The following is a 72,089-nucleotide window of genomic DNA, read 5'->3' on the forward strand; positions in this document are numbered from 1 at the left end:
CATTCCATGTTTTGTTTGAGTTTGTTAAATGCAACTCTTCAGTCACAAAGGCAGCAGGCATTCTGTGGCGGGCTTGCTTTGAACATTTCTCAAACAACTGAAATAACTAGGATTCACAAAGCAGACTAAGCCATTTCTCTCATTTTCTTACCAGCTTCGTCCATCTGCATTCCCTACTTCATATCATGTTTTTGTATTTAAAAATAAATAAAAATCACTCAAGTCCTCAGCTCTTTATCCAAAACAAACTTATTTACATGTATGGTGAATACGGATGTTTTCCTTTCAGCATTTCAATAAGGGTTCAAAAAGATCCCAATAACTAATATGAAGGGAATGATTATATAGAACTTTATATTCATTTGCTTTCTGAATTGGCTTCCAAAGATCCTACAGGCACAAAAGCTTTAAAGGTTAACAGATGCTTCCACACATTTTGATTTCCCCCCCCTTTTATACAAGAGACCCACTTTGCTCAATGAATCACCATCATAATTTTTTGTCCAGTATGATTAGGTGAAACTGCATGCCACCCCACTCCTCACCCGAAAAAAGTAAAGAAAATAGAGCCTTTTGCTTCAAATATTTTATGAATGCAAGATTACAAGAATTATATTAGTCAAAATGCAGGGCTATCAAGCACTGAACCAGTGATGTTGGCATCAGTCTGACTACCATTTTGCATGTGGAAAAATGCACTAAATCTAAGGGAAAAGGCATCACTAATGCATCATGAATTACTCTGGTCAATCAACATCAGCTCTGCAGCATGGTGCATGAGAAAATGACTGTCATTGTAAATTTGTTTGAGATGAGACAAGAACAAAACCATTCTAAAACAGAAGTTTTTGTTTTGCTCTTATTGAGGTAACATCAGAAATTAAAACAAGATCTTACAATTTAGCAGCCATTTTAATGCTTTTGTTGAGGCTAGCCTTCACACACTGAGCATGTGTACAGCCACAGTTCACTGTATTTGTGTAAGCTGAGTGCTGGTGATTAATTCAAGTCACTGTTCTCCCACCTCATTCAATAAACCTGGTGAACTGAATGTCCACCATAAGAAAAGGAAAATAAATGACGTTCTAAGTGCAGCAGACAAATATAGGCATTCTGAACACATCAAGAAGCTAACACTCATGAGCTGTCATAATAAGGGGTAATACAAAAGTCTTTTCTGTGCATATTTTTGATTTGAAAGGTCCCAGTGAATCATGATGTGCCTTGTCGTTTCTGTTGCTGATTTCTGATGACCTCTAACTGTTTTTTGCATTGCTGGTAGTAAGTCGAAAGACTTTTGTTTTCGTCTAAAAGCTTTTTATGTTCTTGTACCAGACGGGATGTATTTTGCTGGTCTTTCTCATCCTGGTCCAGTTCTGCTATTAGCTCCTGTCTAAAGATAAAAAAATGTTAACATTAAAATGTTATGGAGAATAAAAATCATAGAATCATAGAATATCAGGGTTGGAAGAGACCTCAGGAGGTCATCTAGTCCAACCCCCTGCTCAAAGCAGGACCAATCCCCAACTAAATCATCCCAGCCAGGGCTTTGTCAAGCCTGACCTTAAAAATCTCTAAGCATGGAGATTCCACCCCCTCCCTAGGTAACCCATTCCAGTGCTTCACCACCCTCCTAGTGAATAGTGTTTCCTAATATCTAACCTAGACCTCCCCCACTGCAACTTGAGACCATTACTCCTTGTTCTGTCATCTGCTACCACTGAGAACAGTCTAGATCCATCCTCTTTGGAACCCCCCTTCAGATAGTTGAACGCTGTTATCAAACCCCCCTCATTCTTCTCTTCTGCAAACTAAATAAGCCCAGTTCCCTCAGACTCTACTCGTAAGTCGTATGCCCAAGCCCCCTAATCATTTTTGTTGCCCTCCGCTGGACTCTCTCCAATTTGTCCACATCCCTTCTGTAGTGGGGGGACCAAAACTGGATGCAATACTCCAGGTGTGGCCTCGCCAATGCCAAATAGAGAGGAATAATCACTTCCCTCGATCTGCTGGCAATGCTCCTACTAATGCAGCCCAATATGCCGTTGGCCTTCTTGGCAGCAAGGGCACACTGCTGACTTGTATCCAGCTTCTCGTCCACTGTAATCCCCAGGTCCTTTTCTGCAGAACTGCTCCGTAGCCAGTTGGTCCCCAGACTGAAGCGGTGCCTGGGATTCTTCCTTCCTAAGTGCAGGACTCTGCACTTGTCCTTGTTGAACCTCATCAGATTTCTTTTGGCCCAATCCTCCAGTTTGTCTAGGTCACTCTGGACCCTATCCCTACCCTCCAGTGTATTTACCTCTCCCCCCAGCTTAGTGTCATCTGCAAACTTGCTGAGAGTGCAATCATTCCCATCATCCAGATCATTAATAAAGATGTTGAACAAAACCAGCCCCAGGACCGACCCCTGGAGCACTCCGCGTGATACTGGCTGCCAACTAAACATCGAGCCGTTGATCACTACCCGTTGAGACTGACACCTGCTTGTTTTTGCGAGTAGTCACTACAATATATTTTTATTTTTAACCAAATTAAACTTTTTATTTCATTTGTCACTGAGTTTATGAAGATCATGTCTCAGGTGTAATATTTAGTACAACAGAAAGGCCTAAGAGTTCACAACAACCGAATTGGTTTTTACATTATTCTCTATACTTCTCAGTACATGAACTCAATACTGAATGCAAACCCAGAACTTTTCTATATATTATTCTAATCTGTAAAATTCTTTTAAAATCTCACTAAGTAAAGGCTCCAAACCTACAATAAAGTTCATGCAACGGGACCTGCATCGTACATACTGTCACTCTAAATCACTAGGACTCCACATGGGTGAAGGAGTCTGATTGCTCAGAGCTCATTGCATAACTGGGGCCTAATGTCTTGCCACAATTTATTCAGACGAATGGCTGGGGTTAAGTCAACCTAAGTTATGCTACTCCAGCTATGTGAATAACGTAGCTGGAGTCGACAAAGCTTAAGTCGACTTACCCCTGTCTCTTCACGGCGCTGAGTCAACGGGAGATGCTCTCCGGTTGACTTCCCTTCCTCTTTTCGGAGAGCTGGAGTACCGGGGTCGACAGGAGAGCGCTCTGCCATTGATTTAGCGGGTCTTCACTAGACCTGCTAAATCAATCCTTGCTGCATCAATTGCAGCAGCCTCGATCTCCCCGTAGTGGAGACCAGCCCTTAGTCCCTGATCCTGCACGTAAGTACATGTGCTTAAGGTTAAGCACATGGAGTAATCTTACAGATGTCGATGCAGGATTGGGACCTTAAAAAGTAAAATCTGTTAAAAGCAGCACTCCTACTTCAGACACTAATAAATATTCGTTGAAAAAATATTCTTAACTGCTATTCTCTGTCACTCAAACCCTTCTTTCTAATAAAGCCATAAAAATGAAAGTCACTGAGACAGAGATATAATACTCCAGTACACAAAGATACACTTCACTTGTCTCATCTCAATATTTCTAAATCTATTTTTTCCTCTTTACAAGCATTGTACTTACTTTCTCTGCAACAGCAATGCAATTTCAGTCTGAACTTTCATATATTCTTGTGCCATTTTACAGTGCTGTTCAAATACAGCCATAGATTCTTTGGAGTTTGGGCATGGTGCTAGAGGCTGAAAATAAATCAGACATGTTAAAATCTAATCAACTGATATCTCAATAATAGTGTGTTAGAATGTGTCTGCAATATATTTATACCAGCTTTCAGAAACTAGTAAGCTTTTAAAAATAAGTGTTAAACCATGCCCTGGAAAAATCTTAGTGCACTGTTGCCAAAGCTGAATCAGACCTAACATCTACATTTATTGCTCTACCACATTCTTTGTTACAAAGGATGATGATCAAAGCACTATTTGATCATCCATAGAACAAATAAAGTTTGGATGAGACCGTAGCAATTTTATTCTATGACCTCGAGCAAATTTCTTATTCATACTTTTAAACTAAGATTTCAATTTGTTTTAAGGATCATATTTCCCAGGGCTTGTTTTTAATAGCTTGATTAAATCTGAGTCAACCAATCTCAGGTTACAGAATAATTTTTTTTAGCCTTGTTCAAAAGTTAGGCAGTACACAAACATCAACGAATACGAAAAACAATTTTTTTTAGCACATATTTATGTCACTCAGGAAAAAAAAGATGAAAATGCTTTTAGACTAGTTTAGACTGAATTAAAAATTCAATTGCTCATAAAATATACAATTATTACCTGCAACTGGTGATCTAGTGTAAGATATGCCATTGGGATGGAGTTATCTGACCCATTGGTATCTGTAACAACAATACCACAGCTATAATATATTTTCAATTGAGTTAATTGTACATTTCCATGTAGGACATCCATAAGACACTATACTTCCTTAGCAAAAAAGGATTATTATTTAAACAAAGCTAAACATCAATATGCAGAATGATATATGGAAATATCAGGTTTTTTTGGTTTGTGTTTTGTAAAGTTAGTTGAGAATGACAACATTATCAGAGTATGATCTATTGTACTGAAAAGAAAAAAAGATTAAATATTACACCTTTATAAATTCCTAGAGGCCATTTTAGTTGAATATAGGTTTTTTGCACAGTTTGCATTCTGGCTGTCTGTTTATAAAGTTATTTGCTATGCCATTCTTGTTTATGAGGGATCAGCCAGTCAGCCTACCCATTAGGGTGACCAGATGTCCCGATTTTATAGGGACAGTCCAGAGATTTGGGGCTTTTTCTTACATAGGTGTCTATTACCCCCCACCCTCTGTTCTGATTTTTCACACTTGCTATCTGGTCACCCTACTACCCATTAACTGAATGTAAATTAAGGCTGGGCAAAACCAGCTCTGAAAAACAAAATGAACACAAACTTTGTTCAGTCATGACATGACTGACTTTACTCAGACATGAAATTAAACCTAGGCAAATACCACCTCTCCCACCTAATATGCCCAAGGACACCTCTCTCTTCAATACTCTTAGGGATAGCAGATGAGTAATGGGGGAACCCTATAACATCTCTGCTGGGCCTCGCTGCTGTTACTCTCTTCCAAAACAGTAACACCATGGGCCTTCCCAGAACTTTCCCTCCGAACTACACTGCATGCTTCTGGAATCCTACATGCTTTGTATCTTTAGAAGCCCAAGATCTGAGTGACACAAGCCTATTGCTAAATCTTAAGATACAGCAGTAGGGTTAAGTGGAGAAACTACTGGGTTCCAGCACTGTGTGACTGCTATCAGGAGAGCAAACGGTAGAGGATAGGTGGGAAAGAAGTGGGCTGCTCAGCCATACCCCAAAAGTATCTGCCATAAAGTAGTGGGGTGGCGGTGGCGAAAATGAAAAGGTGTTGCCTCCCAAAGATTACCTACCATATCTCCAAAAACAACTTCAAAAAGGTAAAGGAAATGGGAGGGCGAGAAAGGAGAAACTGCCTTTCTCCTCCTTAACAAACAGCAAAATGAGAACTAAAGATAATGACTCGCATGTAGACACTGAGTACCAAAAGAGAGGGCTACCCAAGGTCATGCTGTAACCAACCTTGCCTTAAAATGAGAACTTTTTGAAACAGTTTTTCTGATATCTTGTATTTTTTTTTTCCTACTCAGATTTACGCAAACCATGAACTAAAGACTGTCCTTGGAAAGGAACCGAGACTCTGGGCTCCCAGTGCTACATATCATTTCTGAGACAAATATGTCAGAAAGCCTGCCCACTTGTGATCTTAGGATGTCACAGAGAACCGACGGTGTTAGCGTGTTGAAGTTCTGATCCTTTTATAATGGTTTGTAAGCACTGGACTAAGAGTATAAGAATTCTTTAACTAGATTCCACTATTATAAAACATGGTTGAGTGAGTGTAATGTAACAAAAAAGAGTGATACTCTGGTAAACAAATATTTTACACACTTCTGAAATAAAAGTTCATGCTAACTTTTTGTAAAACACCTTGCAATAGCATGTGTGTACATGCCTTCTTCCTCCCCCCACACCTCTCCAGAGATATGGGCCTGAATCTGCCACCCTTACTTATCCTGAGTAGTACTTTATCCAAAAGGGTGGCTCACTGAAATCTAGACATGTGTATTTATAATGTACACATACAAATAAAATGTTGCCTTGTGTTTTAAAAAATGTAGCATCAAAATTCATGTTCAAAACTGTTAAGTAGAATATTCTATTTATAGTAGCATCATAGGAAAATTATATATTTTGCTTTTAATGAACTATAGTTAAGAGTTTATGTAATTTCACTGAGTCTACTTAAAGAATTTGTACAACCAGTGAGCAAATGCAGTAATGGTTTAAATGAGTCAGAAAACTAAAACCAACCAATTACTCTATTATTCAATTTCTTTGTAAAGTTTACACACACATTGATCTTAATCAAAATACATTATAAAATAAACCTTTCAGAATGTTAAGACAAGAACAAACAAAAAAACAAAAACAAAACCAAAACATCACCTGTAGATTCATCAGGTGTCCATGGAAGACTACGAGCTGGCTTTTCAGAGGTTGGTCCTGGGGTAGTGATCATTCTCACACTAGGACTAGATGACCTACTGCTGTTTCTGCTCTCCTGCACAAATAAAACAAGATTTTTAAATAAGACTCTTATTATAGTCTCATGTGACAGTGACAAAACCAAAACAAGGGAAGACTGGTTCAAGAGTTTGTTTTACTAGCCGTTTTGGAGCTGGCTAACTGATATAAAGAAACAAGAGCGTTCATTTCTATCGTTCTTTTTATTCTGAAAGTTCTCAAAATGCTTGATAAACTTTACGAGCATATATAGAAATTATATAGGAATCATTTCACCCTCATCTAAAATTTATCTTTGAATTATAACAGCAGTTCTCAAACTTCATTGCATCGCGACCCCCTTCTGACAACAAAAATTACTACACAACCACAGGACGGGAGACTGAAGCCTGAGCCTACCCGAGCCCTACCGCCCCAGGGGGGGAGGGATGGGGAAAGAAATGGGGACAACAAAGCCCAAGACTTCATCTGTGGGCCGGGGGCCTGTAACCTGAGCCCCACCACCTAGGGCTGAGGCCTGAGCCCCACCTCCCTGGGCGGCTGGGCTCGGCCTTATACAATGTACTCAGGAGGTTGCATTTTGAGCATCCCGTTATGATTCTACATAATTATCACAGTAGAGTCAGAAGCTGCATTCACTAGAACAGGGGTCGGCAACCTTTCAGAAGTGGTGTGCCAAGTCTTCATTTATTCGCGGTAATTTAAGGTTTCACGTGCCAGTAATAAATTTTACATTTACAGGGGCCGGAGGATGGAACCCCAGACTGGCAGTGGGCTGAGCGGACCGGTGGCTGGGACCCCAGGCCAGCAGCGGGCTGAGTTCCGTCTGGGGTTCCGTCTGCCAGCTTCTGCCAGCTGGGTCCTGGCTGCCGGCCCGGGGTTCCATCCATACAGGCCAGCAGCAGGCTGAGCAGGGCCGGTGGCAGGGACCCCAGGCCGGCAGCAGCATGCCACAGAAAATCAGCTCGCGTGCCATAGGTTGCCGACCCCTGCACTAGAACATGTCAGCTTCAGCTTATGAGAAAACTAAGGAACCCAGTTCATTTCCAGTGTTTCCACAATAAGAAATTAAACAAGTGCACACAGCTGGAAGTAGTTCAAAAGTTAAGCGTGTAGTGAGAGGTGAACATATGTACGGACGACTATGTGGCTGCCCTGCAGATATCAGAAACTGACACATGGGCCAAGAAGGCTGCCGATGAGGCTTGTGCTCTAGCTGAGTGGGTGGTCATGATCGCTGGTGGAGGCGCTTTTGCCTGATCAAAGCAGAATTGGATGCAGGCTGTGATCCAAGATGAAATTTTCTGGGTGGATACCCCCAGACCTTTCATCCTATCCGCCACCCCGATGAACAACTGCGTTGACTTACGAAATGGCTTTGTCCTCTCAATGTAGAAGACTAGCGCTCTCCTGACAGGGGCAGTGGCATCGGCGTCGTCACTGACAGATCCACGAGCGTGCCAAACCAGTGCTGGTGAGGCCAAGCTGGGGCTATCAGGATAACCTTGTCCTTGTCCTGCTTGATTTTCATGAGGACTTTGTGAAGCAATGGTACTGGCGGTAAAGCGTACATCAGAGCCCCTGAGCAAGGAAGTAGAAAGGTGTCTGACAGGGAGCCGGTTGACCCCCTGAAATAGCAGAACCGGTAGCACTTCCTGTTCTTGAGAGTCGTGAACAAGTCCACCTGAGGACTTTTGGAAGATCTGGTTGACCACATCGGGGTGGAGAGACCACTTGTGGTGAGACGAGAAGGTTCTGCTGAGGCAATCTGCCAATATGTTCCTGGTTCTGGGGAGGTGCGCTGCTACAAGATGAATGGCATGCTGCACACAGAAGTCCCATAGTCTGAGGGCTGATGACCTGGCTCCACCCTGCTTGTTGATATAAAACATTGTGGTAGTGTTGTCAGTCACAACTTGAACCACTTTGGGACCGAAAAGCCTGGCAGGCCAAGCGAACTGCCCTGAACTTCCTGACATTTATGTGGAGGGTGCAGTCGACTCCTGACCACTGCCCTGTGTGCTGAGCTTTCCCAGGTGGGCTCCCCAGCCTGGTGTCCGACACCAGAGTTAGCGACGGGGACGGGGCCGCCAAGGGGACTCCCTGCAACACTGATGTGGGGTCCATCCACCACGCCAGTGATGCCCAGATGTACCTTGACAACCAGGTCCAGGTTGTGCCTGTTGGGAATGTAGACCGATGCCAACCACACCTGCAGCAGCTGGAGGTGGAGTTGGGCATGATGGACCACGTAAGTACAAGCATCCATGTGGCTTAGCAACCTTCGGCAAGTGTGGGCGGTGGTGAGTGGGTGGTCCCTCACATGGGAGATTACGTCTAACATAGCTCGGAACCGGGTCTCCGGAAAGAATGCCCTGGCCCGCCCCGATAAACTCTATCCGTTGCACTGGTACGAGGGTCAATTTCTTTTCGTTCACTAACAGGCCCAGGTTGCGGCATGTGGACCACAGCAGATCGAGACTGCTCTGCACTTGATACTGTGATCTGCCCTTGATGAGCCAATCGTGGAGATAAGGGTAGACCTGAACTCCCCGATGCCTCAGGTAAGTGGCTACTGGGGCCATACATTTTGTAAAGACCTGTGGGGCCGAGGAGAGGCCAAAAGGGAGCTCCGTGAACTGGAAATGGCACTGGCTCACCATAAAATGGAGGAACACTCTGTGCCCTTGAAAAAGAGAGATATGGAAAGAAGCATCTTTCAAGTCGAGAGCAGCGTACCAGTCTCTTGGATCCAGGGAAGGAATGATGGAGGCCAGGGATATTATGCAAAACTTCAACTTCTTGAGATACTTGTTGAGTCATGTCAGGTCCAGAATGGGACGTAGGCCCCCTTTTGCCTTCGGGATCAGGAAATAGCGGGAGTAGAAACCTTCCCCCCTCATTTCTTGAGGACCTCCTCCACTGCCCTCAGTTGCAGGAGGTTGTTTATCTCCTGAACGAGGAGTTGTTCGTGAGAAGGGTTCCTGAAGAGGGACGGGGAAGAAGGGGGGAGGGGGAAGAGAGGCACAAAAACTGAAGGGTGTAGCCCAGTGACACAATTTCTAGTACCCAACTGTCCGAGGTGAGTCTCAACCAGGTCGAACAATAGGGATGGAGATCGTGATGGTTGAGGAAAAGATAGGGCAGATTCGGGGAGGTAACTGGAGTGTTGCTCTTGAGTTCTCCCTCAAAACGCCTGCTTCAGGCCTCCGTGGTATTTTGCTGGGCCAGGCTGCACAGGTGAACGGAAGGAGGAAGGGCAGCGATGACCGGAATGGCTACATCGCAGACTCAGGCATATGCATCCCCAGGGAGCAGAGGGTGGCCTGAGTGTCCTTCAGACCATGCAGCCTCGTGTCCGTCTAATCGGAAAACAGCCCGACTCCATCGAACAGAAGAAGATCTTCTATGTCTTAAGCCAGGAGTTGCGCCTCATGACCACTGCCGAGGCGACCACCCTGGCTGCCGAGTTGGCCGCATCCCAGACCATCTGGAGGGAGCACCGAGCTGCTGCGGTACTTTCCTCCATAAGAGCCCCTACTCTTGGGCTGCCTCCTGGGGCATGGAGTCCTTAAACTTGTGGAGGGAGTCCCACAGGTTAAAATTATAATGCCCCAAAAGAGCCTGGTGGTTCGCTACCCGGAACTGGAGACTGGCCGTGAAATAAATGTTTCTTCCAAAAAGATCCAGTCTCTTGGCCTCCTTATTTCTTGGGGTGAAACTAGCAGGCCCCTGCTTGTCCTTTTCGTTGACCACTGACACGACCAATGACCCCGGGGGTGGGTGGGTATATAATTATTCAAACCCCTTGCCAGGAACCAAATACTTTTCCTCGGCCCTCTTGGAAATGAGTGGGATGGAGGACAGCATTTGACAATTTGCTTTGGCAATGTTCAGGACCCCTTCGTGCACCGGGAGTGTGACACATGCGGGGGTGGACACCGAGAGTACATTGAACAATGGGTCTGATTGCTCTGCCATCTCTTCTGCCTCAACGCCTATGTTAGTGGCCACCCATTGAAGCAAGGCTTGGTACTCCTTAAAGTTGTCCGGTGGGCTAGCATGGGAGGGCAATGCCACCGCCTCGTCTGGAGAGAACGACGATGAATGAACCACTGGGGGAGGGTCCGGGGGATCATCCCCCGCAGGGGAAGGAGGTCTCTGGGTGGGCACCTGTTCCTCCACCACAGCGACCAAGGACTGGAGACGGGTCATCAGCATAACCGGCATGCCCCAGGTGTTCCAATAAGGCCATTGCGCTGGCTACTGGCCCTGCTGCCAAGTTGGCATCACTGCGGTGGATGCAACCCCCGGAGCCCAGTTGTGACGGTGCTGTCTCAGCAAGGGGCTGAACTCCCTCTCCGTGCCAGAGAAATCTTCCTCCGGTGACCAGGGCGAGGCCATCGACACTTGAGTCTGGTGGCTAACTGTTGCTATGGGTGACTGCTGCCTCGAATTGTTAGACTGGTGCCGGGAGTATGGGGAGTGATGCCGTGTTGGGGAGCATCCCTGAGGTCTTGGTGCCGGTGACCGTCGGTGCGAAGACGACCGGTGCCGACTAAGGCGACCGGCGCCTCCCTCTGGGTGAGGTCCGGAATGAGGGCAGAGACCGGGAGCATGGTGCCGGTGACCTGTAATGGCGATCTGGTGACCTGGGCTGACGCGGAGATCAAGGACATGGCGAAAAAGGGCTCTGCCTTGGCTCCGGACACCGGCAGCGCTCACGTATCTTCTGGGAGACCTTCACGGCTGGCTTGCCCTCATAGGGATCCTTCGCTGGGTCCATCACCACATACGGTGCTGGCTGCGACAGGAGAGTCCGTTGCTCTCTGGGCACTGGGAGGGCGTGGACTATGCCATCAGCCTGGGTCTCCTACCACTCCCCGGAGTTGGTGGTGGAACCCTTAGGGGGCAGAAGGTCCCCTCGGGGGGCGGGTGCCCCCTTGCAGCTCCAGCGTGGGAGAACAGCCCAAGCAGGGTCCTTTGCCCAATGCCCCTTGATCCGACTTGCTCGGTGCCGGGTCCCACTTCTTAGTCTTCTTCCTGGGCACCGGTGAAGTGGATCGGTGCTGGGAAGAGCCCGGTGCCGGGGGCCTGCTACATACCGAGGCCGAAGCGCTGGGTGTTGCGTCCAGGCCGGCTCCGAGGCTGGGCGAAAAGCAGCCTCCATGAGGAGGGTCCTCAAGCGAATGTCTTATTATTTCTGTATCCTGGGACGAAAGTTCTTACAGATGCGACATTCTCTTTAACGTTGGACTCCCCTATGCGGGTCACTTACAGGCATAGAAGGCCTGTTGCAGTCAGAGCATGGCTTAAAACCCAGAGACTGGGCATGCCCCGGCCTGGGGCAAAGTCCCAGCCGGGACCCTGACAGTACTTAACAGCTACTTACTAATGAATCTACTATAAACAAACTATTTACAGCTGGAACCAGAGGTTTGAGTAGGAAAAAAACGCTGACCACTTGTGAAGCAAAGGAAAGAGGCGCTCTGACCAACCACCACAAGCAGTAAGAAGGAACTGAGAGGGCGTAGGGCTGGCAGTGCCTGATATACAGACGCATGAGCATGGCACTCAAGGGGGTGCCATGTTTGGCTCCAGTGAGTTTCTAATAAGAACGAATGCTAGAGCAGGCAATTAGGTATGGAGAATAACTTACTGCAAACTCCTGCCAATTTTTTCCTCGGAATTGTTAGTGAAATAGAGAGCACGACAGAGCAGAGAGGGAGAAGCAATCTCCAATTTAGCAGGCCTAGACCATTTAAGGCTTTATAGATTGTAACCAACATTCTGAAAATCACCTGTCACTTCACTGGCAACCAATGCAGTGTGTGGAGTACAAGGGTTTAAAGGGCGTGGGAATGGAAGCAAACAGTGCCATAACTGATCATTGATGAAGGCTAGGTGAAAGAAGTGGGTTTAAGGAGAGACTACAGAGATGTAGAGAAGAAGGATGTTTGCAATGAAAGCGGTGGGGGAAGGATAATATATTTATATATAATTTGAAATGGTATATGTGGAGAACATAAGTGAACTGATCAGAGCTGTGTGGATTTCTAACCTCTATATAAACTGATTTTTTCTCCTTTATCTAGTAGGTTGTTTATATTGCTGCTAATCATTATTTTGAAGTTTTAAATTAAAAAATTCAAGGATAGCAGGAGCTCAGCTCAGAGTTATGGAAATCCATAAATATAGGCCTTGAACTTTAGGAGCAGTCTCAGGTCCTTCTGTCCATTCACACCTGAAGAAAAACAGGAGGCCATGAATGTGGTTTATTAGACCACAACTTCATTCACTTAAAATATTGGAGTACCTGGCAATGAATTGTACAGTGCAGGAAGGAGGAGGGGAAGGTGGGGCTTGGCTCCCCAATTTTCCAGATGTAGGAGCCCAAAACCCCCTCCTCAGCAAGCTTAAAGGGGGTCTAGGAAAAGGAAGGGGTTGGCTCCCCACTCTATGAAATATGGGTACCCCAAGCCCTCTAGGGCTTCATGGGCAATAAATACCACTGCCCTCCCACAAACTCTTCCGGTCAGCAGGAAGGACAATGCAGTGACCTTCTCCTGATATGGCACCAAATGTTTCTTGCCCTTCTTGTCCATCTCTGTACACTTTTCCGCTTCTCCCAACCTGCTGTAACGGAGCGGATGAAGGCACATAACCACTTTCTTCCAGCTAGTGGACAAAGACCCACTTGTGTGAAGACTGCAGTGGGCATATCTAGGAGACAAACTTGCTTGCTTTCTACACTAATGTGTTGTGTGATTGAAAAGTTCTGGCTTGGTATTACAAGTTCGAGAGCCTTAGTTTTAGACTTTTCCATTGCTTCCCATTCACAGACCTCAAAAACAAGAACACAAAAACCTGTGATTTATTTATACCGATAGTGCAAAACATTATCCACAGTGTACTTATAACTTTTGAGGTATTACTTTATTCTGCTTATCTTGTACGCTACACTATGATTCATAGTTATAACAGGGCACTTCAAAATGCAAAATATAAATTGAATTTCAAAATATAAATTGAATATGAATAGAATTTCAGACTGACAGACCTAACAGAAATGTAAAACAAAAAATATACAGATTTCTAACCCTTAGGCTGGCACAGGTAGGAGGGAAGAAAAGGAAAATTGCTGTTATTCCTGGTCGAAGGAGCAATTATTTGGCAGGAACACAGCTAAAATCTCTAAGAAAGTAGCACAAAGGCAGGATACATGAAAGTTAAAAAGATCCAATACAAATGCTATATGTCTAGCCTACTAGTATTGTAATCTGGTATCTGCAAACATTAATAATTTTTAAAGCTAATAGAAGGAACTGAAAGTTACAAATAAAAACTTACATAAAAATATTTTAATATTGCATAAAATAGTGGCATATAGGTGTGATAGAAGTGCATTGAAACCTTAATCATAAAATAGTTAAACATGTTACAGAATAATAACCAAAATTGTTTCAATTTTCTTTCAAGTCTTTTCTCTAATTACACTGCTTGACTAAGTAAATGTAGAATGATTTATTACTGTGCTCATATTTGTAGAATGCTTTCATTTAAAAAGCCCTATGTTTGGTATGTAATAAAAGTGTTTTGAAATTTTAAAATTGATTCTGATGCTTTCTTCTGATATATGCACATATTCCCAAATAAACCAGACAAATGAGATTTTGGGGGAAGAACAAGGTTTCTGTTGCTACAACACTGCATGAAACTGAAAAGAGATCAAATTTTAATCTCTTTGATGAGTATACACCCCTAAAATTACCACCTATTTTGGATTACTACAGTAGGCTGTTTAATATGGAAACCTGATTAACCTGATTAACACACTGAGCTCCTATTTTTCCATGTTCAAACTACAGCAGGGATCTTAAAATTACAGTAGAACCTTGCTAATTCACACTAATGATTAAAAACCCACTGTGAATTACTGACATCAACAAATTAGCAATTAAATGAACACCACAAAACAAACAAATCTAAAGCACTAACTGTACTTTGGTCATTTGAGACATCTGTTTACTTTTAATATTTCATACTTCAGAGTGTATCACTGTGCTTGTTACCATGGTATCTAGACATCATGATACAAAAAGCAATAGTTACTAGTAAATATCTTGTAAAAGTAATAAAGTCTTAGTAACAAGACCTTGCTATAGTATTTCACTATTACATTTTATTCCAAAAAGTAGAGAGAGACATTATAACTAACCATTTACATTCGAGCGATAATACTATGTTGAGGTTCATTACCAGTACATACAAAATTATGCAGCATGCACAAACAAAATATATTTTTGAATAAATATTATATGTGCTGCTTAGGCAAGTTGTACTCAAGAAACTTGTCGCCTAGACATCTTTCACAAGCTGCCCTTTCACAGATTTTATTTTAGATGGTAAAACAACAGATACTATGTTTTGTAAATTAAATGATCCCTAATCACATAGATGAAGTTTTAAAGACTAGCTCTACACAGTACAAGTTCACAGTTGATTTCACCTAAATGTTCAAGAAAGACAAATAAAGAAGCCATAGGCTGAAAGATTTTACCTGATTGGATTCTGTTCCAGCAATACTAAGGTCTTGAATGGATCTCCGCCTCTGTTGTCCGTTTCCTGCTTGGAAAAAAAGACAAAACAAAACACTAAAATCTGCTCAGAAACAAAATAAGAAGGGTGCGACTGTTGCAGCAGGAGCTTGGAATTTGTACAAATCCACAGAGAGAAAGTGAGAGAGGGAGAGAGAGAGACAGCTGCAGAATTTTAACTCAAAAAATGCTGGCCTGTCAAGAGAAAGTATATCCTAATACAATAACCACTCCTACCATATGAATAGCTTCTGCACTCTACTCCACCATGTTCTGTCACATGTGTTTGAACAGGCTTAGCACTTGGGGACTGGGGCTGATGACGACATCTATTTCAAGTGAGTTACGTTATGGGCATTTCTAGAGCAAGATGCTGCCAGCTCTAACCTGTTGTTCTTTGAAGTAGCACACAGCAAAGCATTCTGTCTGTGTTATGTTCCTCTCACATATATTAAGAAGCTATAAGAAAACTTATTCCACTTTAAGTCAAAATAAAGCTCTTAGTCATCTTTTATGAGCAAAAATATTTCCTATTCTGAAAATCAGGGCAGGAAGTTGTTCTCTAGCTATGTCACATCTTGCTATCAATCTACTGAACACAATGCTGTAATCTTTCCTCTTCTCTTTCCACCCATTAGCAATTATCCATCACTGAAAGCTACAGAAAATAGTTTAAATTTTAACACTGCTAGTCCATCAAGGAAATGTTAATGAAACTAAGTCTTATGTTACATAATCCATTGTATTTTACAACTTCCCTTGGTACTTTGATTTTTATTAATATTGTTTATAGTGTCTCCTGAGATGACAGGTCAGCTGCCCAAAAGGAAACACCAAAACATCATGAGTAACAGCTGACAATGCTCAAAATTTTTGGTCTTCAACCTGCATTATGTAACTTTTCTACCAGTAGGTAGCATTTAGAACATGTACTATAACAGTTACAGCCTCATACTCCCATAGAATTCAACAGTCAGAACTCGATCAATGTTTTGTAACATGCGGCTCATTTTTTAAACTTTTAGATATTTACGCTGGGTCATTTCAAGATGACTTAGCCGCCTTTCTAGATAGAAGTTTTAATTTCCACATCAATTAAAACAAAAACGTGAGAATGGCTATGTAATCTCATCGACACAGTTTAAGATATCACAAATTATGAAGCCCTTTAACCAGTATTTCTGTGCAGCAGTCCTGTCTGTTCTAGAAACACACTACCAGAAAGTGAAAAATTCTCAGTACCATCGTCTCCAGTTTGTCACCTGACATTTAAATTCAAGAAATTCTAAAAGTACCTAAGGGAGAGAACAGTTTATAGGTTAGAGAATGGGACAAGGCTGTCTGAAATTGGGGTTATATTCTCAGCTCTGACACTGATTTGCTGTCTGACCATAAACGAGTTATAACCTCTCAGTAACTTAGTTTTCTACATCAGTAATTTGGGGAAATAAATAAATACTTACCAATGTAAAAGTGATGTGGTGAGGCTTAATGAATGTTTGTAAAGCGACCAGAGAACCCGTAAAGCACCAGGTGAGAATTATTAATCTCTTCCATTTAATATAACTACTTGGCCATTAAAAACAGGATTATTCATAAATGGAAGAATTATGCTGTTGATAGTAGCTGCAACTCATCTTGGAACTCAAGATATAGATGATCCACTCATGACTGATACAACAATTATGTGCACATTTCATTCAACAGCACCATTCTAAAATTAGCCCGTCTGAAATAAGCTTGCAAAAAAATATCTGGAATTCTCATTTCAGATTAGCAACATCTGTGAATTTAAAGAACCCAGCACATGTGTTTCTGAAACATTAGATCATGGTTGCCAAAAAGTTAAAATAATCAGGGTGGGGTGGAAGTAAAAATGAACACTTTTTGAGGGCAGGAAGAGACCAACTGATTGTGTTATAGTGAATGAGAATGCCTTTAAATGAGAGATCTCCAAGTTAGTAGCATGAGGCAAAAGCAAGCTCTATTACGCAATGTCATTTTAATTAGCATAACTACTACAGACATCTGGCAAAACGTTCAGACAAAGCAGAAACAAAGACGGCAAATCAAATACTTGTTGCTCCAGAATCAAGATTAATGTCAATTTAGGAATATGAAGATGGAATACATTTCCTTGACTTTAAATAATTAGTTCTAGTCTTTGTACATTTTTTGAAGTTGTTTTGAACTTGCTCTTACTCTAGTTTTTAAAATAACTGGTTTAAAATTTTCTCTTTACAGAGATGAAAATTGACAAAAAGTCAATACACATCAGTTATGTACAATACCTAAAGGCAGAAAGTGATGCAGGATTGCAACAATTTACTGGATTTTAAGATTACAATTCAACTGTCAACCAATTACTCATTTGGTTTGAAAAAGGCAGCTGTAATGAAAAAGAAACTTCAGGTGCCTGGATCACCAAGTGAGGAAATAAAATGTTCTTTGGAGTGTGTTTGTTCATGAACTAGAAAAGAAGTTTTTTTTTTTTTTTAAATGAAGGATGGGATGCCAATACGAACATGTAACTAAACCAATGGAGCAATATATACCATTTATGGTATGGTAGTTGAGGTAACATAAAAAGTTTAAGAAGATATTTGGGGCAAGGGCCATTTCTAAATTTTTGTGCAGTTACGCATGTGTCAAGAGAGTCTACATAGATGTTGTGGGTCAGAGTTAAGGTTACTGGAATGAGTATGGTGTATTTTCATATATATGTCAATACTGCCATTAAACTGAAAGTATAAACTGTAAGGGTAAAAAGTGAAAACACAAAAAAGTTGATGGAACGAAGAAATTTCTACCTTTCTCCTGCCTCTCTGCCCAAAAAATTCTCTCTCACACTTTCCCTGCGCATCAAAATCCCCAAAACACTTCCTACACGCTTAAAAAAAAAAAAAAAAAAAAAAAAAAAAAAATTATATAGGCTCCCTCTTAGCCTCTAAGGATATGTCCACACTATAGCTGGGAGGTGTGATTCCCAATGTAGACTTGAACTAGCTCGAAAATAGCAGTGTGGATGTTGTGGTATCGGCAATGGCTTGGGCTAGCTGTGCAAGTCCAAACCTGCCTGAACCCTTGGATCTGAGCTTGGGTGGCTAGCCCAAGCCACCGCCAATGCTGCGACGTCCATGCTGCAGTTTTTAGAATGCTAGCTCAAATCTGTCTATCTTCACTGGGAATCGCATCTCCAAGTTGCAGTGCAGACATACCCCAAAAGTCCCCACACACGCAACTCAATTGCCCCTAATAAATATCTGCAGCTTCCCCTGGTTCTCTCTCTGCTCCAGCAACAATTCACACATACGTGCTGCCTCCTCTCCCCCACTGTCTTGCACAGGTAAATCCTCCCTACGCCCACACACTCTCCCCCTCTCTAACCTTCCCAAGGCTCTCTCACCCACCTCCTTCTGTCCTCCACAGAATCTCCCTCGTGTTTTGTCCCCTGCCAAGAGTCTCTTCTTTCTCCAAGCTCTCTCCCTTTTCATTCTCCTTTAGCTTTGTTTTTAATTACACAAACACACACTATTTTTCCTCATTCAGTGCAGCATGGTCAGTGAATGAAGCAGAGGGTTACAAGAGAAAAAATGGTGTGTTCTTTGAATTTTAAAGGCATGAATCTGGAATCCAGGAAAGGCTGGATTCTATTCCTGGATCTGCTACAGACTTCCCGTTATCATAGTTCATATAGACAAGAGGGCAGAAATAAGGTTGCACAGGCAACCTTAAATCTAGCATTTCCTAACTTCTGAATGCTTCTTTTTGCAACCTTAATGTTTTTAAGGTAGTTTTTTCCTGTATGCAATAGGTTATGTTAGCAGATCATTGACAGCCTTTTTAACGCATAGGGTTTGGGGTTTGTTTAAATGGTAATGCGATTATATATTTTGCATAAGGCCAATATTAATTAATCTACACTACAAAGGAAACCACGCCACAAAACTTGGTTAACTTTTACATAAAGAGGAAGTCCTCACTTCACTTGGAGTAAAATCCTGATTTTTGTGGAGCTTGAAGATCCAATGGCCAGGCACTTTCTCCTGAAAATATTCCGACACACATCCCTGACGCCGGTAATATAAAATTATTTTAATTCAGGTGTTCCTCGTGGCACCTTTGCTGGCATGCCTTCTAAGTACAAAGAAGAGGAGTACCTCTCCTACAAACCATAGATCTGTGGTGGTAGGATTCCTTTACTGCATGCTTTTAGAAGGCATGTTCTGTCTCAAGGACCTTATCATATCCATAGAAATGGGTTTTTCCCCTCCTGTCCTGTGCACCTCCTAAGGTGCATCTCACTGCAGAAAATTATGCTTCCAACACGAAGTTTTCCATGTCAGTCTAATTCATGGAGGCTTGAATGTTTACATTTCCTTCTTTAAAAAGGGAATAGTCATGAACATTTTTTAAGGCCGCTGAAAAGAAAATACTACTCTTGCTATTATAAAAGCCCTGATGTAATATTAATGAGGTATCTAATATTTTGGTTTTAACTATTTCTTTTAAAACTAATCTATGCAAAAGATTTTGTTGAAGGTTATACCTCACCTGAAAAACTGTTAAAGCTAAGTCATTTGTAAATGAGAGGTATTGAAGGGGGAAAAAGCTGGACATTCTAATAAAAGGAATGCAAGTTTATAAAAGCATATTCTATGTTTGTATTAATTGTTGACTGTGTAATTTATCTCCAAATCACATTTAGCAGTGAGTGGTCTAATTTTAGTTGTGAACATTTGTTTTTTGGGTGTACCAAAAATTTAAAGCTATTTAAACTGAAAAAACATGGAGGTACTATTGATGACTACATAACAATGCTATCAGCTGATTGGCATAGCAGCCTCTAAAGCATCTATGCCTTTCTACAGTTTTTCTATAGATATTCTGCAAAATATCAACTAACTCCCTTAATCTCCATCCCCAAGTCTCACCTGTGAGATACATAACATCAATGCTATACAGATCAGCAAAGCTCTGTATTTATTCTGTGCTGCAGTTATGTATTGAATTGACTTGGGACTTGACTAACTTCTTTGGGGCAGGGACTTTGTTGTTTGAGACATTATGCTTTACATGGCACTATGTAGAGAATCCACTATTAAAAATTTAAAACTACAGAGTCTAGGTAAAATCAGCCTTATTGCAGTTATTTATGACACTCCTATATTTGGAATATGGAATATAGTATGAAAACAGTGCTACTAATAGAGTGGTGATAATCAAGTTTTTAAACTAAGGACCACAGTACTATAAATACAATAAGCCTCACTTTGGTAGTCCAGCATTTTTAGTTGATGTAACATACAGCCCAAAGCACATAAGGTATATGCATAAACTATCTAATAAATGGAGTTGCCACTGCAAGAATACTGTAATGTAAACAGGATTTATCAGATACTTCCTGACTGACTAGCTTTTTAAAACTGGTTGCCTACTTATCTTGGTTATATTTTGCATTGTTGTTCAATACATACTTTAAAACACCTGGCTATTAATACTTTGGTGGGCCAGGCTTTTTTTCTTTTTTAACATGCTGGTTTGCAGTGTCTATGCTATATCTGCTGGAACTAAAAATAAGAAAGGTGTACTTTTGTATGTTCATATGGATACATACCTATAACAACCCTGGAAGATTAGCTACCAAACTGGAAATGAGTTTCGTAAATCCATTTTACTCTTTTTTTTTTTTTTTTTAAGCTTTGCACCCTAATGGCAAACTCAAGTTTTATCTGTTTTAAATGTCAGGGTCTCAAATGAATAAGCATTATACTCATGCGGGGTATTTCAAAAAGTGTTTAGAAAGGATGGGAGTTTAGAAAATATATATCAAAGCTATTTATCTTGCAAACATACCACTTTGAGTTGTTGCATATTTACATTAAATGGTAATTCAGGAGGTAGCTCTTATACTAAGTCAGTACTCTCCCAGTTCCTTAGGGAGCACATTTGTGATCTTTTGGATAAGATACAAAATGAAGTTCTTAACCACTTGTGGTCATTTAAAATCCTATAACACTTGTAGAAGAGCAGGGGTGTTAGTCCTATTCTAGTTTGGGCAAAATACATTTGGTCTACATCAAATTCCTCTGAAAGCTTTCTTTAAATAGGGTAGTCTTCACTTTGTCCCAAAGCACAGTAAAGTTTTGCTGTTATCTACCCTGAACAAGGCTGTATTTCAGTGGAAGAGATCTGTATATCTAGTTTGCAAAGCTCTTTGGATAAAAAGTTATGATTATATGTAGTATATACAAAATGTCAGTCTATTATTAACGATCTCAGTAAATATCTCAACACTGGGGAAGTCTGAAACAAAATTGATATATTTTTTTAAAAGGTGAAGTTAAATGAGAGGGAAGGCTTTCTGGAAAGGGAAAGTGAGGGGTAAAAACAATAAAAGCATGTTGGGGCTGCCATCTTGAGGGCTTTAGAGGAAAACCTGGCTGCACTGTAACAGTTTGCAACCCAATATACTGCTTATAGATGACAACACTGAGTCTGAACTAGAGCTGGGAAAAATTTTCAGTGAATAGTTTATTTACTGATAAATGCAGTTTTGGGTGACCTGAAACTAATTTGTGTTGAGTTTGTCAAAAATAGTTTTAACTGAAACAAAAATTTGAAATGTTCTGTTCGGTAATATTGAAACTAAATGGTTTGTTTCAACATTACCATAACATTTTTGGGCTGGTGTCATGAAAGTGCCAGAAGTGGTGGTCTCAGCAGGTTCAATTACCCCTCTGCCTGCTGTGGAGAAGGGATCTGAACATGGATCTCCCACATTGCAAGAGAGGTGCCCTGAACATCAGGAAATGGGATATCCTGATGTGGGTTTCAATCTATTTTGCTGAAGCTGTTCCATGATATATAAAGAAAAAAAAAAACAAAAAACAGTCATTGGAGCAGGGTCTTGAACTTGCATCTCCCACATACTAGGTAAATGCCCTAGCCACTGGGCTAGAGAGTTATTCTTGCTCTCTAGCCCAATGACTATTCATTGTCATTCATAGTGGCTATTCAGTCATTGTCTGGCTATACCGAAAAAAGGACGGGAGATATTTGACATAGGTTTAATCAGGCTGCAACTTTATCAACAGATGTCTGGGACTACCCGGCAGATAAAAGTGTACAGTGCAGGTAACCCCATGTTTATTCTGTAATTACCCAGGGGGCTTCTACCAGCTCCCCCTCTTTTTCCATCCGGGTACCTCCAGCAAATCCATTGCCGGGACCATACCATCTACCTCCCGTCGTAGGAGGATTAAGGTGGGCTATAAGAATGGGAGTCCCCAACTGCCTCCCATTCGTTCCTTTAACAAAACACCTCTTTTAAGTTCTTTTCCAAGCCATTTATCTGGTCACTGTATACCTTTCCTATGGAGTACCTGCACTGGACATCCACCCTACACTTAATGAGCTGGGAGATACAGCCTACCGCCCTTTATGCCATGCATGAACAGAGCCCTTCCTGAACCTGCTGTGGGGAAGGTGGGGGGGGAGGGGAGGGGGAAGGGGAAAAATCCCTTCCCAACTCCCCTAAAAAAGGGGCGCTAGCGTAATAACCACAGCAGGTCTTGACCAAACCTGGAATTTAACCACCTAAAATGGAGTGAGGGTGGGTCCTGCCTCAGCCTGTTCCATGTAAAAGGGAGGCTTCAGGCACAGAGCTGCCACTTGTAAACCTTGCATTCCCAGGGGATGAGTCAGTGACTACGCTGACCCTTTTGTAGCAGTTTTCATCCCCCCCATCCTTAAAACACTGTTCCCTTCATTTGGTCAGCCAGCCAAATACACCCCCCACTCCCCGCTTAAAAGTGCAGTGTGGTCATTCATGATGACAGTGAATAGCTATTGGGCCAGAGTGTGACAATGACTCTACAGTGTGGTGGGTAAGGCATTCACCTAGGATGTGGGAGACAAGTTCAAATCCCTGCTCCAATGACTATACATATGTGTGTACATGTATATATAAAATACTGCACATACAGGAAGTTCTCTGCAATTTTGCTTCATATGTGAGATAGTCTTTAGTACCAAGAGATCGGTCCAGCCAAGGGCTCAATCCTATCTATGAGACACAAGGCAAAGAGGACCATTGCTGGCAAGCTTGTTTTAAAAAAGACATCATGAAAAATCTTACTGGATGGTCTCCATCTGCACCCTATGTGAACTGGAGCAAAAAGTATTTTTTTTTTTTTTTTAAATAATGTGATCATTATTCCAGCATCTTAGTCAATAGACCCGCTCACATGGTCTGTGATACCTGGTATGATGATTGCAGGGACATCCAGAATGTTGCCAAATGAAGCAGTTTTACGATGGCCCCGTTTAGGCTTGGAATAGGCTGAAAAAATACACATACACAATACACATGCAAACAGCTACAATGGTAACACAGCAAATTATTAAATACATAACACTGCAATTCTCATATATTGTTAAACTAAAGTACATGCAAAACATGTCACACAGAATAAACTGCACAGCTTTCTATTCATGCTTAAAATAGTAAAGAAATTGTTAAAAGCAAAACAGAACTAGCTGTCAATACAACATAATTAGCTGTCGTTAGCAACACAAAACTCAACAGACAAAGCAGCATGGCAATGAGGAAGGGTAAAGTGCAACCATCAGAATGGAAGACAAATATTGACTTATTCCAGTTCACCTGCATATTACTAATAAATGTATTTCCTTAATTGTTTTAAGTTATATAATACTTCCTCCATAGTTTTATTCTAGTCTCAGGCTAACATTGTTTATAAATAAGTTTACATTTTCATGTTTGGTGCTTTCATTTTCTTTAATTGACATCTCCTGTAAAGTGAAATCCAATCAATGTCCAAGATAAGCTCACTTTAATATTACAAAATTTGAAGAATTGCTTCAAGCACTGGTAAGGTGCCCTCTGATTAAATGCTTGCTGTTTTGTAAAAATGGCCATTGCATACCAACCTAAATACTTTAGAATTAAGCATCCCATTCATGGAACTATTGAAAACAAAACCAACCCTCCATCCCCATATTTGTTAAAGTGGAATTTGTATCTATTCTAAATCACATCAAACAGCATAAAACGAACTTACAAAAGTTCATTTTGCCACATGTGGTAAGAGGAAGCGGTGGTAAAATAAAGGTCTGTAGTTTAAAGATTAAATAACTACGTTCCATTTGAAATAGATTTGTGAATGCAGCTCCCAAAGGAAAACTGCTCTGGCATGTTTACCTGAAAGAACTCTCAGTGACAGACATAAATGTGCACTGCCTGAATTGTTTCTATGGCCAGTCTAATAATAGCTGGAACAAGAGGATTAGGTAATTCTTAAAATACTTTGATTTATTTATTCTTGACAATAGCCTTATCCTCACATAGCAACAAAATTTCTTTAGATCACAGTATGTTGTTCTCTGTAACAGTTAATAAGACTAAGAAACCACCATTGTTTTTGCTGTTTCCAACTTAAGTCACAAAAACCTGCTTAGATTAACGTAGCCTGATTTCTACTAGTTTGCCACTGCCTGAAACGAACTCTGTTCCTTTATACTTGTCCCATTCAAATCAACTAGCTTTAGTTAGAAGAAGGAATAAAAAAAAACAGCTATAGCAAAAACTCAGAACAACGTACTTGGATATAATTACTGGCAATACTTAAAAGAATCTAGTTAAGGAAGGTAGATTGGGCTGATTCCAAACTCTCACTGGGTGGTCAAATGAGTTACATTTGTTCTGTACCAATGAGAGATTTGAATGAGGCCCAGAATATTAAAATAAATCAGAACACCACAGACTATTGTTGGGTAAGGACACAATTGCCTTGTGGTGGCTAGACCCTTGATGAATACATATCTGAACAATATAGGGGTGATGGCTATCAAGAAGTAATTGCAGTCAACTAGTTATAAAAGAGTAATAAAACAAAAACAAAACAGTAATCCATTCTGGATTGATACTATAATGTTCAAATGAGATTGTAAACTCATTAGGACAGGGACTATGTCATCCCACAATAGGCCTTTAGACATTACCAAAGTTAAAAACTCTTATTCAACTCAGAGAAAAAAAAGAAAAGTTTAAAAAAAGACAGTTTAATAGTCATGGTGCACAAGAGAGTCAGAACACCTAGTATATTCCAATATGTGAAAAAGTGATTACTACAAATGTTCAGAGTGATGGAAAAATATTGGCTCGACTAGATAAGGTCTGACTAACAGTGGTAGTTATTGTGTCTGGATTCTGTAAATCTAAGGATGTAGGTCAATAAAAAGGACCATTTAAAATTACAAAACAAGTTAATAAACAGTGAAAATGGGGACTAGAAAGCAGTTTTTGCCTGCCAGATATAATGTTTTGTTAATTTGCTTATTGGGAAAACAAATACTCACTCACTCTGCTTTCACCATAAAATTATGCATTTAATGTGGCTAGTATCCTAAACTTCATCTTACATCAATGATCCACCATGTAAATAAATGAGCAGCTTTTGCAACCTGGCAAAATACGTGTAGCTAAAATTCTTTACAAAGACATCCAAGTTCTGCTTCTCTGGGGAGAAATCGGAGGGTTATATTTATATCTGATCTTTCCAACAACATAACTAAATTACCACTTTGCACCTATTTTCTGTCAAAACTTGTTTTTCAATATATTGGTGGAAATAATACTGCTTTTAAACCCACCTCCTGCATTTTAAAATAGTTTGAATGTAGTTTTGAATGGAATGGAATTCAAATAAAAAAAAATGACAATGGATGGAGAATAACACTCAGAAGCAAAGAGAAACTTGTATTAACGAAACAAGGCTCATACCAAAGAATCACAAATTTACATAATACAAGGAAAATCTAATCTAGCCATTTTAAAGGCAATCAAAAGTAATCTTTTCTGTAATCTCAAACTACACACATTTAAAAAAAAAAATTCCTCTCAGATCGGAGTGCACAAGGGTGAAAGGAGCTGGTCTCTTCATATCTAGACTTGGCAGGATTTGATTTAAATGGATAGAGGTCGGTAAATGTCGATTACAGCTGATACTGATGGATATTTTCCTCAGTTTTAGTGTAACCGTTGGACACAGTACAGCTTCTCCTCCACACTTTGTGCCTACAGGAATTGACCTCAGTGGCGCTACAGCAGCACAGAGAGGTCGCTGCAGCCCTGCTGTCATGGGAGGGAGCAAGTGGGGTCATGACAGTAGAGCTGCAGAGGGCTCCCCTGTAAGGATGTGGTGCCAGTGATACTGGATCCCTGCAGGCTATGGTCCATGTGGGGCAGAGTGGAGACCCCCATGGCCAGGACTGCAAGGAGGAGGAAGAGGACAAGCCCCCGGACAGGGAGGAAGCTACCCTGCTGCTGAATGTCTGTCCTTAGGTAGGAACCATTTGGCAACGGGGTAACCTCCCTCAGGGAACCCTCCTCCCCACAGTCCTGATGAGGCGCTCTCTGCTTTGCCTGGCTAGGACCACAACTTTCCTTGCACCTTGGGCCTGCTGGGATTGGGTGTCACCGGCCCTTCAGCAGTGTAGGGAGCCCTCTGCAGCCCTACTGTCACAGCCACGTTCTTTCACCAGCTGGGAGTGCAAGGGGTCTCTGCTCAGCCTCACCAGGACTGTAGTCTTCCCCGCACCTTATGCCTGCAGAAGCTGGGTGTCACTGGCTCCACAGCCGTGCTGGGAGTCCTCTGCAGCATGACCTTGCTCACTCACCCACCAGCCAGGAGCACAGGGGCCATTGCTGAGCAAGAGCTATTCAGCACCGGTGTGGCCTCCCCGACAGCTTTGTCTTCTTCCTGAGAGCCCTGTCCCATGGAGCAGAGACCCCTGGCCAGGACCACACCCTCATCTGCACCATGTACTACAGTGTCTTGGGCCCCTTGGCCATGGAGGGAGCCCCCTGCAATTCGGTTTTCAGCACTGCCCTAACTCCAACCTACCCTTAAATTCCTGCAACTATAAAACTAAATATAGTTAAAAATAGAATAAAAAATAATTTAAAAAAGTGTACAATTGTCAAAATTACAAAAAAAAAATTCTGCCAAGCCTATTCATATAAATTCTTAAAAAATAACGGACAAGTTAATAATAAAGAATCCATGCCCAGTTAAGAGTTACCTCACAGGGCTCATCTTATTAAAAGTAGCTCCTTTCACTGCCCCCTAACTTTATTATTTATTTTTACCTATGGTAGCGGTAATTCTTGCTTCTATTTCAGACATGTCAGCACTCATCCTCTTGCCTTCTCCTGAAACAAGAGTTGACTGTGGTCGTCCACGAACATCTGATAAGCTTTCCACGCTGCTCCCGCGAGATGGAGGTAAACTCAAACGGCCAGGGTCACCCTGTTAAAAATGTGTTACATTTTCAATAGGGCTGGCAAGTGATTAAAAAAATCGTGTTAATCATGCTGTTAAACAATAGACTACATTTAATTTAAATATTTTTAGATGTTTTCTACATTTTCAATTACAATACAGAATAAAAAGTGTACAGTGCTCACTTTATATTATTTTTATTACAAATATTTGCACTGTAAAAATGATAAAAGAAATAGTATTTTTCAATTCACCTAGTACTGTAGTGCAATCTCTATCATGAAAGTTGAAATTACAAATGTAGAATTATGTACAAAAAATAACTGCATTAAAAAATAAAACCATGTAAAACTTTAGAGCCTACAAGTCCACTCAGTCCTACTACTTGTTCAGCCAATCGCTCAGACAAACAAGTTTATTTACATAAAATGACAAAATTAGAAAGGTCAAGGCACAAAACGAGATCAAACTAGCTAGAAACATACAGGGTAACAAGAAAACATTCTACAAATACATTAGAAACAAGAGGAAGACCAAGGACAAGGTAGGCCCGTTAATCAATGGGGGGGAAAACAACAGGAAATGTGGAAATGGCAGAGGTGCTTAATGACTTCTTTGTTTCAGTTTTCACCAAGAAGGTTGGTGGTGATTGGATGTCTAACATAGTGAATGTCAGTGAAAATGAGGTAAGATCAGAGGCTAAAATAGGAAAAGAGCAAATTAAAAAGTACTTAAACAAGTTTAGATGTCTTCAAGTCACCAGGGCCTGATGAAATGCCTCCTAGAATACTCAAGGAGTTGACTGGGGAGATATCTGAGCTATTATCTTTGAAAAGTCATGGAAGACGGGAGAGATTCCAGAAGACTGGAAAAGAGCAAATATAGTGCCAATCTATAAAAAGGGAAATAAGGACAACCCAGGGAATTACAAACCAGTCAGCTTAACTTCTGTACCCAGAAAGATAATGGAGCAAATAATTAAGCAATTTGCAAACATCTAGAAGATAATAAGGTGATAAGTAACAGTCAGCATGGATTTGTCAAAAACAAATTGTCAAACCAACCTGATAGCTTTCTTTGACAGGGTAACAAGCCTTGTGGATAGAAGGGAAGCGGTAGACGTGGTATATCTTGACTTTAGTAAAGCTTTTGATACTGTCTCGCATGACTGTCTCATAAACAAATTAGGGAAATGTAACCTAGATGGAGCTACAATAAGGTGGGTGCAAAACTGTTTGGAAAACTGTCCCCAGAGAGTATTTATCAGTGGTTCAGAGTCATGCTGGAAGGGTATAACAAGGGGGGTCCTGCAGGGATCAGTTCTGGGTCCGGTTCTGTTCAATATTTAGATAATGGCATAGAGCAGACTTAAAGTTTGCAGACGATAGCAAGCTGGGAGGAGTTGCAAGTGCTTTGGAGAATAGGATTAAATTTCAAAATGATCTGGACAAACTGTAGAAATGGTCTGAAGTAAATAGGATGAAATTCAATAAGGATAAATGCAAAGTACTCCATTTAGGAAGGAACAATCAGTTGCACACATACAAAATGGGAAATGACTGCCTAGGAAGGAGTACTGCGGAAAGAGATCTGGGGGTCATAGTGGATCATAAGCTAAATATGAGTCAACAGTGCAACGCTGTTGCAAAAAAAGCAAACATCATTCTGGGATGTATTAGCAGGAGTGTTGTAAGAAAGACATTAGAAGTAATTCTTCTGCTCTACTCCGCGCTGATTAGGCCTCAACTACAGTATTGTGTCCAGTTCTGGGCGCTATATTTCAGGAAAGATGTAGACAAATTGGAGAGTCCAGAGAAAAGCGACAAAAATGATTAAAGGTCTAGAAAACAAGACCTGTGAGGGAAGATTGAAAAAATTGGGTTTGTTTAGTCTGGAAAAGAGAAGACTGAGAGGGGACATGATAACAGTTTTCAAGTATGTAAAGGGTTGTTACAAAGAGGAGGAAGAAAAAACCTCTGAGGATAGGACAAGAAGCAATGGGCTTAAATTGCAGCAGGGAGGTTTAGGTTGGACATTAGGAAAAACTTCCTGTCAGGGTGGTTAAGCATTGGAATAAATTGCCTAGGGAGGTTGTGGAGTCTCCGTCATTGGAGATTTTTAAGAGCAGGTTAGACAAACACCTGTCAGGAATAATACTTAGTCCTGCCATGAGTGCAGGGGACTGGACTAGATGACCTCTCGAGGTCCCTTCCAGTTCTATGATTCTATTCTATGATTCGCAGGAGATAATGGTGCCCGCTTCTTGTTTACTGAAAGTGAGAACAGGCGTTCGTATGACACTGTTGTAGCCGGCATCGCAAGATATTTATGTACTAGATGCGCTAAAGATTCCTATGTCCCTTTATGCTTCAACCACCATACCAGAGGACATGCGTCCATGCTGATGATGGGTTCTGCTCGATAAAGATCCAAAGCAGTGCAGAACAATGCATGTTCATTTTCATCATCTGAGTCAGATGCCATCAGCATAAGTTTGATATTTTTTTTTTTTTTTTGGTGGTTAGGGCTCTGTAGTTTCCGCATCGGAGTGTTACTCTTTTAAGACTTCTGAAAGCGTGCTCCCTATCTCATCCCTCTCAGATTTTGGAAGGCCCTTCAGATTCTTAAACCTTGGGTTGAGTGCTGTAGCTGTCTTTAGAAATCTCACATTGGTACCTTCTTTGCCTTTTGCAGTGAAAGTGTTCTTAAAACGAACAAACAACGAACTGCTATAATATGAAATATATGGCAGAATGTAGGTAAAACAGAGCAGGAGACATGCAATTCTCTCCCAAGGAATTCAGTCAAAAATTTAAATAAACACATTTTTTCATTAACATGGAAGCATGTCCTCTGGAATGGTGGCTGAAGCACAAAGGGGCATCCGTACGAATGTTTAGTATATCTGGCACATAAATACTTTGCAATCCAGGTTACAAAAGTGCCATGCGAATGCCTGTTCTCACTTTCGGGTGACATTGTTTTAATAAGAAGCAGGCAGCATTATCTCCCGTAAAAGTAAACAAACTTGTTTGTCTTAGGGTACGTCTATACTTACCCGCTGGTTCGGCGGCAAGCAATCGATCTTCTGGGATCGATTTATCGCGTCTTGTCTAGACGTGATAAATCGATCCCGGAAGTGCTCGCCGTCGACGCCGGTAATTCTGCTCCGCGAGAGGAGTAGGCGGAGTCGACGGGGGAGCCTGCCTGCCACGTGTGGACCCGCGGTAAGTACCTTTAAGTTCGAACTAAGATACTTCGACTTCAGCTACGTTATTCACGTAGCTGAAGTTGCGTATCTTAGTTCGAACTGGGGGCTTAGTGTGGACCAGCCCTTAGTGATTGGCTCTGAAGTAGGACTGAGTGGACTTGTAGGTTCTAAAGTTTTACATTGTTTTGTTTTTGAGTGCAGTTATGTAACAAAAAAAGTCTACATTTGTAACTTGCACTTTCACGATAGACTGCACTACAGAACTTGTATGAGATGAACTGAAAAATACAATTTCTTTTATCATTTTTACAGTGCAAATATTTGTAATAAAAATAAAGTGAGCACTGTACACTTTATATTCTGTATTGCAACTGAAAACAATATATTTGAAAATATAGAAAACCATCCAAAATATTTAATAAATTTCAATATTCTATTTTTTAACAGTGCGATTAAAACTAATTGATGATTGATTTTTTTAAATCAAGATTAATTTTTTGAGATACTTGAGTGAGTTAACTGTGATTAATCGACAGCCCTATTTTTAAAATAAGTGTTTCTCCAGAAGACTTAACAAGTGACTTCTGAGCTTACACCTGTATTCAGAAATCAGCAGTTAAGAACAGTGATAAGAGAAATATCCCCAGTATATTTCTGTAGTAAATACTTATACTGTGGTATTTTTAATTAAATTGTATTTTTAAACAAAAATTGTATAACCAATAATTATAGTATACACAGACAGCACCATATATGTTGTGATTTTGAAAAGCACTCAGCATTGGCCTAACTCTGCTCTCACTAAAGTCTTCTGATTGAAGATTTACAGTAGAACCTCAAAGTTACGAAACAGCAGAGTTATGAACTGACCAGTTGACCAGATACTTCATTTGGAACAGGAAATGCACAATCAGGCAGGAGCAGACACAAAAATGCAAATACAGTTCTGTGTTAAACATAAACTACTAAAAAAAAGGGAAAGCAGCATTTTTGTTCTGCATAGTAAATTTTCAAAGCTGTATTAACTCAATGTTCAGTTGTAAAGTTTTGAAAGAGCAACTATAACATTTTGTTCAGTTATGAACATTTCAGGAGTTACAAACAACCTCCATTCCCGAGGTGTTTGTAACTCTGAGGTTGTACTTTAGCTGTATTTTTCCGTTGTAATATAAACTGTGGATATATTTTCATTATTCAAATACATGTCTATTTTTTTTTTGACTCATACCAATCTCTTAGTCTCAATGTCTTCTTGTAGCAATGAGTTCCACATGTCACTTAGATACTGTTTATAAAGCATTTCCTTTCATCAATTTTAAATTTGCTGACTGAAGCTTTCACTGAATGTGTACTATGAGAAAAGATAAATAGGAGCTCCCTGATTTATCTTCTTAGTATCATTTCTGATTTGGTGTACCTCTCATGTTCCCTTATTCCTCTCCTCCCTAAACTAAGAAATCCCAATCTCTCATTGGTTCTGAAAGGAAAAAAGACAGACACTAGTGTGCCTCCATGCTTAGCTATGTATATGATGTATTTTGTCTTCCCCTTCCCCCCCCCGAAGGAACAGTCTCCTTTTGCTCTTAATTTCACCTTGACTTTCTCATCTTCTCTCTTTCTCTGCTCCCCTGCACATGCTGCTTTGCTCCTGTTCCTTCTACTCCTTCCCCGCTACCATGGTCATGCTAGCTAGCTGGCTGGCTGCCATTGTACTCTACTCTCCCACCGCCCGCACTCATATTCCTTCTTGAGGAATCTCTTGGCTCTTCTCTCAGTGGTGGCCAACAACCCTGAAGGGGGTAACTGTTTACATTCCTTTCTACCTCCCCTTTGCACCACTAGGTCCTATGGAGACAACTAGACATGCTCCTTATTTCTATCTGCTTTTACAGATAAGCCTCACCACTAATAAGAATTTTTTTGTAAAAGCAGCTGTAAATGGGGAGTCAGCATCATATGTTCTCCATGGACCATCAGTAAGTGCAGAGTGGACCATAGATTTGGAGAGGCTGATGTACTACATTATCCTTGGGGTTACTTACTTACTGCCCTTTATTGAATAGAAAAGCTTATTGTTATGAAAAAAACTCCTGTATTTTAGAGCAGTGTGGTTTTAATATAGTGATTTTATCCATCTAATGGCAATTTCATCATTAAGGCACAAGATTTTATTCACTTGCTTACCGACTGCTTCGCTGAATTTTTCATTTGCTGTGCCAGTTTTGATTCTAAGCGTTTAATGGTATCATTGGTAGCAGTTCCTTGAAAGTCACTTGGTTCCATGTTAGCATCACTCTTGTTACTGGTGTTTGTAGAAGTCATGTCCATGAACGAGCCTATTTAAAAGCCCGCCCCCCAAAATAAACATTTTTTCTATTTAAATCACTTCTTTGAAAAACATTAAATCAAACTGAAATTCTTTAGCTACCCATTCTTATTTCCCTAATACCAACCTTATAATTTTAAAGTAAATTTTTAAAACATTTGACAAAGGAAACTGCAGCACTGCAGTTTAAAAAACAAAAACAAAAACCAACCTCTTAAGAATATAGCTCAAAAGCAAAAAATTCATAACAAAATATTTTTCCTTGCTTGAACAGCAAGTTTACCTCTGATCTTAAAGTCAAGCTTTAGCTATTAATCTCAAATCATTAACAAAAATCTTGGATTATGAACACGATTGGTAGTTTTTCTCCTAAAATCCATCATGAATCCTACTGTATAATGAAAATATATTTGTAGGATAAGCATACTTAAAACACTGATTTACAAATTGCAAGTAATAGATTTAAAACTTTATTTTCTTAAGTATGTTAAGTATGCTAAACATGTTTCATGTAGTCTGGCTAGAGAAGACCATCAAGTATATAACAGAGTTGATGGGATTTTGCAATAAAATGTACAGGTGAATTCAAAAGTACCTTATGTCCAAAATATTCTGTGTGCGAGAGAGAAATTTAGAGTTTGGGGGCAGAGAGAAGAAGGCGGGTATGGACAACTGTAGTTGTTAAGTTACAAGAACCCAAGGGAATGGGGAAAATAGGGCAAAATTTCAGAAAGGGAGCATTTAAATTTTTTTCCCCATGCAAAATGCTGTGGGTCTGAGTGATCACCAGTTTTGTGCACCAGGAAAGAATTTCTCTTGAGGCAAGATTGGTAGAATGTCTGGTGGGTATTTTTACCTTCCTCATGGCACCCTGAGGGCCCCTTTTTTAGGTTAATAGGAGGTAAAAAAAAGTTGTATGTTTAATCAGTGGAATCTGTAATTTCATCAAAATTTGATGAGGTTGTCCAGTGCAGAAGAGAGGCTCAAAAGGGACCAGCTGACAGAGGCAAACATGAGTAAGATCTGAGAGATGGCTATTGGACCCTAATAACCTGCAGGAAAAAAGGGAGACCCTAAGTCTTTGCAGACTGAGTTATCCTTCATGTTACCACCCTCATTCTCCATTGTGGGAGGAGGGCAAGGGGATTCAGAGATTGGCTGAACCCTAGGGATTAGGCTGAAGGAAGCAAGACTTGAATATTTGTTATGAGGCCCTTTACCACAGCATTGAACCAGGCATTTAGGAAGGGGTTTCAGGCTGCACTTTATAATACATTCCTGGATCTGTTTCATTTCCCTGCTTATCCTGTTTAAAAAGTGTGGGTTTTATTCTTATATTTATACAATCATACCTGTACTAGTGGCAGAGTTGCTCTGGCCTTCATCTGAATACTGACAAGGATACTGCAGAGGTTCATCAGCTCCTGGAAAGTACTGTGTAGAGAGTAAATTGTTATGTATTAACATAATTAATGCTTTCAAAGTACATAAAGCAACAATAGAGGTAGCATACACCTCAACAGATCCTAGTTCTCTGAATAAATGCAGAGGAAAAAAAAGATAATTTGAGAATGCTATGTTGTTTAACTGCAGAACCATCTGCAACAACTCAAGTCTTGCTTTTTCAGTAACACTCCTTCCTCACACCTCCCAAAAACAAAGCACAAACCTATTTTTATTAAGTGCCTTCAGACAGATTTGTTATGTATTTTAAGAAAAATGCAGCATAATGGAAGCCACTTACAATAGCATAAATCAGGCAAGGTACAGTTTAATTCAGCATAAGGATGGGCTGATACACATTCTATTCTAGTGGATATTAGGGAGTTTTGTCAGGGAAAGTAAGTTAGCAGTTAAGAAGAGAGAGGATGGAAAATGGAACCACATATTGAGAATAAACCCTCTATGGCTTAATGGCACAAGCCATTCAAACACTCTTTTTGTTTAGCTTATTTAGACACCTGGTAGTGCTCACTACCTAAAAAATGGCTAAATTTCTGTGAACTTGATCACCAATATGACTAATACAAACAAATCTGTTGAGATAATAATGCAAATAAAAACTATTTTTAAATTTCTAATTATTCTTGTTCGCTTGCATTCAGCATAAAGATATTCAGATTGGCACATGTCTGAGTAATACATGTGCTACCTCTATGAAGAACATTTTGTTTGGTTTAGCTAATGTATTTTGATTTTGATTTGTATTTCTGAAATTTAGCAAAACAAATGAATACTGTTATTCTTCAGGATCAGATTTCTGAAGGAAATTAAGTTGAATTAGCAGTGATACTGATGAAGATAGGTAATACACCCTTAGCTAGATTCTGTTCCTGAAGTTTGCAAAGTTACCATGCAAGTGCCTATTTTTTCCTTAAAGCAGTGATCTCCAAAGTGGGGTGCGGCAGGAAGAGCGCTTTTTTGGGGGGTGGGCGCTTCGGCAGTCCAAGCGGCTTTTTTTTTTTTTTTGCTTCAGCAAAAATGGTAGAGCCGGCGCGGCAGGGGGTGCATGCTCAAAATTTTTTTACTGATAGGGGTGCGTGATCAAAAAAGTTTGGAGACCACTGCCTTAAAGGAGCCAATGAAGGTCCTGAAACTACAGAGCAGCTATCAGCATCTCAATGCTCATAAAAATGGCAGAGAAACTAAAATAGTAAAATACTTGAGTAACTATAACTTTGTAAGGTCAAACCAGAACATCTGTAAAAAACCTCACATGATCCTACAGCCCGTAACAGTTTTTAATAGTCTTTTCAGCAAGTCGTGTGGTATAAGCGTTGAGGAAAAATCTTTAGGGACTGGATACACAACTTAGAACAACAGATACAACACTGGGCTCATGGAAGGCATACCTTCAAAAGCCAATACTACAACATAACCCGTTAAATTATTTACAGATTAAAAAAAAAAAAAAAAAAAAAAAAGCTATACCCGCATCAAATGTGTCATTATTTTGACAATTTCTTCCATGGAAGGTCGTTGTGAAGGATCCTTAGACCAACAACGAGTCATTAAACTCTCAATAGGTTTAGGTAAATTTTTGATCAGCGGTGGCCGAGTACCTATAATTAAAGTTAGACAAATCTTAATTTATATATCAAACTATTCTTGAAAATTCTGTCATTGCCTGAATTTTTTAAACAACTTATTTTGCTATTTAAACAAACTCATTAAAGATGCATGGTAACTATCTATTGTCTGGAGAAAACCAACCTCCATTTAATAAAAAAAAAAAAAGTCACCAATCATTTATTCTATTTTTTCTTATTTGTTTATATTACATACTCATTAGAAAATTACATCTAGGTAAGCATAAGTAAAAAGAGAGTTGTCTTTCAATAATGCTCCGAATGCACTATATGTCTGGTCAGTTTATGAATATATTTAAACGACAAGAGGAAAACAGAAAAAATAGAAACAGCAGCACTTTACATAGTGTTTTCCTCACCTAGCTTCCCCTGCAGACAGAGTGGAAAATTTAACAACAGTGCTTTACATCTTCAAACTAATATTTATATTATCGTTGCACCTAGGAGTCTCAAGTCATGGACTAGGATCCCATTGTGCTAGGTGATGTCCAAACACAGAACAGATAGTCCCTGACCCAAAGAACTTCGTCTAAAACAAGAGACAATAGATCGATACAGAGAGGTGGGAAGATACAGGGAAACAATGAGACAATACTGGTCATCATGATAGCCAGTGATTTCAGTACAACAGTAGTCTAGCTGTTGTCAGGTTTTGTATAGGTCTCACAGAAAAGCAGAGTTTTAAGGAGGAAAATGAGTTAGCTTAGTGGATCTCTACAGGGAATGTCTCCTAGATAAATGGCTGGTTTTTCAGAAGTGATGAGCAACAAGATCTCCTAGTAACGTAATCAAATAAGCATTTTTGAAAAAACCAACCCAGTTATTTAGCACTTAGGACACGAACTTTGGGTGTCCTGGTTTGAAAATCTTAACTAGCGTTACATTCAACTTCAATTTTGGCCATTTTATTTTTTGAGATAGGTGATCTGTATCTCACTTATTGCTCACTCAGGATGAATGGAATACTTCACTATCACAACAAAAATAAATTGATGGTTGTTCTCCCTATTAATTCATACATCATAATTACATGTAGCACTGTCAGTAAGCACAGTCTAACAGACAAGAAAGAGAACCAAAAATGAACTTGGTCAGAAGCAAGAGTGCTTAAGTATTAATTATTAATGACAACACAATCTACAGTGAGATATCAAACTGCCACCTACTGAATAATGAATAATTTTGCAAATATGAAATAATTAATAGTGTTACATGTCAAATATACAATTTAACTTTAAATGCACCAAAATGAAAAAAAAAATTCAACTCACCATTGTGAACTGCCCACATTATGCGGAAAGCAGGGCCACCAATCTCATCAAAAGGTTTCCTACGGGTGATCACTTCCCAAAGAATAATACCCCAACTGAATACATCACATTTTTCACTGTAATTGCTACCTGGAAAAAAAAATCATCAATATAATTTGTCTTTCCTACATGATATGTGCCTACAAGTTTAGAGAACTAGCTATGTATTCTTCAGTTTTCCTTCAGAGTAGAATAACTTTTTGTTTTTCACAGAGAAAACAGCAGTCATAAGTCCACTCGATACCAATTTTTTTAAAACGTCTAATTTACCCAGAATAAATTTGAAAAAAACATTTATAGAAAACATTTGTTTCAAGGTTTTAAAAACCCTTTTGCTATTATTGCCAATATGTTTAACTACGAGTTCTCTTCTTTGCAAACTAGTTCCTTCATAAAACTTATAAAACACATAATGCTTAGGACAGTCTTGTTCTGAAATATCAAATGTGATTTTATTATGATCATCAATCTCTCAAATTTAGCATTATTTCATTGTCATTTTGACTATCTGTGCCTCCTTTAAATCTTTCTCCTAAATTCACTTCTTCCATAATGGCCACAGTAAATCAGTCATCATTCACCATCATCTATCATTTTTATATTTAAAAACAAGATGTCCTTAAAAGAACCAGCAAGATGTGCCCATGCCTATACTAAGTAACCATGTGATCATGTCACTGTATCTCTGTTTTCATCACCCCAATGCCTCCCTGTTTATTATCCTCACTCATTTTGTCGTGCCTAAAGTTTAGTTTCAAGTTCTTTGGGGCTGGGATTGAGCCTTTCTAGGTGTCTCATGAAGCATACAGCAGACGTTGGGTGATATAAAATAATGAATAATAATAAAGCTCAGAGAGGGAGACGAGAGACTACAAAAGGATAAATACTTTGTTAATTAGAGAAAGCCATGAATGTCTTAAATAGACATGAATGATAAACAAATTCAAGATATAAAGTATGTAAATAACAGTCAGCATTATGAATTTATCCTTTCTGGTCAATATCTGAAACAAGAATGACATTAACTACCTAATAAAGAGTCTGTTCTGTTTTCTCAGGAAACATATGGAAAAACAATCTAATAATTTAAAGAGACACTTCTATAGAGAATTTCTTTATATAGGAAGACACCATGTGACATAGGATAGTGGCATATACATGCTACACTACAGCTTGCTCAACTATTTTACTTCTAGAGACAGTTTTGAGTTTATAGTACTTCCTCCCTCCTTACTTTAGAATGACATTTATTTATTTAAATTTAAATAATAAAAAGGCATGTATATAAAGCTCTAGGAGCCCGGACACACATTTAATATTGCAACAAAACCCCAGCAGCACTGAAGTAATTATTTCACAAGGAATTCTGACAGACTGCCATTTACAAAATAAAAGCTTCTTTCTACTCTTATCATTCTGATAAGAATAGCTTCAGTTTTCTCCAAAGACCTATCAAACAGATATGAGAAAATTTAGAAATTGTTGAGTTAGATGCAGATTGGCTTAGGTTTTGTTCTGATTTTATTGTTGATATCTGAGGTAGTAATTAATGCATATAAATTGTTAAATTAAAAATTTTAACATTGGTTTAATAAAGTTGAATGACCATTGTATTTCAATATATTAATTTGAAATTTTACATTCCACCATTTTCAGACATAAGGTATTCAATCATTTTGTGTAATGTGTTTCAATGGTGCCAATACAAATTTTGGGAAACAAAAACATATAAAAATTGTTGTATAAAAGGCTTGCTGCAGTACTAAAAGCAGGAAATTTAGAACTGAAATTTTACATGTTCCTACTTAGTTGAATTTATGGACTGGAGAGTCACTAAGAAGTGGATGACTTAGCATTTGCACTGGAATTCCTAGTAACAGCGAGGCTTTTAAATGTAGCCCTTAATCCAATTTAAAAATCAGGATTTTCTTTGGGGTTGTTTTTCTTTTTTAAAATCAGCTCTTCAACTTTTTTTTTTTTTTTTAAAGGAAAAGAAACTAACTTCTAGTGGCAAATGAACGCTAAGAATAAGTTTTGGCCAATATCTGAAGTGAACAAGGAGGTATGCCCAGGGCAGTTTCTGGTAAACTGATACTTGTAGCACAGAAACTGACATAAAATTGCCAGTTTTAGGAGAGAGATTAAGGACTGAATAACTATGGTGATTTAACTAGAGGCCTAATCTATACTTAAAATTTAGGTTGACATAGCTACATTGGTCAGGGGTGTTAAACTGATCGCGGACCAATGTAGCTTTGTTGACCTAACCCCAAGTGTAGATACAGATATGTTGATGGAGGACTGCTTCCATTGACCTAAGTACCCGCAGGTGGTGCTTCTGCACCAATGGAAACACCCCTTTCCATCAGTGTAGGTTATGCCTACACTTCAGGGTTATGCTGGCATAGCTATGGTGATGTCAGTATGCCACATTAGTCTCAGCATAGACATACTCTAAAATGTTCATGCTCAGAAGTCCAGAACATCTGACCAGAGCCTACGGATATTGTTGTGGAGAAGCTTTAAAGGCAGGTGGTTGTCTGTGCTTTTTTCAGGTGGCTACCCAGACTTTCTTTTTACAGTATTATCAATCTGATACTTTTCTGGAAAACTTAATTCACTATTAAGACCTCTAGGGAAAAACAAAACATACACAAAAAACCTGCTCTAACCATCCACAATTAAACTTTTAATGAAACTTTTACTCACTCACAGGGGGGCAAAATCAGCACCAGTTAATCACTGGTCTGAATGTGGTCTGATGTTCATAATGACCGAGCTATTCCCCATTTAACCACACAGTAATTACACAAATCCTTGTGATTTTATTGTATACCATCACTGGGTTTCCCCACCATATGCCAACAAATCGCTTTTGATTCCTCTCCCCACTTAAATATTAAATACAAATTAATTTTTTAAAATGAATTATTTATAGGGTGAGAGGAGAAGAAGAGGTGAACTAAACTTCAAGGGATAAGGAAGAGAAGGAAGATATAGAGAAAAATGGGGATAGGTGGAGTTACAAGATAGGGAGGGATCAAAAATGGAGGTGGCTATGCTTGTTCGACAATATACGTGGCGAATTCTGAAGACCATAGCGAATCAGAATATGGGGTGAAAGGAATGACAACATATTTCAGTGCAATAAGAATTTGGGATTATTTTGTAATCTCAGAAACAACAATATCTCAGGATGGTAACGCCAAACAAGATGCATAATTTACTGTTACAGTCTATTTGGTTTTGCCATTTGTGAACTCCTAAGTATCAAACTTTTCCCCATTTGTGTGAATTCCTTTCCTAAAGATACTTGTACAGCAGTCTTTGTCCCTAGTTTTTAAATGTAAATTAAATACTTTTCCCCCCAAGTTATTTTTAATCTTCAAAATTTATTTCTATATTTTATAATGCAATTTAACAGAAACGATGCATGTAAATGATGCTCTCACAACTGATTTCTTATATCAAATCATTCAAAATAATGTCCTTAAGTAGAGGAATACATGTCAAACTGTACATTATTTTGTTACCTTCAAAAACTTCAGGTGCCATCCAGGCAGCACTTCCCTTATTGTTGGTCATGTGTGTTTGAATATCACAGGCTGTACCAAAGTCACAGATTTTTAGAACTGTCCCCCCAGCTACCAACAGCAAGCTGTCAAGAAAATCCCAAAACATTTTTTATAGAATTCAGTAGTCTTGGTACAATAATAAAACATTACTATTTTATTCCAACAACTTTCACTTGAGGCCTTGCTTCACAGTACTGTATAGTAACATGGCAAAACTTGTTCATCTAAGTATAAATATATTCTTAAAAATAACTATAGTATATCAGTAGGCTGTGACTTGCTAATTATGATAAACTGCAGAATTTTAATTTTTAATCTTTATAGCTCTATTTGAAATATGTTTAAATAGAAAACAGTTTCTTTGGAATAATTATTTCAATCCACTAAGCACCCAATGGAGACAAAATTAGCCATTTATATGCTGATTCACAAACATTTTATATAGGCTCTGCAGACAGGAGGCCAGCCATCATGGCTGCTATCTTGCCAGAAGGGAGATGATCAGGACTCCCATTAGGGCCAGCCAATGCTGCTTTTTCTTCAAATGGAAGGATTGCCTATGGATGAGCGTTGGGGAAGGAAAAAGGCATTGGAGCATCAAATGCAGGTTCTCCTGCAAAACAATGCAGGCCACTTGAAGTAGACCTCAACGCCTTTTTAATTTCCCCATTCAGGTAACCAGGTCCCTACTAAAAACCCACTTCCACGATATGGGGCAAGAACAGGCTCTATGTCTGCATAACATGCAGGACTGAAAACACGATTAGTGGTACACAAAACAATCAGCGTGTCTTGATTTTATAACTGAAATTTAAAACCCATATAGATTCAATTACTTTATATCTAATAAATAAAAGTTATCAATTAACGTTTTCCTCCAAATCCACTGGAGGAAACAGGATAAAGAGAAACCCCAAGTTGCAATTTTAAGAAAAAAAGGTTTAACTCTGACTAGAAACCTACTTTGGCGGTTTCAGGTCCCTGTGAATTAGAGCCTTTGGTTTCATGCTGTGGAGATATGCCACTCCTTGGGAACATTGTAAACACCAACTCATTGCATGTGCAGCAGTATAATAAGGCAGAGGCTCAGCACCATGCAGCACTGCAAAACAAAGGCACAAACTAAAAAGAACTTTATTGCATATTACCATAGAAACAATGGAGTTAACAACATACCAGTAACAAGCTCTATGACATTCAACTAGTTATTTACACGCATTCTTTAGTGTTGCTGTTGAAATCTCTTTTTATATTGTTGAACTTTATATATCACCATTAATGGAAGTTACTTGAATAGTGATTTCCAAAGTTTTTAAAATGGTATTTAGTTCATTAGCAAATACTTATACACACAAATTCTGCCACTTCATTGCTAGTTATAAAATAAAGTCAATCATTTTCAGCTGTATCTGGTGTGGTCGGTATTAAATGATCACTCAAGAAATTGACAAGAAGTTGAAGGTGGTCACTTAATAAAGTCAGAGATTTTTACAGGGAAAAATGAAAGGAGTCACAAAATTTAAACCATTTATTTGCTATCAAAAAATTAGATGATTAAAAAGTGTTTTTAAACTATTCTGGTTGTAAAATGCTCTTTAAAATAAACATTAACCCCATTTTATATTTTAAGAAAAGGTTCTCCTAACACTAACACTGCAGGGAGACACCATGTTTAAATGATACTCACCATTGTACAGAGAACCTCCTTCAGCATACTCCATAACAAGACACACCTTTGGGGGAGAGGACAAAAAATAGGGATGTTTTAAAGTGCAGTGTAGGGGCAGATAATAGGTTTTGTAATTTGAAAGGAAAGTTCTTTGAGAGGAACTGCAAAGTGTCCATAATTGATACATTGATCTATCAGATGCAGAATTAAATTGATGCTTAGATCCTATTAAAGGGTAGCAAAGAGGAGAATGCATCACTGTATACCCCCTTAAGGCTAAGATTGCCTTCAGATTAAAAGTTAGAATGGATTTACTATAAGAGTGGATTAGAAAAGATTAACTAAAATTGCCAATTTTTATTAGACCAGAATAAATTATTATTTTAACCAATTTAATATCCCAGGCCACTAATAATATATGTCTACGTTAGCCTACCATGTTGTGAGTTGAAGCTTTCATATTTGTCCTGCTACAGTACTCGCTGCATCACCTGAGGCATTTGTAGTGTTATCAGCTGTTGCAGGGCAAAAACAGAATCCTGACCTTGGCAGGTAAGTGTAAAGGAATTGATTTTCAATCGTGTGTGTCATTTGTAAATAAATCATTTTTTGTAGTGCTGATTTGGAATCAATATGGGGACTGCACACAAGCGAAGTTACATATACATACATACATATACATATATACATACACACACACACACCAGGGCCACCCGCGGGGGATGGGGGGGGGAAGTGGGGCAATTTGCCCCAGGCCCTGGGCCCCGCAGGGGCCCCGCGATCCCTGGTGGCGGTCCGGGTCTTCAGCGGCTGGGGGCCCTTCAGTGCTGCCAAAGACGCAGAGCGACTGAAGGGCCCCCTGCCGCCGAAATGCCCCGCGAGCCCTCGCCCGGCGGCGGTCCGGGTCTTCGGTGGCATTTCAGCGGCGGGGGGTCCCCTTCAGTCGCTCCAGGACTTCGGCGGTGGGGGGCCATTCAGTGCTGTCGAAGACGCGGAGCGACTGAAGGGCCCCCCGCCGCCGAAATGCCGCCAAAGACCCGGATCGCCGCCGGATGAGTACAAACGCCGCAGCTCCCCCGCTTTGCCCCAGGCCCCCTGAATTCTCTGGGCGGCCCTGATATATATCACACTAAATTTCTTTGCAATCAAAAAAAATCAGCATAGGGAGAGCAAATGGACAAGATGAAGTGTGAATAGGTTTTTGGAGGCTACACTTTGGTTCAAGTAAAAAATTAATGTTTAGAAAAATCAACCCATTAATAAGAAAACCAGCAACCATTTTAGAGACACAATACTAAGGTGGGTATATTGGCTGAATGTATTTCTTGCATTATTGCTTGATTATAGTGAGCGTTATTGGGGTGACAAAAGCTGGAGGATTACAACTTACTGGATTCAGACAGGCTCCATATAACTTGACAATATTAGGATGGTTCACACGTGACAACTGTCGAAGCTGCAACACAAAAGTTCACCACTTTTTTTCCCAACCACAAAATACTTCAAGTTACCATTTAGTTTCATATACAGAGTTAACAATTAAATGAACACAAAATTATTTACATAGCATGGTTAGTTAGGGTGAAAAAGTTGATGTCTTAGATAATTAAATTAGGTTGTAAACTAACAAATTTATGTCACATACTGTGCCTGGATTTTAAAACTGGACCATCCTCTAAAAATCCAATGCTTAGGGTACTAGCCTAGAACCTGGGACCCTGGCTCTGCCACAGACTTCGTGCATGACCTTGGAAAGAAATCACAGTTTTCCTGTGCCTCAGGTCCCCATCTGTAAAATGGAGATAATATCACTCCCCTATCTCGTAACATATTAGCCAGGCAGACCTATTAAAATGGGTCAGAAAATGTTATGACAAATCAAATTTTTAATTATGCACGTTAAGAACATAATTAAGTCACATGCTTCAAGGCCAGAGTTTAAGCTGATGAACAAGCAGATCATCCACTTTCCAAGTACAGCATTGCACAACTAAATATGGCATTCTGAGGATTTTGCAATACTTCTGTAGCATTGTTTATTGGCCACAGTTGGAGGCAAGGATACCTGACTTCAGAGACAAATGGTCTGAATCACTACAGAACATCTTATGGGAAAAATACTCCCTTTTGTGTTAAGGAGAACTAATGTCCACAAAAATGAACTATAAAATAAATTCTACAAGTTAACATTTATGCCATCCAGTTATGAGAAAAATTTGCTTGTAGTAATTGATAGTACGCATATGTGGATACACCCACTGAAGAAATTAAGAACCATTTTTTATTTTGCAAGTTGGCAGAAAATCAAACCAAGTGGGAAGTTTTGGCTTTCACAGACTTTTCAGGGAGTTTTTAATAGTACCCTCTGAATTTCACTATCCAATCGATAGGGCACATGACCCTATGTTCCTAGAAATTCTTTATATATAGTCTGAAGTGATATTAGAACAGAACTGAATCTACACAGTGCAAGAACTCAAAATGTAATATCTTGAAACCAATTCAAAATAATTTCTGAGGATTTTCTTTCTTAGATTCTCTCTCACATAAAGCCCAACCAAGACGAATTACCATTCAACCATGTTTAGATTTATGTGAATGTTATTCTGCACTCACATAACATAGCAATGAGCACAGTATAAATATTCTATTCACAGAGAGATGTATTATAAATACATTTTTAGTCACAAAATAGTATGGTTAAAGGAACTGTAACTCTTCAGGGATTTATTCTTATTTTACTCCATATATCCTGGGCATCCTAGATTTTCATCTACTGTGTTTTAAATGCAAACAAACAGAACTACGGCATAATGAAGTTCATTGAAGTTACATAGTATCAACATTCAATCCTAGAATGTTGTCTCTCCTTTAGGAAAAGTACGAATTATGTGAGAGGCTAAATGCCTATATCTTAACCAAAAAAAAAAAAAAAAAAGGAGGTGGAATGGAGAAAATAAGGGATTTGTTCTCAAATAAATAGGTTACATGTATTTTCTAGATTTTTACAATTTTAATTAAAAATAAATTACTACATTAATGGAAACATAAACCAAACTTTTTCATAGCATGACCCCTCCCCCAATGTTAACCGACACTGGATGAGATTCTCACTCCCTCTTTGGTCTCTCTACACGGATTAAAAGGGCTGGAGTGGCATAAAGAAGCTCTAAATACCCCAGATCTGGCAGGGAAGAATTCCTTCAGTGCAGGAACTGGGGAAGACAGCCACAGGCCATTCTCCGAGGACCCTCTTACAAGTTCTGGTGGAGGACGTGTGGCTGGAGGCGGGGTATGTCAGTGGAAAAGCCATACCACATTACTAGTGGGGGGTGGGGGGTGGGTGAGAACATACTAAATCCCATAACTTCTTTTCAAGCAAGCTTACTGTACCTCCACAATGAAGGCCTTTCTTTCAGATTCACTTTCTATTTGTTTAATGGCTACATCTTTTCCTCGCCATTTTGCCTTGCAGACCACACCAAAGGCTCCTCTTCCAACAACCTAGATCAAGATAGCAAGGAATACTGTAGTTAAGGAAACAATTTCAGCTTGCCCGTAGCACTTCACAAATATTTAAACACGTTACACAGTGTCAAAAATTAAGTGTAAAGAAATCAGACATATGAAGTGAAGTCCAAGTTTATAACAGAACTTTAATTTTATGCAGTCATAAAGAACAGCTACAAATTCTAGGGCTATTGTCATAAATGGCATGTGCATAAGGGTTCTCCCATAGATCACCTACAGGGAAAAACAGTAAACTACATGCATTAAATTCTTCACATTTTTTCTGAAATATTTATATTGCATACAAATTTGTAAAGTTACTTATTTCACACAAGATCTACTCAAAAAGAACCTAGGAAAAAGGAAGAATAGTTGCTTCCCCCTTATTCTTTTCTTCATCCTTCCTATGCAAAGTTCACCTTTATAAAACTTGGTCTGGGAAATAGTATCTTATTGCATATATTCCTGCTCATTAGTTATTCAAAGTTTGACGTCTGGAATAAAACTACATAAATGCATGTATTCTAGCACTATGCTGAAGTGTAGTAGAAGACAGAGTAAGGGATACATGTCAAATACGACCAAGGTACCTCTTCCCCCCACCCCCATACTTTCAATACTGAGATTTTCAGACTAATGAGAATTTACACACAGTCATTTCCTTTAACACTCCCCCTCATGAGCAAAATGTGCACTAAAACAAGTTCTCTCCATTTCACTTGTTTGCCTCCAATTAACCCTCTAATGAAGCCATAATACTGAATTTTAACTTTTACTATTATTTCCGTAAGAGTGGGTAGATGATATAATCCTGCACTTTAACTTCACTAAAGGGGGTTAGACAGAGATCCCTACATTTAGATTTCAAAATACTTCCCATTATAAGAGATTCTTGAATCTTTTTCTGGGAGAAGCTCGAACACCTCCATTTTTTGGAGCAGGCCCTTGAAATTCAGCAGGGGGGCCCCATTAGGAATAGAAATGTCTTTTCTTGGACCCATCCAATTCTATTTAGGTTTGGCGGAGATATAAACTGTTGAAAAGTTCAATTTCCCTTTTCTTGCTCGCATTCCTCAGGAAAATCCTGGAAGCATGCCAAAATAATAACCAAACATGAACGCTCTGATTTATGGCCACGCCTGTGCTGTCACCAAAGGAGGGGATGGGAGGTGCCAACGTAGCTTTGTGTGTGGGGATGGCACACGAAGGGCCATCTCTCCCACATGGGGCAGCAGCTCCTTCAATTCATGTGGGGTGCAGGGAGACAAAGAGAAATGGGCTGGGCAACCACCACTCAAACCTAACACCTGGCCCCAGCAATCTATCCCAGCCTCCTGGATCACAGCTTTCTGCTGATGCCAGCTAACACAGTTAATCCTGTAGTTCAAGTCGTAGCAATTTGTGCTGCAGCGATGAAGGCCAAGGCTTCAAATGCTATGCATGACTGGGGTTATTACAATTACATACAATAGAATCTGAGCTCACCATTTGCCTTAAAAAAGAAATTAACATTCATTTTTATTTGTAAGTTGCAAAGAAATCAAACACTTTACAAAATTTTTTTTGAAATTCAAAGTAAGTTTTCTACAGAAAAGTTACTTCTACTACATTGCATAAAGGCAGTACTTTCTATTTCTCATATCTTTATTAAATGCAAGGCCTTATTACTATTAATGTTACATAAAATACACAAATTACTATGTAAAGTTTAATGATTCAGTGGAAACAACTTTTGGAAATTCCTGATTTCTCAGCCTTTCTACGCTGTATACATTGGGTATAAGTATATAACAGCAGTAATAAGACATGTTCAAAGACTTAACCATCTCTAGTATTTTACTTGGTGAGCATGTCTTGGAAAAAGGCCTTTTAAAAGATTTCTCCTTTCTTTATCCTCTTCCACTTCTCTTTTTTGTTGCTTTAATGCTAATTTACACATTTGATGGACACCAACTCGAAAAAAAAATATCACTGTCTGAAAATGTTGTACACAGTATAGTTACAAGTGACCCCTATGATTATTGTAACTTAAGTTCCCTGTAAGCTGCGTGGCTGTGAAGCAACCTATTTAGCACCGTGCAGGTGCTCAGGGAACCCGCCCAGGGACCTGCCGCGGCCGGGGAGGGGCACCCCTTCCCTAGCCCCCAACCGACCATGGGAGGGGTGCCCCTCCCCCGGCCCCCAACTCAGCCTGCGGCACGGCCAGAGCAGCCCAACCCTGGAGTAACCCGGCCCCAGGCGCGGCGCAGCCCGACCCAGGCGCGGCGGTCACAGCAGCCCTCCCCCGGCCCAGACCTGCTGGGGCCGGGGAAGGGCACCTATTCTGCAGCCCCAGAGCTCCCACGGAGCCCAGGTGCTGCTGTGGGGAGAGAGTGCTGGGGGGAGTCCTCTCTCCCCGCCGTAGCCCCAGAGCACCCTCCTGCACCCCAAACCCTTCACCCCTTATTAACTGCAGTGTCTACAAAAGAAAGCCCATAAGACATCAACTTAATTATGATCTTGAGGACTGAGTGGGGTTTTAAGAACACACAAATCCATACTTTCCAATGGAGTTTCCTTTTCAAAGAGTAATTGTATATTAAGGCTTACTTGCTCACATCAAAGAGTCTAGTGAATAGGCAATTAACATCTAAACGTTCTGTGGAGTATTCCTAAAACAGACATTTCCCTGCTTAGTCTAAACTCAATTCTTTTTGAAGAGATTATTAGCATTTAGATAGTTTACTCATTCCAGGAAGTGTTTGTATTCCAGACTAAGGTACCAATTTATCAGCAAAGGTTTATTTTAGACCCCAGTACATTTTATATGTACATTAAGTTTTAAGTTTCAGATAAGTTATTTTTTAAGTTTATTTTTAATGAAGTTTTACCCAGCCTTTTTTGAATAGTAATCTGTTTTAAGGATTAAACTCACTATACCCAGTAGTAATTTAAATATATTGGGGTAAAATTTGTTTTCCATATATTGGAATGGATCATTATCCTCTGTCATAATATCTGAGGTGCTCAAACTAACAGGCCCTAGATTTAAACATTAAAGGCTGGTGCCTAGGCATTGTTGACAGAGGACTCAACTCTGAAAGTCGGTCCTCTTGTTGGTCTGACAGAGCCCAACATTACAGGCCTTCAATGCCCACTGCAGGATCCATTTCATTTTGCAGGCATTTCTCAGAGGGCAGTTGGGTAGGAAGAAGGGGGATTTTTTTGTAAGGGCATGTCTCTATTACAACAGAGGTAAAGTTGTTTGTATGTGTGTAAATTATGTATACACCTCCTGAGTTTTATAAAAGGGTGCACTTTATTGTTATTACTATTATTTCAGTGATGCCCAAAGGCCCCAATCACATTTTTTTTTTTCCACAGGACCCTGTGCACATACAGTGCATAAGATGGACAGTGCTCAGAGAATAAGGCATTCGTTCAGGATTTTCTTTTATCCTCTCATCATTCACTGCACTGAACACAGAATTTATTATTTCCCCATAAACACTGGTCTTCCATTCATCACCATAATACTGAGCGCCCCACGTTCATTGTTGAATTCAACTTTCTAGCACCCTAACAGAGAGAGAGATGTTTTATCCACATTTTACAGATAGGGAACTTCACACACAAAAAATTATACTCATAACTAACTATGTTTTTAAATCAGATTAGTTAAACTGGTGCAAGCTTGTGTATAGACGCTTCCTCGCAAGATGACACTGGCCCTTTAAGAGGGTAGAGGCCAGTGCAATTGTGATTGTCAGCTGACTGCTAACTGGGTTTTAGGAAAAGGCACCTGAGCCATATAAATGGATACAGACTGAGACAGAAGGCCCAGTGAGGAAATGGGTCAGCTAAGAGCTGCCTGAGTCAGTCAGGAAAAGGAGCAGGTAAGAACTGCCTGAGTCAGTCAAGAGAAGAGGAGCCAGAGGGCTGAAGGTAGCAGAACAGCACGAGGGAATTGCTTGCTGACTTCTAAGGCTAAAAGCCAACACTGAGGGCTGGAAAGACAGGGGAACAGCACAGGGGCTTACCTGCTCAAGTCTCCAAACTGGAGAGCTGCATCTAGGGGAACAATGAGAGAGTCAGGGGCAGTTAGGGATGCTTCCTTAGTGAGGATGAACTCCCAGCAGGGAAGCTGTGGGGGTTCCTGCTGGGAAGAGAAGGGTTGCACTCAAGCTGGAAGGGCTGGGGTGGCTGTCCTGGTAAAAGGACAGGAGGGGATCAAAGAGCTTGCGTGTGGTGGAAAGACACAGGAGAATGATACGCACTTGTGGATGGACTAGAAGGTGTTGGATTTTAAAGACTACATGCCATGCACATTTGCAGACAGTGATAAATGAACTATATTTACGGACTTGTTATGGACTATTTTGCACTACATTTTTATAATAAACTGGCCCAAGGAAGTGTATTATTATGCAAGGGAGCGGTCATGGAGTTACCGGGGCCTCCAAAGGAAGGAAGCTGAGGCAGGTTTGCCTATCGTGGCGTGGCCTGCTGCAAGAAGGCACCTCAGGTGGGAGCCATGCCATGCCAATACTATTTTGGTTCAATAGTTGTTTATTTCAGTTGAAGCTTTTTTTTAAAACCAGATTAAGTGTCTACACACAAACTCCCAACAGTTTAACTCAATGGGTTTAAAAACTGATTTTAAGTTAAACCAGTGAAATGTCTGAATTTAATCAAGGCCACAGAAATAAAAACCAAAAATTTCAAGTGTCTACTGTTTTGTGCTGCCCAACTTAAAACATCAAGAGCTTAATATTTCAGAGATGCTGAGCACCTACAGTTATCATTGACTTCAACTGGAGTACACCGCGCTCCTCAAAATCAGGATCTGATTGTCTCAAACTGGGCACACAGAAAGTCAGTTGCCATTTGTTATAAGTCATGTTTTCCAGACCTCAAATAATTTTTGTATCTTTTCTGAATGATTTTCCAAATTTTCAATATATTTTTAAAGAGTGTGGCTACAATATTCCAGCAGTTGTCTCAGCAATGCTATATACTAACTTAACATCACCTCCATTCTCCTGCTCAATATTCCTGTTTACACAAGGAACTACATTAGTTCTTCTAGCCACAGCACTGCGAGATCACGTTCTCTTGTTATCTAACATGAATAGGGATATGATTTTGCCGCACTAATCATGGAAACGATGAATTTGAATAAAGTCTGTGAAATGTCCTCAGAGTAAAATGCCCCCCAAACTAAGTGGTATTGCGATATAGCCCTCCACTCCTCTGTGTCCATTTATGGCAGGGCGGATGTGCCAAACTTCAGTGGCACTGTAACTCCGTGCGTTAGGTCGCAATGCCCGGAGTAGGGAGTCAAACCCAGCCCTGTGGGACAGGAGCTGCCACTGTGGTGTAAACGTAGGGTGGGAGAAATTTCCTGTCAGGGTAGTTAAGCACTGGAATAAATGGTCTAGGGAGGTTGTGGAATCTCCGTCATTGGAGATTTTTAAGAGTGGGTAGACAAACACCTGTCAGAGATGGTCTAGATAATACTTAGACCTGCCATGAATGCAAGGGACTGGACTAGATGACCTCTTGAGGTCTCTTCCAGTCCTATGATTACAGGATCAAGGCTTTGGACCACAGTTAAGACTCCAGGCCATCAACAGTTGAGAGGAAAACAGAGTTGGTCAGGAATTTTCAGACCATTTTTTTTTTATAATCAGAAAATGACAATTTGTCAAAACCAAAATTGTTAGCAGGAAAAAGGATCAGCTTTGATGAATATCCTGATTCTAAAACTTACTGGGAAAAAATTCAAAATTGTTAAAATAGGATGCTTTGACATTTTCTAAATGAAAAGTTTTGTTTCTAAATAACTTCCATTGGAAATGTTAGTTAATTTATACTAAAAAGAATTTAAAAAGTGAAATCAAAATGAAGTGTTTCAATTAACCTGATCTGAAATGTTTTTGGATTATTGGTTCACAAAAATTTGAGATTATTTTTCCTGTCCTGAATCAGGACGAGAAAAATATTCTAAATTTCATGGGACTAGAAAACCATTTCCTGCCCAGCTGTAGAAGACAAAGAACCCTAAATTCAGACCCCAGTGGGCAGATAAAATCATATTCAGCTGTTTCCAAAAATGTATTATGTATAGGTGTACACATTACAAATATGTCCTCTTAGTGGTGTGAAAACTTAAATAGTTATTCTTAAATATATATTTAGAAAGCTTATCAGTTCCTCTTTGTAAGAGGATTCCCTCAAAATACTCTAGTTATTAACTACCACTGTTCAAGTGGACTGTTGAAACTAAGGCTTCGGCTACACTACAAAGTTAGGTTGTGTCTACATCAAATTCATCTCTAGCCAGCATAAGTGCCTCATTACATCAACACAGTACCCCTGCCCCTCCACCAAAACGCCATAGTTGACCTACTTAAGTCGATGCAATATGAGTGAAGACACTGCATGATATGTGTTGACTTTAACAGTCCTCTAGTCACTGTCCCACAATGCCCCATTCCCTGCAAGAGAGACCACTCTGATCACAATTTTAAACTCCACTGACCAGGGGTCAGAGAGACGGGAAGCCACACTCTTTAAAACCTTCCGTACCTTTGAATTTTTTCTGATTGCCCAACTTGGCGAGCAGACCTAGCAGATCAGCTTTGTTGTGTGCAGCTGCCCAATAGACCACGCCAGCTCCGTGCACACAGAGAGGTACTAGACACGCTCCTGCCTGGAGCAGACAGGAAGTAGTGGATCTCTTGAGCCAGTGGGGAGATGAGGCTATGGAAGCACAGCTATGAACCAGACACAGAAACACGGACAACTACAAGTAGATTGCATGGGGGAGGTGCAGGCAAAAGGGTCTGATAGGGATCATCAGCAGTACTATGGGAAAGTAAAGGAACTTTGCCAGGGATTCTACAAGGCTAGGGAGAGTAACAATAGATCTGGTACTGTGTTGGAGAACTGGCACTTCTACAACAAATTGCATGCAATACTTGGTGGAGATGCCACCAGCACCCTGCAGCTCACAGATTACTGTACTTGAGGATAACAAACTTTCAAATAGTATATGGTTTAAAGTTGTTTGGAAGTCACTTTAAGTAAGAAAAATATATAATATTGCATACACACACATATACACACACACACACCACTCCCAATACTGGGTTTAGATTTTTCCATAGTGGAGTGGTCAGCATTGTAGGATTTGGGTGCCAAGGCTTGGGAGCTGTGTACATTCTGCACTATTCAAACCAACAACAGACAACAACCAAAACGTGCACAAATCAGACAGGTTCTATTTAGTTACAGTGGATGTGTGGTGGCAGAAGCAAATTAACTATGGAAAAGAATGGAACAGAGACATGAGGACAATACTCCAGAAACAAAGTATCAAAAAAGGAAAGGAAGTATACTTTAACAAATAAAATAATTAAAAGTCAAGTTTACCTTTTCCTATACATGTACCCTTAAGATCAGGTTTAAAAAAAAAAAAAAAAAAAAACCCACACACTGTATTGCAAAGCATCTGTTAACTGAACTTCCCAAATAGAGAGATACCATTTATTACTAATTATTTAATCAGATGGGCCTTCATTCAACAACTGAATGAATCTGCACTGGTATCATCACCACTTTCAAGACAAAAATTTTCAGTTCATTTCCAAACTTTCAGAATTATATACTGTTTTATAAATCCTTCTGGATTTTTCTAAAATGTAGCATAAGGCATCACATATTCCTTTGAAGGCTTATTTATCCACAATTTTTCAAGCAAATTTAAAGCCACATTTTCCTAGCAACTCCTAAAATATTAAAATGAGATCTCTAATTTAGCTAGCATCATAAAACAGATGTGCAGAACACAACATTTAGAAAAATTAGCTCTTTTCCGTGCTGCTTGAAATCTAGGGTAAGGTCTGTAGCTTTGTTCCCTAATTATTAATGCTTTTTCAGACTATTTTGTACTTAAGTTAAAAATAAGACAATCAGAAGCAATCAGAAGTTTCCCAGGGGTAAAGGAAAGGAAGGTTGCTGCTGAACCTGAGTTTTAGGTTGTTTTTCATTCTTGCTTTGAATATTCTTTCATGGCACATTAATTTTGGGTTGACTTTTATTCACCATGATAATTACGTACCCACCTTACCCCAACTTGAGGACTTTAAACAACAAAATGCCACCCGGAAGTTGGATATATGTTTGGCTTGTGTGTGCCTCTCACCTCCTAAATTATAGCCATGCAGATGAACAAAATATGGTATATTCATGTGTTATCCAGTAAAACTTGGCCAAACCAAACTGAAAGCACAAGCACAGATCTTATGTTTATTAGCTAGGACTTGGGGCCTGTAACTATTCCAGAACTTAAATCTATTAATAAACCAGTGGCAGTGCTATCTGCTGACCAGACAACCTTAATAATACAAGAGCAAAGCTGGGATTATACAAGAATTCTTTTGCGTTTTTCAGTTTAGATTTGTTGATGTTCATCTTGGGACATCTAACTGATGTCCACATACTATAATAAAACAACCATTTTAACTCCTTGTAAAGGGTGATTATTTTAGAATTCTTGCTCTCTAGGTGTAAAGTATTAACAGTTTTCTTCTAGTGCACAATGCTATGTCATTAGTTACAGCATATAGTCACTAGCAATTGTGAAATCAATGAAGGCACAAAAAGAAAGGGGTGACAAGGAAGGGGTTCATACATCTTGGAATTTCATCATAGTGGACAAGTTCTGTTTCTAGTTCACCTGTTCCATTGCAAAGCAGTTTTTGTTGCTTCCACTGTAATACGAGTTTATCCTCTAGGCATTTTTACTACTCTCAGAATTGTGGTATCCAGCGGCCTATCAAGAACTGCTGGTAGGTCACATACACTTAACTCAAACTGCTAAAAAACGGTTACAAAAATTTCTCCCTACCCTTTGACAAAAGTCCCCTTCCCTTGGTCTTAAAACGAATGGATCATCTTCATTTTTTCCTCAGATTGAGAGGCAAGTCTCAGGATGACAGTGTGATATAGTAAACTAATTAGGACTCAAGACTCCTATAGTTTAATTCTTGCTGAGGCCTCAATCTAGGCACACATTTTTGGTGCACCAAATCCTGCTTGTGCAGGTGTCAGCATGCATACAGAGGTACATCCGTAAGAGGACGCCAAGATTTGTATATCAAGCCTCAGAGTTCTACTTCCCAGTTAGACATTGTGTGGCCCTGAATTTCCCCATCTGTAAAATGAGGTTGTAATCCTTACAGTCCTCAGGTGTGTGAGGATTAAACATTTGTATAGTATTTTACTTGTTCAAAGTGCTAAGTACAACATATTATATTTACTATGTGATACTCACTTTTATGGGTCATCAGTGGGCACCTGTTTATGATCTCTAAAATTACCACAACCTTAACTTTTTACATGGGGGTAAGGGCTAGCTACAAGCAATATCTCAAAAGACACTTAATTGTTTGATTACTGAACATAGGCAAACATACAAATTTCAGAGTCTTCTTCAAATACAAAAGTACTTCCAATTCCTTAATACAGAAACACTGTTTGGAAATGATGGAATTAAATGTTTAAAAGGAAGAGGTATGTGTAATTCTGACACAAGACATTTCATAGAGTCATAGAAACGTAGAACTGGAAGGGACCTCAATAAGTCATCTAGTCCAGTCCCCTGCACTGAGGCAGGACTATCTAGTCCAAGGGTTCTCACAATAATTTTTTTTGGTGGCCTCAGAGCGTGGCCACCAACTCTTGCTAGTGGCCACTCTGACAATTTTTCCTAAAATACTTAACTTTAGGAAAAAAATAAATATGCCCATATACAAGTCCAAATCATTGTAATTTATTTATGTAGGGTTTTATTTGTAAACTCAACAACAATGTACAGTTTCCTCTATTCTTTACTTGACCAAGACAGAATAGAAACAAAAATAAGGTGCTTTGCATGTTGTTGTTTTCTTTTGCCTTTTTGGGTTTTGTTTTTTTTGGGGGGGGGGACTTGCTAGCTAGACTTTTAGGCTGTGGGAAGCGGCGGCCAGCACATCCCTCGGCCCACGCCGCTTCCCGCAGCCTCCTTTGGCCTGGAGCAGCGAACCGCGGCCAGTGGGAGCAGCGAACCGCGGCCAGTGGGAGCAGCGAACCGCGGCCAGTGGGAGCAGCGAACCGCGGCCAGTGGGAGCAGCGAACCGCGGCCAGTGGGAGCAGCGAACCGCGGCCAGTGGGAGCAGCGAACCGCGGCCAGTGGGAGCAGCGATTGGCCGAACCGGAGGACGCGGCAGGTAAACAAACTGGCCCGGCCCGCCAGGGTGCTTACCCTGGCAGGCCACGTGCCAAAGGTTGCCAATCCCTGCCCTAAAGCGTCTCATGCCCCCCCAGAATACATTCCACGGTTGCCCCCCAGAGGGGGCCCTCCTCCAGTTTGAGAACCTCTTATCTTGTTTATAGAAAAGGAAATCCTTTTGAAGAGAGATTAAAGCCAAAGTACCTTCTACAGATTTCTGGTGACTCTCAAGGTGGAAATCAAAGATACCATGATGCTTTTCGAACACAGTGTCCTTGGAAAACATTCCTTCTCAATAAAACAATTTATAGTCTCCAAGACTGTGTGTGGACCAAAATTCAGTAGGATACAGGCTAACTATCAGTATTTAGCAAATGACTCTGTAAAGCTCTGAGCTACTGGTTATCTTATATATGAAGGGTGCTATATGAGGCTATGTTCACTTCTGTACGGTTACTGTGTTCAGAAGAGATCTTGTTCTTTCAGCAGTAATTAATCTGCTAAGGAGTTAAAAGCACAAAGATTGTAATAATGATGCCAGTGTTTGTTAAGTCTAGAGTCTGCAAGTCGTTCTGCATGTGTAAATTCTACTGAGTTAAACGGGGGTCTGCCCATGCACACAACACCTTGACTTAAACAGGGACTTCACAAGGGCAGAGGGATACAGCTGTATGGAACAACAACTTGCAAGATATGTTAACTTGCTCATCAAGGCCCTTATCTCCATTGAACCTTTTTGGAAAACACATAGATTGCTCTTGAGAAAATCCACTCTGCCTCCACAGAAAAACCAAACTGATCCACAAATACTCTTAGAAACTCCTTCTTAATCAATTACATACCAACTGCAAAGAATTTAAGGCAATTCTTCTATAGCCAACCTTTCCGTGTAATACTCAAGTGGGAAACATTTTTCTTCAAACTAAGTAAAACATAAATGGACAATTGAATTTACTTCATGTGTAATCAATACCAAAGATGTAACATGGGTCACAAATGCAGTACTGATGTTAATGTAACAGCCACTGGATTGTAGCATCACTTAAATTAGTTTAATAAATTTTAAAAAGGGTCTTTTATGCCTAAACACGATAATGTATGCGTAAGAAATTTGGATAATAATGATCAGCAGCTAGATACCATAGTAATAGATGTATTATAAGTGCATTAAATAGGATGGATGGAGGAGAAAACAGAGACCTACAAAAATAGACACATTAGATGGAAGCATTACAATATAGTTTAAAAAAAATCTCCATTTGACTGTGATAAATTAATTCAAATTTATCAACTGCCACCAAAGTTTGGATTAAATTTAGACTAACCTAAAATTCACTTTACAAAAGCTGATCTGTTCCTCAGGTTTGGAATACCTAAGCTCCCTGACAGCTCAGGTTCACAGCCCTTTGTCTATCTATGCATGTTTACTGTGCCCATTATTGCACTATTTAGGCATTTCTGAGAGGGGGAATAGCACAGAATTTACTATATAGATCAGAGAGGGCCAGCTCTACCAGCCTGTTAGTGGTCCCACAGCCTCTCTCATAAGATTAGGGTTTTGCCTCAGTCTCTATGAGCAGAATCTTTCCTCCCACCCAGGCACCTTTGTGGCAGCTGACTGCCACTCTCCTCTCCCTCCCCCCTCCCGGCCTACCAGTGCCAGGGCTGCAATACTTATGTAGTAGTTTGTAAAGTGCTTTGGGGTCCGAAAAGGTAAACGCTGCCCTACAAGCTCTAGGGAGCTGTACACCTAGTGGATCGCCCCATGGGCCGGGTGCAGGAAAGTGGTGGTGGGGAGTCTCCGAACATCCCCGGCTCCGCACAGAGCTCGCTCACCTCTTCCACCTCAATCTCCTTGTAGTCAATTTCTTCGAAGTTGAGGACCGGGGGAGTTTCGATCATTTCAGCGGAGGTGGCAGCAGACATCCCTTCACTGTCAACCGCGGCAGGAGAGGGCAGGGCCAGGCGGGCCGGGGCAGAGGAGCGGCTCAGGCGGGCCGCCGCGGCGGCCCCCAGCTGCACAGGCTCTGGGGAGCGAGGGCCTGGCGGAGGCGCCTCCTGGGCCGCCGCGCGGGGCGAGGCCGCATCCGCGGCGATCCCGGGCTACTGGGGCCGCGCGCAGCCCCCGGCCGGGGGGGCCTCGCTCCGCATCCTGCGCCTCACGCGCTCCGCTCGCCCTAGGCCGCGGCCTCGCCTGGGCTGCGCGTCCCCAGCCGAGGAGACGGGACGGCCCCGGGGACGGGGGCCCGCCGGCTCCGCCAGCCCCGGCGGAGAGAGGACGAGACGGGAAGGAGCCGCTCAGATCCGAGCTCCAGCCGCCGCTACGGACAGAGGAGCCGCTTCCTGCTGCCCAGGCGGAGGGAGGGCGGGCGAGCGAGCGAGGGGGGAGTCCCCGACTGCTGCTAAGGCCGCCGAAGCGGGGCCATGGCCTGGCGGCGGCGGCGGCGTCCCAGCTCCGGCCCCGCCTCCCTTCCCGCCCCGCCGGAGGCCGCCCGCCAGGGGGAGCCGCCCCCCGAGCTGTACAGGCGGCTGGGACACACACCGCAGAGCGCACCCCGCCTCCCCCGAGAGCGGGGAGAGGCTGTAAGGGAGAGGAGGGGTGTAATGAGCATAGCAACGGCAGGGGGAAGACGTGGTAACACCCCTCCGCCCACATACCCCCGGGGATTGATTTACAAGTGGCATCCCAACCTTCCTTGGGAGGGACTGCAACACACACAGCAACCGTCCCACCCCACCCCCCAGCAGACAGAAAGGCGGTTATAACATAGTATCATCTCCTGACACACAGTCTGTACCCATACCCCCGCACACTACCTCAATCATCCACCCCACAGAGAGAGGGTGTCACATTCCAGGGTGCAGTTCAGCCAGTGAGGGGTTGCATCACTGCTTGCCCTGTGACTATGGGTGCCTCACAATGCTTTGCTTCACAACCAGCCTAGTGAACCTACTAGCCGTGCAAGTCACACCCTGAGTGTCTGTGTATAGCTGCAATCCTGGTCCAGCAGCTCTGACCTCAGTAGCTTGTCAGTAACACTGCAGTCACAAACTGGCTTCCACCAGCCTTGGTTACTACTTACAGAGTTATCACAACACATTCCCAGTCCTGGATTTTCCCTGAAATGTGTGTTCTGCATTGTTCAGCCCTCTCCTGGACAGGTCAGATATTGAAGGTTTGTTGCTCTTGTATAGAGTTAATATTCAACAGTTTGCTACTTTAATTGCAGTTACCAAACAGGTCGGTTTAAACAGAACACTGGATTGGTTTAGATTAAAAAAATAACAAGTTCATTAATAAAAGAAGACAGGCTTCTAAGTGAACTCAAGTATAGGCGATAATGTTAGAAATAGTTACAAGCAAATAAAAGTGAAAATATGCATCTAATCTATCAAGTTTTGGCTGAAGGCTAGGGTGACCAGGTGTTCGGTTTTCGACCGGAACACCAAATTGAAAAGGAACCCTGGTGGCGCCGGTCAGCACTGCTGACCAGGCCGTTAAAAGTCTGGTCGGCGGGGCTGCGGAGCTAAGGCAGGCTAGTCCCTACCTATCCTGGCTCCATGCTGCACCCTGGTCAGCAGATCCGGCTCCTAGGCGTGGGGACCACGGAGCTGCCCCCACCCCGAGAATCGGCCAATCGCAGCTCCCACTGGCCGCGGTTCGCCATTCCAGGCCAATGGGGGCTGCGGGAAGCAGTGGCCAGCACATCCCTCGGCCCGTGCCGCTTCCCGCGGCCCCCATTGGCCTGGAACGGCAAACTGCAGCCAGTGGGAGCTGCGATCAGCCAAGCCTGCAGACGCTGCAGGTAAACAAACCGTCCCGGCCCACCAGCAGATTTCCCTGACGGGCCGCGTGTCAAAGGTTGCTGATCCCTGATGTATATGTAGCCTTTTACTTCAAGTAGTGCTTAGACTCCTAGGTTCCATCCTGCTGACAACCCATGGTGTGGACTGTTACTGAATGTGGCGGGATGATGTTTCCATGGTATGTGTCAGACAGCTGTATATCAGAGGCCACTGACTGCATCTTTATACATGTTTAGTCTCAACCCCATTAATTATAATGGGAATTACATATCCCTCATGTATAGCAGCAGGGAATGTGTGTGTCTCCTAAGTACAGGATGCCACACAGAAGCAATGCTTGTGCCCTTCCTAGACTCCTGAAAAACAAATCTTGGCTCTTCCTGTCCCAGATGTAGTGCTAGCCACTTTCCTAGCACATATGTCTCATGGACACATCAACACCACTTGCAGGGCCCTTTGTATTCCAGGATTCCATGATTATGAAAATTACTTTTTCATTTTGGGCATTTTAAAGTTTTTTTTAAATAAAAGTAAAGGAAATGAAGGTCTAGAGTCACAAAATTGAGGAGGAGGTGATGGTGCCGCCTTTATACCTAATAGCACACAGATTAGGGCACTAAAGCATGTCAATTTTGACAAATAGTTTCAGTCAAAATGAAAAAAAAAATTCTGAAATGTCAGAATGAAATGTTTCAATTTTTCAGGCTAGATCAGGGATCGGCAACCTGCATCTCTCTAGATAAGTGCCCTAACCAGTCGGCTAGAGTCATTGTCATACTCCTTGGCCTAAGAAGTACTGAAGTATTTTATACAAAGTGGAACAGCTTTAACAGGAGCTATTAAAGGAAACAGATGGTTAAGATACTCCCTAGCATGGGAAAACCTGGGTTTAACTCTCTGCTCCAGAACAGGAATTCAAAGCTAGGTCTCCCAAATGAGTGCATTGGCTGTTGATATAAGGGGACCTCCTTCTCAAAATTTGTGAATAGCACCTAAATCCCCTTGTGAATCTAACACAAAAAAATCAAAATGTTTCATTTTGGCAGACACTTTTCATTTTTATTTAGACTGAAGCTATATTGAAGTCGGCACAAATTAGTGAAATGTTTCAGTTGATCCTAATCAACATTTTTCAGTGAAAAAAAGGTTTGACTAAAAAATGTTGCCCAGCTCTAGTTGGTGCTTGGATAGGGAGCTTTGCCTTCCCGCAGGCACTCTTCTTTTGGGCCTGATCCATCATTACATTACTCCAGATTAATGCCAGCAAAATCAATGGACATACACCAGCATAACACTAGCATAATACAGCGATAAATCAGGCCCTCTGCCTTTTTAGCAACACTTCTTATATCCTTTTTCACTGTTGTTAGGGTAGAAGAAAGTGAGGTTGGAGTGGGATGTCCTCCTGCATCTCCCTTTTATTGACTGTTCTCAGACCCTGACAGCCAAGCCCATAATTTATAAGAAACATTGGGAATCAATCAGTGTCAGTTCCCCTAACAAAGGAGGACGGTGACTGGCTGCCTGTCTTTGTGTCATCACCAGGTGTGGGGCCCTACACTTAGGCCTGGTCTGCACTAGGAGTTTATGTCGAATTTAGCACCGTTACATCGAATTAACTCTGCACCTGTCCACACAACGAAGCTATTTAGTTCGACATAGAGGTCTCTTAAATTCGACTTCTGTACTCCTCCCCAACGAGGGGAGTAGCGCTAAATTCGACATGGCCATGTCGAATTAGGCTAGGTGTGGATGGAAATCGACGGTAATAGCTCCGGGAGCTATCCCACAGTGCACCACTCTGTTGACGCTCTGGACAGCAGTCCGAGCTCGGATGCTCTGACCAGCCACACAGGAAAAGCCCTGGGAAAATTTGAATTCCTTTTCCTGTCTGGGCAGTTTGAATCTCATTTCCTGTTTCGACATCGTGGCGAGCTCAGCAGCACTGGCAACGATGCAGAGCTCTCCAGCAGAGATGGCCATGCAATCTCAGAATAGAAAGAGGGCCCCAGCATGGACTGATCGGGAAGTCTTGGATCTGATCGCTATGTGGGGCGATGAGTCCGTGCTTTCCGAGCTGCGATCGAAAAGACGGAATGCAAAGATCTACGAGAAGATCTCAAAAGCCATGGCAGAGAGAGGATACAGCCGGGATGCAACGCAGTGCCGCGTGAAAATCAAGGAGCTGAGACAAGGCTACCAGAAGACCAAAGAGGCAAACGGATGCTCCGGATCCCAGCCCCAGACATCACGTTTCTACGAGGCACTGCATTCCATCCTAGGTGCGGCCGCCACCACTACCCCACCACTGACCGTGTACTCTGAGGATGGGATATTGTCGATGGCCTGTTCCTCGGAGATGTTAGCGGATGGGGAAGATGAGGAAGGAGATGAGGAGGACGAGGCAGTCGACAGCGCTTACAACGCTGATTTCCCCGAAAGCCAGGATCTCTTCATCACCATTACAGAGATCCCCTACCAACCGTCCCCAGGCGTTAACCCGGACACAGAATCAGGGGAAGGATCAGTCAATAAGTGTTTAAAACATCTAAACATTTATTTTTTACAGAACAGGAATATTAACAATATTAACAATGGGTTTTGCATGATTAGTTTGCCCTAGGCGCTTAACGTTTCAGTCCTTGGCAGTGCAACTACAGAAAAAAAATCTAACAATGTCCGGTTTAGCATGATTGGTTTGCCCTAGGCGCTCTACTGTTTAGTCCCTGCCAGTGCAGCTACAGTAAAATCCGATCTATATGTCCGGGGATAGAGCAGAAATCCTCCTGGGACATCTCCACGAAGCTCTCCTGGAGGTAATTGGAAAGCCTTTGCATCAGGTTCCTGGGGAGAGCGGCCTTATTGGGTCCTCCGTGGTAGGAAACGTTTCCGTGCTAGGAGACAAGCAAGTACTCGGGGATCATTGTCTTGCAGAGCATGGCGGCATATGGCCCTGGTCTTTGCAGGCTTTCCCGAAGCATCCTTTCTTTCTCCGTCTCTGAAATCCTCATCAGAGTGATGTCGCTCATGGTGACCTGCTTTGAATTAGGTAGGGGAATGTTAGTATTGGGACTGCTTGCCTGTTCCTTTACAGAACTTTAACCGACGGTTTACAGCCACGCGGTGGAGGCGGGAGAGGAGCAGCATACAGGGATCTTTCCCTGGGACAGCCGCGAGGGGGTGGGACAGGGGCAGAGTTCATGCTTGCCGGATTGCTGGCAGCAGGGACTGGCATTGCTTTGAACGTGAAAGGAGGCCAGTGCTATTATTAAAGTTTTAAGCAGCCACAAGTCTACGGCTTACCATGTCAGCCTGTTACCCAAATTCCGCTGTCCTGCCCCGCTTGTCTGATCTGCACTGCAAGACCCCAGGCACTGAATGCGAAGGCCGAAAATTCGACCTTGTCCTGAGTGCGCATGTGATAGGTGCTGTGCATGGTCTTGTTCACAGAGAAAGACTATGTTCTTTGTTCACCAAAAAATTTATCTTTCTGAGGAATTCACTCCCTTTTTCCCATCCCATAGCTGCGACTGTCTCCCGACCTACCTTGGCATCACACTCCCAGAGGCTAGCGCAGATTAGGCGTAGGAAGAAGAGGACATGGGAGGACATGTTCTCGGAACTTATGGGCTGCTCCCGAGCCCAGGCAGCCCAGCAGACCCAGTGGAGGGAGAACTTGTCCCAAATCCACCGATCACACATGGAACGGGAGGAGAGGTGGCGGCAGGAAGACCAGCAGGCGACTCAAACGCTGCTTGGACTACTGAGGGAGCAAACGGACACGCTCCGGCGCCTTGTGGATGTTCTGCAGGACCGGAGGCAGGAGGACAGAGCCCCGCTGCAGTCTCTCTCTAACCGCCCTCCCCCGCCACAAAGTCCCATACCCCCCTCACCCAAAGTCCAAAGAAGGAGGGGCGGCAGAGTCCGTGAAAACTCTCACTCCACCCCTGCAGACTGCTCAAGTACCAGAAGGCTCTCATTCCCCAAAATTTGATAAGTCCTTTCCTTCCCGCCTCACCCAAGCCCCCGTCCCAGTTTCATCCCCCAGTTTCATGTGTACTTGCTAATAAAAAATACGTTTCTGTTAATTACTGTTTCTATCATGTTCTTTTAGAGGAGAGTCTGTTTGAAGGGGGGGAAGGGGGTTGGTAATTGGACAGGACAGTCACCTTTACCAGGGTACAGACGCGGGGGCAGGTTCAGCAGCAGGGCACACACACATTGCAGTCACTAGTTACCCTGGTCAGTCTGGGAGGTGGTTTTCATGTTCTGTGTGTGGGGGGGCTATGTGACTTTGTGGCGGGGGAGGGCGGTTAGAGATCATATGCAGTGGTCCTTATCCTGGATCACAGAGCCACGCAGCAGGGGATCTGTAACCGTCCTCCCCCTGCCACAAAGTCACATAGCCCCCACACACAGAGTCCCGAACAGGAGGGGTGGCAGGCTCCGTTGAAACAACCAGTCCACCAGTGCGGAGCCTGTCATTCCTCAAGTTTAGAAGCGTCCTTTGCATCACTACACTACACCCGCTCCCCACCACAGTCTGCGTCCCAGGTTCAACACTGTACCGCGAAAACAGTAATAAAGAAAACGGTGTTCATTAACAAATTTCAAGTGATTTTATTTTTAAACGTGTGTTGGAAGGGGGGGAACGGGGTATGTAACTGGAGAGGATAGTGAACATTCACTGGGTAAAGAAACGGGGCCAAGTTCAGCTTCTCTGTAAACAAACTTAATAGTCACAGGTTACCCTGCTCACTCAGGAACCTAGCTTTCAAAGCCTCCCGGATGCACAGCGCGTCCCGCTGGGCTCTTCTAATCGCATGGCTGTCTGGCTGGGTGTAATCAGCAGCCAGGCTATTTGCCTCAACCTCCCACCCCGCCATAAAGGTCTCCCCCTTGCTCTCACACAGATTGTGGAGCACACAGCAAGCTGCAATAACAATGGGGATATTGGTTTCGCTGAGATCAGAGCAAGTCAGTAAGCTTCTCCATCTCCCCTTGAGACGTCCAAAAGCACACTCCACCACCATTCTGCACTTGCTCAGCCGGTAGTTGAAGAGTTCTTTTTCACTGTCCAGGGCGCCTTCATGAGCCAGGGCATTAGCGGGTAGGCTGGGTCCTCGAGGATCACTATAGGCATCTCCACATCCCCAAGAGTTATTTTGTGGTCCGGGAAGTAAATACCTTCCTGCAGCCGTCTAAACAGACCAGAGTTCCTGAAAACACGAGCGTCATGAACCTTGCCCGGCCATCCGACGTTGATGTTTGTAAAATGTCCCCTATGGTCCACCAGTGCTTGCAGCACCATTGAAAAGTAGCCCTTTCGGTTAATGTACTGGCTGGCCTGGTGGTCCGGTCCCAGGATAGGGATGTGAGTTCCATCTATAGCCCCACCGCAGTTTGGGAATCCCATCGCGGCGAAGCCATCTATGATGACCTCCACGTTTCCCAGGGTCACTACCTTTGAGAGCAGTAGCTCAACGATTGCGTTGGCTACTTGCATCACACAACCCCCACGGTAGATTTGCCCACGCCAAAGTGGTTCGTGACTGACCGGTAGCTGTCTGGCGTTGCAAGCTTCCAGAGGGCTATGGCCACTCGCTTCTGGACAGTCAGGGCTGCTCGCATCCGGGTGTCCTTGCGCTTCAGGGCAGGGGACAGCAACTCACAAAGTTCCATGAAAGTCCCCTTCCGCATGCGAAAGTTTCGCAGCCACTGTGATTCATCCCCGACCTGCAGCACTATGCGGTCCCACCAGTCGTGCTTGTTTCCCGGGCCCAGAATCGCCGTTCCACAACATCAACATGACCCATTGCCACCATGATGTCCTTGGCGCGGGGTCCCGTGCTTTGTGACAGGTCTGTGCCACTCTCAGACTTCTGGTCCTCACCGCGCTGCCGTAGCCTCCTCGCCCGATTTCTCAGCATCTGCCTCTGGGAAAGGTGGATGATAAGGTGCGAGGTGTTGACAACGGCCATAACTGCAGCGATGGTCGCAGCGGGCTCCATGCTCGCAGTGCTGTGGCGTCCGCGCTGTCACTGACCAGAAAAGTGCGCGAACTGATTTCCCGCCGGCGCTTTCAGGGAGGGAGGGCGGGAGTGATGGTTGGATGACGACAGTTACCCAAAAGCACCCTCGACACATTTTTTTCCCCAGAAGGCATTGGGGGGCTCGACCCAGAATTCCAATGGGCAGCGGGGACTGCGGGAACTGTGGGATAGCTGCCCACAGTGCACCGCTTCCAATGTCGACGCTTGCCCCGCTAGTGTGGACTCACAAAGTCGAATTACTGTCCTTAGTGTGGATACACACGTTCGACTTTGTAATATCAATTCCACATATTCGATTTAAGTAAAATCGAACTACTCTCGTAGTGTAGACATACCCTTAGATTCCCACCCTGCAGTCTGGACTGGCATGTTAAGGGCTAGACACTTTCACGTGTTCCCCTTCCCCTATTCTCTGCCTGCTTGTCTGTCTGTCCTTAGTTTATGGTGTGATGTCGGGGGGAAGAGGGGGAAGAGAAAGACAGTTTGGAGCAGGGAGAGACCATTCTTTTTGAATATTTGGAAAGCACCTAACTAGTAGTGGGTGCTACCACAGCTAACAGGATAATAATTATTAATAAAAGACTTCTCCTCATGAAAAGTCACAAAGAAAAGAAAAAAGTACTTTCTGTCAGATCCCTTTAAATGTGTCATGGTGCTTTGAAATATATACAAATTATGTATTCTTTTCTACAGCAGTTTTTTTCCCTTCAGTGTGAGGCAGTTTGTTGATTTTCCCATCCAATCTTTCAAGTCTCTGTGCCATTTCCAATGCCATTAGGTCAATGAAGACCAAACTTTCAAGTGCTCAGCACCTAGCAGTTCTCATTGTGACACTTATCGAAAGAGCCAACATGATGAGTTCTTTTTGGAAATCTGGCCACTTATTTTGGTGCCTAAATGGAAGTTGACTTCTTTTGAGAATCTGGCCCCAACGGCAGGTTCTGAGCTCTTTTGAAATTCCGGCCATAGATTTTGAGCTGTTTTCTGGCACTGCCTCACGGTATGGTTCCACATTTTTTTGACCCAGTGCCATCCACCAGTTGTTCTGAGTTGGCACAGATGGCATTGGAATAATTCTTGTATTTTATAACAAATAAAGATTTTTAATATTTTGAAGAGTTTGAAATTTAGTCAAAATAGAAAAAACATGGGCAATATTTTCCATTCTTCAAAGTTATTACAAAATGGCAGATACAGATTACTCTTCAACATTCACTCTAAAGAGGAGGTATCTGAGCCTCTAGCTATTATCTTTGGAAAATCATGGGAGACAGGAGAGATTCCAGAAGACTGGAAAAGGGCAAATATAGTGCCCATATATAAAAAGGGAAATAAAAACAACCCAGGAAACTACAGACCAGTTAGTTTAACTTCTGTGCCAGGGAAGATAATGGAGCAAGTAATTAAGGAAATCATCTGCAAACACTTGCAAGATGGTAAGGTGATAGGGAATAGCCAGCATGGATTTGTAAAGAACAAATCATATCAAACCAATCTGATAGCTTTCTTTGATAGGATAACAAGTCTTGTGGATAAGGGAGAAGCGGTGGATGTGGTATACCTAGACTTTAGTAAGGCAATTGATATGCATGATATTTTTATCAATAAACTAGGCAAATACAACTTAGATGGGGCTACTATAAGGTGGGTGCATAACTGGCTGGATAACAGTACTCAGAGAGTAGTTATTAATGGTTCCCAATCCTGCTGGAAAGGTATAACAAGTGGGGTTCTGCAGGGGTCTGTTTTGGGACCGGCTCAGTTCAATATCTTCATCAACGACTTAGATATTGGCATAGAAAGTACGCTTATTAAGTTTGCGGATGATACCAAACTGGGAGGGATTGCAACTGCTTTGGAGGACAGGGTCATAATTCAAAATGATCTGGACAAATTGGAGAAATGGTCTGAGTTAAACAGGATGAAGTTTAATAAAGACAAATGCAAAGTGCTCCACTTAGGAAGAAAAAATCAGTTTCACGCATACAGAATGGGAAGAGAGTGTCTAGGAAGGAGTACGGCAAAAAGGGATCTAGGGGTTATAGTGGACCACAAGCTAAATATGAGTCAACAGTGTGATGCTGTTGCAAAAAAAGCAAACATGATTCTGGGATGCATTAACAGGTGTGTTGTGAGCAAGACACGAGAAGTCATTCTTCCGCTCTACTCTGCGCTGGTTAGGCCTCAACTGGAGTATTGTGTCCAGTTCTGGGCACCGCATTTCAAGAAAGATGTGGAGAAATTGGAGAGGGTCCAGAGAAGAGCAACAAGAATGATTAAAGGTCTTGAGAACATGACCTATGAAGGAAGGCTGAAAGAATTGGGTTTGTTTAGTTTGGAAAAGAGAAGACTTAGGCCTGGTCCACACTAACCCCCCACTTCGAACTAAGGTAAGCAAATTCAGCTACGTTAATAACGTAGCTGAATTCGAAGTACCTTAGTTCGAACTTACCGCGGGTCCAGACGCGGCAGGCAGGCTCCCCCGTCGATGCCGCGTACTCCTCTCGCCGAGCTGGAGTACCGGTGTCGACGGCGAGCACTTCCGGGATCGATTTATCGCGTCTAGACAAGACGCGATAAATCGATCCCAGAAGATCGATTGCTTACAGCCGGACCAGGAAGTAAGTGTAGACCTGCCCTGAGAGGGGACATGATAGCAGTTTTCAGGTATCTAAAAGGAGGAGGGAGAAAACTTGTTCATCTTAGCCTCTAAGGACAGAACAAGAAGCAATGGGCTTAAACTGCAGCAAGGGAGGTTTAGGTTGGACATGAGGAAAAAGTTCCTAACTGTCAGGGTGGTTAAACACTGGAATAAATTGCCTAGGGAGGTTGTGGAATCTCCATCTCTGGAGATATTTAAGAGTAGGTTAGATAAATGTCTATCCGGGATGGTCTAGACAGTATTTGGTCCTGCCATGAGGGCAGGGGACTGGACTCGATGACCTCTCGAGGTCCCTTCCAGTCCTAGAAACTATGACTCTATGAATCTAAATAATGCGTCCCTAGATTAACAGCTCACAGCCACATGACAAAAGTGATCTTATCAATAAATTGCAATATCTTGTTTATTTAAATGTCTATGTTAGAATATTCTCCATTCCAGCATCTGTCAAGCTGCTCACCTAAGTCCCCTTCTTTCATTTCAGAAACAAAATTTATAAAAACACATCCCCTTCACTTCCCTGGCAGACTGTTGCATAGCTATTTGCATTATTTTTAATATATAACACTGAGTCTGAGAGGTGAGTCTTTCTGCGTGTGGTGCCCCATGAATTCTGTCCAGGTGATTTAGTAAACCAGGATAGGTAATCAATTTATATAAGATTTAGAGTATGGATTTCTTTCCAGAAAATATAAAACCAGATATTCTAAAACAACTGAGGCACTCGTCACATTAATTGCAGACTAGACTTATTGTCAGGTTCCAAAGGCCTCTTTTGAGGATACTTATCAAGGAAGTAACAGTTATTACTTTTCATATTTTAGCTGTGCTTTTCTTCTGTGATCATGCTATCTTTATTTTTGTTGATGAGAGCAAGAATACAGAGGAATGAATTCCAATTATAGTTGTTTGTAAGGTAAGAAATTGATGTAGAATGTATCACACTAATAATGAGTTCTCTGTTTGCAAAAGCAAAATCATAATCATTATCAGAGAATGTCACTGTAGTGAAGATCAGACAGGATGTTATAATGTTTAAGTTACTCATTTTAAAAAAAAATTTGACTGGCAAAAGTATGATGAGTTTGGAGTGCTGTTGCCAGGGACTAAATATTGCTTGTACAGCACTGTAAAAGGACATTTAAAATCTTTATTAAACACCGACCGCACCCCCACTATAAAAATTGTTCCAACACCACTGTGCAAAATGTATGCAAGGATATTATTTAAAAAATTATGTATCTATACTGAAAACCATATTCTTATGGTATGTAAGTTAACAGGTCACCAGAAGGTGATAAGTTCTGGTCAGGCAGGGGCAGTAGACACTTATCTCCCTGGCTGGTCATTGTGTATTGTATATCTTGCAATGTATCTCTATTTGCATACTAATGAAAATTGTGAAGTTTGCAAGAGATTACAGAAACTACAGGAAAGGTGGGTGTTTATGATGAAGATTAAAGAATTAGTCTGGTGTAGCAGGAGAATGCAAGGAGACACACAGTATCCTTCATCTGGCGGACAAGCTGCCAGTGTGATTGCCATATGAATAAAGGGTCACAGCTGTTCTGGCTGGGAGAAAGACTGTGGGTGAGTTAACTTTTATGAGACAAGAGAAAGTCTTGTTATTTAAGTCTAGGCTCTAGAAGACGTATCATGATTTTTGTTTAGATGTAACCAATTGTTTCCAATACTTCTACCTCCTTGCTATTACTTGATCTCTGTTCTTTGTTAAATACACTTATACTAGTTTTCACTATAAACAAATCTAAGTGCCATGAGTTAAGTGGAGCGGTGATTCTAAAGTGAAACTGGTAAGCTGAGGTGTATTGTTCCTTTGGGAATATTGTATCTGTAAATACTGTGAATGTCCATTGGAACAGGGTCTGGGCACTCCAGGGAAACACTTTGAGGGCAGGTGGTAGCAAGGTGCCTCACAACCTTGGACACCCCCAGGAAGCATCACACCAAATAAGTACCTATGATAGAGATAGCCACAAAGGAGCTGTTTGCAGCTCCTTCATCCTGGGGCCAGTTCTATGATTTTGTTGTTCTCACACTTTGGAAATCCACAAGTAGCCAGTAGATCCTGCAAAAACGTAGTATGCGATCATGTAATTAAGGACTGTCTCATAAGGTATATGCACAATGAGGCCTAATTAAGGTAGCACACACAATCTTAATTCTGGATTTTCCTAACTTTTGAGTGCTTGACTTTGCTGCCTTAATGTCATTTTGTATGAAATTTCTTAGGTTTTAAAAAAATAAACTAGAAAAACAGAAATTCCATCATGTGGAACCATTGACACCCTCATGGTTCACCAGCAGGGCTGGAACCCTTAGAACTGAAAGCAGTAGTAGATTGTCATTGTCTCCTAAAGGGAGATGGGGCACACATTTTGTTAGTGGATTACACAGATATTTGGTTACAGCAGGAAATATAGACATTCAGGAATCCTGGGTTCTATTCCAAGTTCTGAGTGGAGTATACAGTAGTGGTTACAGACCCTTCTGATCCAGTTTCTCCCAAGTCTGGCCCCTTTGGTTCCTGGCCTCTCCAGCTTTCCTTTATTCCAGTCTCCCACCAGACCTCCTTGGCTCCTTGTTGGAATTCTATTCTCCTCCTGCCCCTTCTTGGCTCCTGCATTCCCTCTCACTCAGCTCTAAATCAGAGTGTCCTACCCCAATGGCTCCACATCCCAGTCCCTCTCCTCCATCATCTCCTTGGTCCAGCCTCCCCTCCTTGGCCCAGTTTCCCCACCTTGGTTCTTCATCCCATTATCTCGCAGTCCTTTGTCCCACCCCCAGGCCCAGCTCCTCACCCCTCTCCATTTCAGTCAGGCTGTTTCCTGCTGCTACTCACTGCCTGGGTACCAGCAGTGGAAGCATTGAGAGTGCTGGAGAGACAGACTTCCTGCTGTCAGTTCAAGTGCCTGGCAGCACAGTGGTCCCTGATTACTTCAAGGTAAGTACTGGTTAGTCCCTGAAGCCCTGGACAGGGGCTCCATGCCGATGGAATCTTTGGCAAATTCAGCCATTCTAAAACATTTCTACCATGCATGTGCAAATTGAGATTTTCAGAGGTTCATACTGTGATGGGTTTCTCCCGCAGTGCCACCTGGAACTAGGGTACCACTGAGCCCCCTGACCCACTAGCCTGGGCTCCCTCTCAC

The 72,089-nt window shown here is 41.6% G+C and overlaps 1 protein-coding gene across 6 annotated transcripts; it reads right to left on the reverse strand.

Moving 5' to 3' along the window:
* Positions 1–571: 571 nt before the first annotated feature.
* MAP3K7 (mitogen-activated protein kinase kinase kinase 7) lies at positions 572–58,320 on the reverse strand. Of its 6 annotated transcripts, none has more exons than XM_065400355.1 (17): positions 58,231–58,320; positions 46,023–46,133; positions 44,020–44,085; positions 42,648–42,693; positions 41,924–42,062; positions 40,919–41,043; positions 37,347–37,475; positions 35,918–36,048; positions 34,339–34,420; positions 32,845–32,996; positions 27,317–27,476; positions 23,405–23,485; positions 15,105–15,169; positions 6,467–6,581; positions 4,226–4,287; positions 3,513–3,628; positions 572–1,393 (listed from the first exon to the last, which is right to left on the reverse strand). In XM_065400355.1, the coding sequence occupies exons 1-17, from the start codon at positions 58,318–58,320 to the stop codon at positions 1,213–1,215; spliced, it is 1,851 nt and encodes a 616-aa protein (XP_065256427.1). In that variant the 3' UTR covers positions 572–1,212. The 6 variants fall into 6 exon arrangements, with proteins under 6 accessions (XP_065256427.1, XP_065256426.1, XP_065256430.1 ...); XM_065400354.1 differs by having other exon boundaries at positions 15,105–15,172; XM_065400358.1 differs by lacking the exon at positions 23,405–23,485.
* Positions 58,321–72,089: the final 13,769 nt, after the last annotated feature.

Source organism: Emys orbicularis, chromosome 3 (genome assembly GCF_028017835.1).
Source record: "Emys orbicularis isolate rEmyOrb1 chromosome 3, rEmyOrb1.hap1, whole genome shotgun sequence".
Taxonomy (NCBI): domain Eukaryota; kingdom Metazoa; phylum Chordata; order Testudines; family Emydidae; genus Emys; species Emys orbicularis.

Coding starts and splice junctions, on each gene's coding strand:
- MAP3K7 (XM_065400354.1), bottom strand. CDS start 58,320: ATGTCTGCTGCCACCTCCGCTGAAATGATCGAAACTCCCCCGGTCCTC. Junction 42,063..42,647: donor AGGAGGTTCTCTGTACAATG/GTGAGTATCATT, acceptor TTTGTTTTGCAG/TGCTGCATGGTGCTGAGCCT. Junction 23,486..27,316: donor AAGAATTACCGCTACCATAG/GTAAAAATAAAT, acceptor GTATTTTTTCAG/CCTATTCCAAGCCTAAACGG.